Source organism: Lycium barbarum, chromosome 2 (assembly GCF_019175385.1).
Source record: "Lycium barbarum isolate Lr01 chromosome 2, ASM1917538v2, whole genome shotgun sequence".
NCBI classification, from domain to species: domain Eukaryota; kingdom Viridiplantae; phylum Streptophyta; class Magnoliopsida; order Solanales; family Solanaceae; genus Lycium; species Lycium barbarum.
This window is the reverse complement of record NC_083338.1, coordinates 44,484,417-44,549,047: the sequence shown is the minus strand read 5'-3', so window position 1 is coordinate 44,549,047 and position 64,631 is coordinate 44,484,417. Positions and strand designations below refer to the sequence as shown.

General features: G+C 37.1%; 2 protein-coding genes across 7 annotated transcripts; both read left to right on the top strand.

Moving 5' to 3' along the window:
- The first annotated feature begins 17,157 nt into the window (after nucleotides 1-17,157).
- LOC132626447 (uncharacterized) lies at nucleotides 17,158-27,641 on the top strand. 5 transcript variants are annotated; one of them, XM_060341315.1, is made up of 6 exons: nucleotides 17,158-17,301; nucleotides 20,427-20,665; nucleotides 21,924-22,449; nucleotides 22,761-22,908; nucleotides 24,494-24,604; nucleotides 26,634-27,641. In XM_060341315.1, exons 2-6 carry the CDS (start codon nucleotides 20,456-20,458, stop codon nucleotides 27,607-27,609), a joined length of 1,971 nt encoding a protein of 656 aa, XP_060197298.1. In that variant the 5' UTR covers nucleotides 17,158-17,301; nucleotides 20,427-20,455; the 3' UTR covers nucleotides 27,610-27,641. The 5 variants fall into 5 exon arrangements, with proteins under 5 accessions (XP_060197298.1, XP_060197297.1, XP_060197299.1 ...); XM_060341314.1 differs by lacking the exon at nucleotides 17,158-17,301 and adding an exon at nucleotides 18,236-18,421; XM_060341316.1 differs by lacking the exon at nucleotides 17,158-17,301 and adding an exon at nucleotides 18,237-18,421 and having other exon boundaries at nucleotides 20,427-20,593.
- On the top strand, nucleotides 27,527-43,877 carry LOC132626449 (uncharacterized). Of its 2 annotated transcripts, none has more exons than XM_060341321.1 (6): nucleotides 27,527-27,666; nucleotides 29,067-29,279; nucleotides 29,974-30,043; nucleotides 37,330-37,511; nucleotides 37,846-37,912; nucleotides 43,139-43,877. In XM_060341321.1, the coding sequence occupies exons 1-6, from the start codon at nucleotides 27,619-27,621 to the stop codon at nucleotides 43,147-43,149; spliced, it is 591 nt and encodes a 196-aa protein (XP_060197304.1). In that variant the 5' UTR covers nucleotides 27,527-27,618; the 3' UTR covers nucleotides 43,150-43,877. The 2 variants fall into 2 exon arrangements, with proteins under 2 accessions (XP_060197304.1, XP_060197302.1); XM_060341319.1 differs by lacking the exon at nucleotides 43,139-43,877 and adding an exon at nucleotides 39,360-39,860.
- Nucleotides 43,878-64,631: the final 20,754 nt, after the last annotated feature.

The following is a 64,631-nucleotide window of genomic DNA, read 5'->3' as shown; positions in this document are numbered from 1 at the left end:
TCCTTATATTTTTCACAAATTGTTGAAAGAAAAAACTCCATCTTTCAAACTAAATATGTTGTACCGTTTATAAGGTATTAGGTTTGTAGGATATTTTGTTTTTAATGAAACATTTACTAAGTCATATAAATGTAAATTGATTACTCATTTGCTCTAGAAGTTGATCAAATTGACATAAAAAACTGACCTTAAAATAAAATTTGATAAGCAAATATTTGAAATTGGTAAATTAGTGAGGTGATTCTTATCATTAACATGATTGAGATGTTGGATAGGGTGTAATACAATTTTCTTCATTATAGCTCACTATTGAATTTAGTTTTAAAAAAGGAATCTGTCTATTACAAATTAAAATGTTAAAAAATAGAAGAAGTTGCACGAATTGTCCTTTAAATGGGCTGGTATTTAATTTTTGCCTTTAGCAATTAATTTTAGGAATAATTTCAATAATACACAATCCAGCATAAAATATTACATCCACATAGTTATATTTTTAATTTGCATCTGTATAGCCAACTTTTTTTACAATAGTGTTTCTACACACGATATATAACATTATACACTTACTGTAAATAATGTGTCGATCTTATATAAAGTGTATAATAATGTATAAAAGGGTCATTAAGAATTATATGGATATTGCTTGATTTTTTTAATATGGAGTCCACGTTTTTTTTTATATATTGCTTGATTTTTATGGGGCCCACCTTTTTTTTACACGAGTTTGGAGGTGGTGGGGTCTGTTTTTTTTTTTTTTGTACATGAGTTGGAGGACGGACGACGATCCTCCTCCAAACTCATGTTTCTATAATAGTAAAAAAAATCCAAACGTCGATTTTAACATGGTCCTCCTTCCTGGAGTGGATATGGTGGGTAGATATCGATTGTCATATCAAAATCAAAATCTTTTATATCGTGATTTTGATATTATTATATTTGATATGTATTTTAAAAAAGTTTTAATATTCGGTACGATATTTAATATTTATAAAAAAAATACAGAAATATCGAATATCATACCGAAGCATATAATTACATATAAAATTTCTCATATATTAGTATTATAATTCTATCAAATATATAAACTAACTAGTTTCACAAGGCCCGTGCTAAACCCGAGCCCAAACTTCATATATAAAAAGTAAATATTTTAGTTAAAGAAAAATAATTTATGTTGGTAATAATTAAACCTCAAATAAGTATATTTTTAATATATAAAAGTAGAACTTTCATTTCACTCTTTTAATAGCTTAACTTTCATTTTGATGAAATTATTTACTTCAAATTAAATGCGGAGCCATAATTTGAAATTTATGTGTTTCAAATCAACCAAAGTGCTACCGAATCCGATCAAATCAGTAGCTGACACTCTAATTCCGCCCTGCTTCAAATTCATTTTGTGTATAAAAGATTAAGTTTAGTTAAACAAACAAGATATTTTAAAGATAACCCGATCTTGACTGATAACATTGTCTTCATTTCCAACACTATATGGCATCATTTAATAATTTTTACAGCTATCTGAAAATCATTTTTGTACAAATCTTGGTAAACACAAATGAGCTCATTAAAGTATAAATATAAAGTAAAATAAATGCTTACATATGAGTAAAAGAATTTTCAAAAATTCTCAAATTTCATAATACAAATATAAAGTAAAACAAATGCTTACATGCAAAAATCTATAATAAACAACAAATGAAAAAAAAGAGAAAACAGAGAGCAACAAGAAGCAAGAATATCTAGCGAAAAGGTGACTAATTTTTAGGTTAATAGATAAGATCAAAAGAAGAAAGCAACAGGGAAAATAAAGTGCAGCGGATGGGGTTGTTCCTCCCTTAACCAGGGGTCTCGGGTTCGAGCAAGTGTATGAAAAAAATCCTTGGTAGGGAGCGCTTCCCTCGATTGGGCCCTATGCGACGCGAATCTGGATTAGGCGAGCTCCAATGCGGGTATCGGATATCTGATAAAAAAAAGAAAAAAAAAAAGGTAAATAAGGTAGAAGGTGGAAACTTTTGTGAGGACTACAAAAGCCTTTTTGTTGTCCCTTATATATAGTGTAATATTTTTACAAAACTAATTGTTTAGATGTTGAAACTTTGTCTACTCTATCTTAATTGAAACATCTTTTTTTGTGTAATTGCTTTATGATCTTGTACTTTCTTTTGAATATTTTTACATGTATGAGGTGTTACTAAGATATAATTGAGACGTTTCTTGAACACCGAAGCCATAATTCTCTACGATATGAGTATATGTAAGTCTAATTCGAACAAATTATGGTTGCCGATTTATCGTACCGCAAAATATCAAAATCGAACTTGAAAATACCGAATCCACCAGATTAATGTTGGATCATAATGGTGTAGTATTTTTATAAATCAAAAATCAAAATTATCGTGCCGAAGTTTTAAATATTGTACCATGCCCACCCCTACCCCTTCCACCTACAGGATCAATCGTACATTATCACGTGATATTTTATTAAGTCTCATCTAGTCAACCATTAGTCTTAAGGCATTTTAAAGCCAAAATATAATGTTGAGGACATTTTTTATCCAATAGGTGAAAGGAGAGATATTTTTAAGCCACAATATAAAGGTTGAAGACATTTTTGATTCAACAGGTCGAAGGAGAATATTTTTAAGCTAAATACAGAAAGCTAGGGGTATTTTTGCGTATTCTGAATTATCTTTTGAAAGCACTACTGTTACAAGTTTGTTGAGTGAAAATTATTTACCCTTAACTTTGCTATAAAAATCTAGTTTCTTCTTTAAATGTGAATAATTGATATTTTCAGCAATGAAAGACTCTTAGCTTTAATCTGATTTGGATAAAACTTTCTCTCTCTTCGAGCCGACGGTGTAGGTGATGCTAACATGCGCCTTCTTGAGGAATCATGGCCGGAAAAGGGAAAAGGCAGGCGTGGTAGACCCAAAAAGATACTTATTATCAGCATTAGAAGCTCTGTGAGCTCTAGGTACTATAATCAAACCCAGCATCGGCAATTAAGCAGGAAGTTGTTACCCCTTCTTATACTATGATGAATCACCATTCTAGTTAAGAGAATCTGAATCTGGAGTCTTCGTGAGGAGCTGTTAAACGGCTACAACTGACCAATGTGTCTCAGACGAATTTCAAAACACCGCAGCCAGCAGAGGAAGCTGATGTTTCTACTGTTGGCACCATCAATAAGAGTTTTACTATACCTTTGCAGACAGTGGCGCCGATATCTACTATTCCAGGTCCAATTGCTGCGGGGAGTAATCCAGCACCTCCAAATCAGGTAGAAGCTACTAATCCATTACCTAAAGCCCCTTGGGCCAACTTATTTGCTGGTAATAGAGTAGCTCAGAATGGTTTAGCGTTGAATTAAATAACACCTGAGGTTGTCGATGATAAAAATATGGTGAAATTAGACGAAAATGAAGTAAAATCTGAAGCTCAAAATGGAAATACTCTTTAGTTGCATATGTTGTGGGTGAAACTCTTGGCTATAAGCTGATGAATCGATATGTTACTTAGATTTGGCCTACTGTGGCGGAACCAGATCTATATCTCCATGAAGATGGATATTATGTTATTAGATTTCAGGGTATCGAGGATTTAAATGAAGTTCTAGTTGGAGGACCATAAACTATTAACAACCAGCCCATCATTCTCACGATGTGGAATCCCTATTTTGACTTCAGTGATGAATTTTTAACTGAGATCCCCCTATAGGTCAAATTGCCTAAATTACCTGTTAGCTTTTGGAGTGGTGAATCTCTAGGTAGAGTAGCAAGTGCCATCGGCAACCCACTATTTGCAGATGAATGCACTGCAAAGAGGACCAGATTTCATTTGCAAGAATCTTAGTAGAGGTAAACATCACTAAACCATTACCAGATACAATTATTGTTCTAGGGTCAGATGGCAGGGAATTTGAGCAAGATATTATATACGAGTGGAAACCTATCTTCTACACAAAATGCTTGCAATTGGGGCATCAATGCCCAACCTAAGAAATACCAAACCCTCATCCTCCTCGTCCAAGAAGGAGAAGGAGAAATCAACAACAACACCTATCCAAGCCTGGGTTACCAAAATTGCACATCAAAATACTATGGATTCAGTCTCGACTCAGCTTCCTTCAAGCTGTGGTGTTGCTCAAACAATGGATAACAAGCAAGGTCAGGAACAACATAACTCAACTGAATCAGATAGAGTGAGACCTCCCCCACCCCATACAGAGTTCTACAATTGGTCCAAATATTCAAGCTAAAATAGATAAGAGTCCAAACTTCTAGATAACTCAGCTTCCTTCAAGTTGTGGTGTTGCTCAAACAATGGATAACAAGCAAGGTCAGGAATAACATCACTCAACTGAATCAGATAAAGTGAGACCTCCTGTCACACCCTAATCTCCCTAGGGTGTAATGGGCATCCGACCCTTACTTAGGGCCGAGCGAACCCTCAGACCCTTAGTGCACACATAAACTTTTTAGACCTTTAAATCAAATGAAGATGGAATACATATTACAGCTTCAGAAATATTCTTTTTCATCATTATTCTTAAATCAAACAAAACCTGTAAACACAACGGATTGGTAACATAATACAATAAAACATGTCGGCTGATGGAGCCGCTTACAAGACTGACACTCTATACCCACGACTCTGTCTGCAAAGTCTCTAACCCCGATCAGAAATCATATCACACAAACTCCGACTCGGTAAACGCTCAGAAAGGAAGTGGAGCTCACTAATCCAGCTGAAGCATCTTCTAACAGTGTCCTTTACTCATCTGGGTGTACCTGCGTGGCATGAAACGCAGCCCCCGAAGAAAAGGGGGTCAGTACGGAATATATACTGAGTATGTAAAGCATGGAATACAGAAAACAGAACCATAATCGAAACAAACAGTACAAAAGTAAGTACATTTTCAGAATACTCAAAATACTTATTTTTCAGAATGCAATCGTGTATACCGATGTCATGAGTCAGAAGAAGTATAGAAAATAAGTAGATCATCCAGAGTGCCAAAATGCGTACTTTCCAAACACAGACCGTGCGTGCCAACAGCGTATGTCATCATATACATATACACATAACTGATTCATATGTAACATAATAGTGCCGAGGAACGTTCGGCCTGATCCACAAATGTATTTGCTGCGGAACGTGCAGCCCGATCCATATACACATACTATATTGCTGTGGCACGTGCAGAAGGTTAGTACAGACATTAAGCACGCTATGCAGAATAATAAAAACAACTTACTGGAAACACGAATCATGCATGCCAAGAACGGTATCCGGCCCCTTACGGGACCCGGGGAACGTGGCGCCACCCTGCCTTTGGCGCCACACACATCATACTCCAGAAGGTTTGCTCCGTAATCTCCGTCACACATCATAAGATCAGAACATACATATACACATATATGGTTCGGCGAACCATGAACACATCATAACACCGTAACACATCATACTCCGGAATACATATATGGCACCCGACCCTCAAGCAAGGGACCCGGTGAACCATGCGCACGATATATACCGGCCCGGGACTCGGCGAAAGAGATCACGACACATGCACGAGCAGAGTAGTGAGAAACTATATGCACATAAATAAATAAATTTCAAGACTTGATGGACAAATATATTTACCGACATCTGAAGGCCCAGAAACAAGTTTCGGGTCAATCGGAACTAGTAAACGAAAGTTTTGAGCTTTTGAAGTACATAACCTTCTAAAAGCGTTTCAGGAGTTATTTTTGGGAAATCAAAGCAATAACAAATATCAAGTATCTTTCGGATATCGTTATGGATCAAATCAAATATACCTTTGGAACCATATGTACATATCAAAATATATCAAAGACTCAATGGAGCAATCGAACATGCTAGCATTTAAGGATCAAACTTTAGTCATATCACTCATCTTTCAATGCCATCCGGAAACATATCAAACAGGACTTGGACATCATAGATACGCATCAGAACCATATGAAACAGTTTATGGAAGTCAAGAATGTTAGCCATCCTAGTGGCTCTAAGAATAGAAGTTTCTTTGAAATCATATACATACCGTATGCTCGTTTCACAAGATCATGCCAAAAGAAAGAAAAGGGTAAGCCTTACATACCTGCTCCACGTCCTATTAGCTACGTTTATCCGTCCAAGCTCGTTAGTCTACATTCAAGGAGATTTACATAATCATTAGACATATTGTCACACAACAACAATCAAAACACTACATAAAATAATTGGTTTACCATTCCTACACCACACACCTATACACGGCCAACTCCACACCACACGGCTCAACACAACACACATTATTTTCATGATTTTCATTCATTTCTACATACTACAACATACACAAACCTTCTATAACATATAAAAGAATATGAATTCTTACCTTTTTCCTCAATTTCCCACTTGACTATAATTATGAACTTGCAACAAAGAGGGGATTTCTTGCTCCAACAATTGTACCACGTTAAAGAGGACCTTCAAATTAGTAGGAATACTAGAAGAAAATATTTTTTTGGATCAAATTTGGAGGCTCCAATTTTTCTCTCCTTTGGCCGAATGGCCTTTATTTTTTGCTCTTCTACAAGTTTCTTGAAAGGTCTAAGTGTTAAGAATGAAAAAGACGACTAATTGGTCATCTTTTTATGAATACATATTAGGCTTCCATGTGGGCCTTGGGCCACCCCACATGGCCGGCCACTTTGGTCCAAATTAGTCAAGCCCAAATCTTTTTTTTTTCTTTCTTTTTATTCCAAGCCCATTTTATTTCATGACAAATTTATTTTCCAAATTCCAAATTTGCCCTTAGCCTTCCTCCATATTTCTATGAGTCATCTTGCGAATTTTCCTTTTTACCCTTAGCCTTTTCTCAACATTTCCATACTAGTAAACAACTTGTTCATCGAAATAATTTTGGAAAATAGTCTTGCCTTTGACTTTTTTGCAATTATCTCGAATTATCCGATCGTACAAAATACGGGCTATAACACCTCCCCCCTCATACAGAGTTCTACAATTGGTCCAAACATTCAAGCTAAAGTAGATAAGAGTCCAAATCTACCTCTAGATAACATTCACATTCGCGCAGCCGAGTATAAATTATGATCAACCTATTGGAAAGGTTCTTGAGAATGTGCAACAGTCAGGAGGAAGCCCTGGCAAACAGAAAGGAAAGAGTGATCAAGTGACAGCTAACCTGCTTCCCTCAAGAGAAGGTTGAGGTTTTCAAATTTGCTAATGAATCGGTTAGTGTGAAACATCAGGGGGATCAACAAAGTGTATAAATAGAAGGAGTTGAGCATTTACCTGAAAGAACATAGAATTAAACTTGCTGGAATTGTGGAAACAAGAGTCAAAGATAATAGAGCTGCAAAAATTGTCAATAAAGTAGTACCAAGTTGGCACAGCCTCCACAGCTATACTCATGCTAGTAATGGAAAAGTATGGTTGCTATGGGATTACACCTCTTATCAAATCAATGGAAAAGTATGGTTGCTATGGGATTACACCTCATATCAAATCAACCTGTTGGACAACTCAGCTCAATTGCTGCATGTAAATGTGACTTCTAGAATTACTTCTATGCCCGATTCACTCTTTCTTTTCCCTTTCCCCAGTCTGCCATAATTTTTAATTAAGAACTACTATAATTGAAGTAGCTAAGTAGATTAATTCGACTACTTAGTAAACTTAACAATTTTATCATTAATCGAATCAAATACCTTTTTAACTTTACTTCTCTATATTGACATGTAAAAATTATGAAAAAAACAATCATTGTGTTAAATGTAATTTGACCTAAATTTACTTAAAGGGTTTCACTATATTATCATTGCTTAACCATATCTTAAATTAAGTAACATATTGATTAGCTTACAACCCAACCATGAACAAAAATTCACTACGCGAGAAGTGGTTTATCCTAAAGTCGACTTTAAAAGTTCGTTATGATCGTTGCGTAATCATAGTTTGAGCTACAAAATATTTGTTAGCTTACGTCACAACATTTAATGTAAAAATTATTAAAATATTTAGAAGTATTTTATCATAAACTTGACTTTAGAAGTTTGTTAGGACTGTTGCTTAACCATAGTTTGAACTAAAGAAAAAATTGTTTAGCTTAAGTCACTACATTTAAAGGTAGAATTATGAACAAAATTTTATTGCGTGAGAGGTAGGTTATCCCAAAACCTGGTTGAAAATTCATTATGACAGTTGCTTAACCATGTTTTGAACTAAAGAAAATATTGATTAGCTTACGTCATGACATTTACATGTAGAGATTGTGGACGAAAATATATTGGCTTGAGAAGTAGTTTATCCTAAATTTGACTTTAGAAGTTCGTTATGACCATTGCTTAACCATATTTCGAACTAAATAAAATATTGATTAGCTTACGTCACAACATTTAAATGTAGAGACCATGAGCAAATATTTATTGCTTAAATTATGGAGTTCAATATTGAGCAGTTGAATTTAGATAGTAGAAAATTGAAACATGTAGCATATGAGTAGAGATTAAAACTTTAATAATGACCAAACTTGATAAAATGTATGTAGCATTTCAACATACTAGATCCGACAATTTCAGTCCATATTTATAAAATCAGCCCATTTAACTCACATTTTAGAAATATTTGCATAATTTATGGACGAGTTTTTAATTATTTCCCCTCATTTCTATTTTCTTAAAGTTATGCCCCTTTCTTTCATTTAATGAATCTTTTTGACCAAGATGCCCTCCGACCTTAAAACATAGCTCCAATTTTTTTATCCTTACCTGCGTTCAAAAAGCAAATAAGTTGGATATGGGCCTAAATACAAGTATGTCAAAATGTACATCATTCAGTTCATACAATTATATCATGAAAATACTCGTGCCAAAATAAAACCTAAGCAATATATCTATAGATCCTCTATGACCATGTGGATAAAAGAAGAAGGCTCGGAACATACTACGATTCAACAAAATGAAGAAATGTATTCAATCTCCACCGAACATAATAGAAATGAAGCGTGAGTATAATGGATATATACTCGAAGCGTCATAGACAAACCACCTCATAGTGTGGCAAGCGTTATAAACCATTATGCAAAAATGTTGTTATTTCACCATTGCTATAAAATTGTATATTCTTTGTTTGAATCACCAGGGTCATGACCACTGCCGTACACCTTAACAACTAGACAATGTATATATGAAGTATTCAAGATGATTGACGTACCTCCCGAACAAGGTGATATATGAAATTTGAACTTAAAACTTAACTAAAACAAACGTATACTAATGTGAAATAAGTTTTACATGTTAATTTCGTCGGGATCACGGGATACTACGGTGAGGTTATCACAAAGAGTTGAACAATTTTTTCCTTTAACTAATACAAACTTTTCAAGTAATTTCACACACTTTTTTTTTTAGTTATATTACGGAAAGGAGGCGGAAAAGACAAAAGCAATACCACCGCATATTGATGAAATTTAAATTCGCCACCTCAACAAATGAACTAGCCCTTAATTCCATTTTAAATCCCCTTTACAATATTTTTTATGTTTTTATTAGACTATTAATAAGTGAGAGTTATAGGTACGATGAAGGGTAGTTCAGTAATTGTGCTTTTTGGGTATTTCGTGTCCCAGTTGTCTTAATTTGCACACGTGCCACCTTTTTCATGGCTCTCTCAATTTGGTACCTCAGTCTTGCCTTCTTCCAGAACTGAGTTTCATTTTCTTCTTCTTCACCTTCTCTGGTAAGCTTTGGTTTCATCTATTCCAGTGTGTTCTTCCTGTTTCCGATGAGTTCCGATTTTATTTTTTGGTTGTTAGTGTTTGATTAATTTGATATTTCTTTCCATTTTGTTGATTTTCTCTGGTATTTGGTTGCATGTATTTTTTTATTTATTTATACTTATATTTTTATTTTCTACTATTAATAACCAAACATGTCCCCCTTCTACACACTTCTTCCAATCATCTTCTTGGAATGATCCATCTTTATCTTTCTGGAACGATCTTCATATATTGTAAAACTCCAACTTCTCCAACTATCTTGCTTTATTTTCATCCTCAATTTGTGCTGATATCTGTAACAATCTGTTCTTACAATTTTAGCTATGCTTCTCGCTCTTGTCCTAATTTTTTCTTCAAGTTTTCCAATTTATGGGCTAAATTCATTACTGTTTATTTTAACTTTCTCTGTTTTAGTTCGAGTTTGTCTTTGATGTTGCTGTAAGTTTTTCTTCTGCTTTAGTTCTTTACTTCTACTGATTCTTGCTTCAGTCATGTGTTCAATGTTCTGAGTGTGCTTTGGTTTTGATTGCTTTCATCATTGCTTCTGTTGTCTGCTCTTTTTGTTGAGTTCAGTTTGAATTTTTTTTTTCCTGTTGCTTGATTTCTCAATTTGAGTTCCATATTTCCCTGTTATCTGTTTTACTTTGTTTTGTTCTGATGTGATTTTGTATGTTCTTTCCTTTTTTAAAAGCACTATGTTACCGCTAACGGAATTTGGTTTGATATCTGGTACTTCGTATGTTGTTTTGGACATTTTCTTGCTAGATTTTCACATGCATGTCAGTACTATGTCAGGGTTTTCCTGCACTGAAGGTGTTTGATAGTATGCCTAGCTAAATCAACTTATTTTTATTTTTCTCTTTCTAATTGTGCGTTTATGGAAAATATATGATGTATCTTGTAAACCAACACTACATTTTTTAGTATTCTTACTGTAACGTTAAAATCTTAGTACGTTTATCTCCAAAATGCCCGGTAATTGAGATTACTTTTGGTAGGTGTAGCTATAAATTTATTAAAGCATAGACATATACAGTCATAATTTTTTCGTATAATTAATTATTTCGTCTGAAGCTTAATATATTCTTTCTTACGATATGTACTTTTACTACTACCGCTGACAATATTTGATCCAAAGTGTTTGACCATATGCGTGAAACCACTAACACTATTTTGTTGTATTTCTTTTTCAACAGGTCTACCACAACATTCTGTTCTGTCATTTAGTCACTCAAAAGGTACTTTTTTTACTTCTCTTGGACAACATTAAACAACATATCTCCAGCTTCAAATTATATGACGAATTAATGAGTTATTGGTGTTGTTACTAATATAATGATTCGAATTTCTTAACTACTCTCTGTTAGTAATTACAGATTTGAGCAATTGCATTTCTTCAATTTAGATATCTAAACCTTGAATGCGTCCCTTTCTACTGGAATTTATTTTAATTATCTAAAATGAGATAACATATTGTCCCTCAAAATATGTTCGGCTTAAGCCTGGAGCTCAAATTAAAACAGTGACTAAATATGCTCTATATTAAATTAGACTAATAACAGGTCCACACACTCTAATTCGATGATCACTTTCTTCTAATGATGTTCAATCAATGTCACAATTTTCCATAATTTAACAGTTAGAACTGATGCAATATGACCCTATCAATTTTTTAAGAAATAAATATGATTGACAATTCTAATTATAGAGCTGTCAAAGATGACATTGATCCATCACTGAGACAGTGTCTAAACTCATGTGTTGAGTTATATCTGCAGGGTTTATGACAATTTAATAACCCATGGCTGTTTGCAAGAAAATTAAGCACTTCATTTTGTTTTTATGTGGTATGGGTCAGTTAGTACATTGATTTTCGTTTGTTAGGCCTGACATTTTCAGGTAATTCATAATTTTTTGTTCCTTTAAATGCTAATGAATGGTTGTTGGATTCTTAGGTGTTTGGGTCGATGAACTCGGGGTTATTTTTTTTTTCAGATATCAATAATTAAACTGCAACTTTCTCTTGCATTATTTTTAGAGTTCCTCCATATTTGGTTCAACGTTGATTTATTTATTGCTAAATTTCTACATGCATGTATGGAATTCTATATGATTTTGAATGTAAGTTTGACAGGAAAGACTTGGTGTGTGTTCTTTTTTCCTTTCTTCAGATTATGGTTGTGGAAATTGTGTTTTAGCATGAATTTTTTGTGCTTTTGGAGTGGGTAGAACTAAATTTGCACTTTGTCAACTGCAAGGTTAGCATACTGAATCTATATATTTTTGCTGGTGCAGTTGATTTTAGAGACCTCCAGGTAAGCAACAATAGTAAATGGGGTTCTGATAAAACCCACTCAAGATTTTGAAATAAATGGTAAGTAAGTTTGGGGAAAATCTCATGCATATTTTGTTTAAATTTTATGCACAGTCAATGTAAAGATTTTTTTGCTACTATCATGTTATCCAAAGAATACCTTAAAAATAAAGCAGCAGTTAACTTATTATAACAGGTAAAGGTAAAGATGACCTGATGTTATAAATTTTTTTACACTTCACATATATATAACTTAAACTTATTGTATATTTGTATGCTTTGAGTGATTGCTGTAATTATGGGCATCAGATGCAGGGACAATATATTTCTCATTTAGACTCATTAAAATCTTTAATATAATAATAGATGTATACTATATGATATTGAGAAATTTGTATGTGTACAGGCTTGCTGAACTATTTCATTATTTTGTCGGAGAATTTACCTCCAAGACTTTATAGTGGTGTTCCCGCAACCTATTAGTACTTTTGTTCTAATAGGATGATTTCTGGTATGAATGAGAACCAATGAGTGTGATTTTGGCGATTTTGCCTTTGGTAGTCCGCAAAATGTTTCACACACATGCAATGATGCCATATCTGAAGCAAATAACATTGTTTGTGAATATTTAAATAATTATGACGTGATTTTTAATGTGTGTTATCTATAGTGGAACAATAGCGATTTAGGGAAATGGTAATTTTTTCCGTTTACTCAACTTCTTAAATTTGTGTTTCTGCTAGAAGTGAATGGTATTTTCCCCTGAGCAATATACTAACATGAATCTAGGTGTTGTTGTGTATTTGAGCCAAGAAAGGCACTTATTTTAATCTTCCAAAGGTTCAGAAAGCCGCCACCCATGCATATAGCCAACTGCCTTATAACCATCTGGTTGTTCAGAAAGCCACCACTCATGCATATAGCCAACTTGCTTGTAGCTAGATGATGTGCAGCATGTAATTCTGCTTTATATCGAAGTCCACATCGAACCATAAACACACATAATAACTAAGTAAACCTATGATGTATTATCACTTCACTAGAAAATTGAAACCTGCAATGAACATGCAGGTTATAACTGATGAATTGTTACTTCTGTGGCAGTGTTTTGAATTACTGTGATGCAGATTGGAAGATTCATATTCTTACATTACTAGAACGACTCCAGAACCACATTCTTATTTCAATTTTCAGGTAAAGATTCTAAATTCGACAACAATCCATAATTTTGTTCATCTTTTAGTACCAAAGTCAATAGTCTTAATACAATTGATCTGCAATTATCTGTTTTATTATTTATATAGTGCTACTGATATTCTAATTAATGGTATAGCTGGAGAGCAAGAAGAGAGTGGATAATACTAAATTAGCATCTGCTATTGAGGGATAACGTTCATTCACTATAGTTGTGTTAAGGAAAATGTGATTTAGGTAGCCAAGTTTTCCTTGCGCAAGGCATATTGCGAAGGCTTACATTTTTCACTATCGGTCTTTTGATATCTTCCTTAACATAGGCTCATATATTTTCTCCGGCCTTGTGTTTCTTAAAATCGGAAAAGGTCAGTGCTGAGACAGGGTGGAAGATTATCTACCTAAGCTCGAAGAAAGATGATATCTTATACTGGAGCTTCAAAATTTTCCCTTGAAACTTAGAATTGATGGAACACTCATGGTAGTAGTATGAACTGTTATTATGTCATACATGTAATTGGTTTTTGACAATACGCTTGAAATGAGTGTATAAATGTTTTTCCATGTCGAACCTTTCAAGTCATTTTGTAGCTGGAGGTTGCAAACAATGAATCGAGCATTTGCCCGTCCTTTGGACGGGCACGGGCCATCTAGATGTTGAAGATTACAAGGCCACTGGTTATTCTACCGTGCCAATGTTTGTGCAACATACAGAAGCAATGGTGGAGGAAATTGCGAGGATGGTAAACTGATATAATCTATATCTTAATTAATTTTTTTTATGGATTGCCCATTGATGTTTAATATGTCATTCAGGATGAGGAGATAGAGAAGGAAGATGTTGAGCATTGGTCAATTGTTGATTTGTTGACACAGACCGTTCTTATAAAAAGAACTCACTTGCAGAGGTGGAATACATTGACAATATCTATGCTTACTGCAAGAAGGCTAAGGTAGAGATGTTATCTCCATTCTCCATATGTGTTTGTAAGAGTTTTTGTTTTTGAAAAATTATGTGCTCATTAGGATTATGGCCTGTAGAGTTTGTCAGAACTCTCATACTTTTCAATTTATTTTTCAAAATACACACAATGATCATCATTTCCTTATTGTATTAAGCTTCTAGGATTAGCTTTTCTATAGTTGTTGGTGTAAATCTAGCTTTTTCTGTATCTGGTTATGATTTGTTGAAATTAATTGAATGAATAGTAAAACAAGAGATTAATATGATTTTTAGAGGGTAAGGTTCTCTGTTATTGCAAGATTTTTATTACCTTTGAGAGTAAAGTTGAAATCTTGTTATATTACAAAGAAATTGACTGCTCTTATGACTCACATTGGGGAGACATAATGAGTGACATGTTCGGCCTTTATATCCATCTGTTCAGCTTTTATTTTGATTGGAATTTGGTGAAGGAGCTATTCTATGCTGAAGAAGAAATAACACTTACTAATCTCTATTTACCGTTTCGCTGGTCATTTCATCAATTGGTGTATGTTTATATTTCCTTTATATTCTGGGATAGAAAGCATAATATCATTTTATCTTTTCTGGTAGTAGCTCATGACTTTATGACCATTTAAGCTATATTTATAGAAGAAATGATCTTTAAGCACTTACAGGTCATGACAGTTGAATAAAATTCTTTTAGATTTATTGCTATGTTGGGAAGGATAAAGGATGAGAGTGAAAGAAAATGAGGATTTTAAGTTAGTGTGATGATGATGATTGGGGCATAGATGAGATTTCTGGTGTAGATATAGTTTATGCGGAGTAATTCTACGGAGTATCTAAACAACACTGACTTGGAATGCAATAAAGAAACATTTCACCAATGATAAATCTCTCAGTCACTGAAATTTTATGGTCTCTAACCTACTTTAATTGTGCCTCTATATTCTCACCGGGTATTATTAGTTAGTAGTAAGTTCTAGAAGCTAAGTAGTATTCCGACTACCTTTTTCAGTGTCTGTAACTCATGTGAAGTCAAACTTATGAACATCAATTAAGTTATTTGTACAGGGTAACGTTGGATCTGTTTTAACAGTTTAGTAAGTTCAAAAAATTAGTAAAACATACTACTAAGCCTGGCCATCATGAACTCTGAAATAGTGTTGGAAGAGAAAACTGAAACAATTTCTGTTCTTCCTTCTCTTGTGTTTTTCATTAATTAGTGTTTTTTTTTTTAAATGCATATTGTCATTTTATATGATTTATTCTTTTTTTCCTTATTTTTGGTATAGGTTGTCAACTGCCGGAGTTAAGGTAGATTTGCTAGATGCAAGGAAGTAGCAGCAAAGGTTAGATTATTAGATTATTTTCTACTTCCAGTTCATCAAAGCATCTGAACTATAACTAAAACCCACACAGAAAGCTTACTGGTAGCTGACTTGTTTGCATACTAGATATTTTTCATTTATAGTGCTACAAGTCCATGCCATTTATGATTCTGTAGGCGGATACTGTTTGATGTAGTTTTAATAAACCGGATCAATAGAGCAGAAAATATGGTGGTTCGAGTTTGGGAATATCTTTTTAGTTGAGTTTGAGATTTTCTGATTGCCTAATTTTAGATATACGATCAGTATAGATTTTGCCATGAAGGTATACTTGAATGTTTGTAAGGATGGTATCTAGCATGTATTTAAAGAAATCACTTTAAAGAATAAAATTTAAAGTTTATTAGAGCAAATTAAGAATAATCTTATTTTTGGGTTCACAAAATGAATGTATTAGTTGTGACTTGTAACTTCGTATGCTTGGTCCTCCTTTTTCAAGTAATACCTAGATGAATCACGTGCTGCCAACAATCGCTGCTACAGTCCAGTTACATTTACAATGTAGTACTATAACTTTGTTCCACTATTGAATGTACATAATATGAGGCATACTACATTAATTTTATTTAACTCCTACTAAACAATTAAAACAAATAGGGAATTATCTTCTCGAAATCAGATCTCTTTTACATAATATGTATGTTGCTTTACTGCTTCTATTTCTTGAAAATTTGCAGGGAACTTCCCTTAGTTCGATAATATTGTGCTTACCTCTGTTTTGCGCTCAATTATCTCCTCTCCTTTACATAATTGCTACTCAATTAACTTGGTTTTGGTTTCATTCTTCACCTTTTAATTGGGACAACTCTTATGGTTCGTTAATAGAATCCTCATACTACTGCATGATTTTGAACTTTTATTTCAACTCTCTCAAAGATTGATGGTATACCTTAAACATTGCATTACAATTTGCAGATTTATCGGGATACTGTACAAGTTTCTCTTCTCTTTTCCACAGCCGACAACAACTAGTTGAATCCAGATTGTATCCGCTTACACCAAGAACATCAACAATTTCACAACTTTTCTCTTTCTAGCAAGCTTGACAATGTAATAATATAACTTTGTTCCGCACAATATGAAACATATTATATTATGAGTAATATTTAACTTGATGGTACTGATTTTTTTCAGTTAAACTCCTACAAAACGAATAAGGAAGTACCTTGCAAAAGTCAAACCACTTTTATATAACAACATTTGCCCGTGCAAAGCACGGGCTCGGGCCATCTAGTCCTTTTAAAAAGAAGATAATATCGCAGTTTGAAAAAAAAAAAAAGATAAACGCCTTTGACCCTTAAAGGATGGAAATATTAACAGAGGGATGTTTTTGGTTAATTTTGGGAAATTTAAAGGATGTTTTCGGTTAAGTGAAATATTATAAGGATAGAATGAAAGTTGGGGTGAAACAAGAGGGATGGTTTTGGTTAAAAACTCCACTGCTGTTGACTGCTGTCTTAAATTGTATTAAATGGCTTACATGCACCGCCAACTTTGATTACACACACAGGATTCACAAAATCTGACAATTCTGTAACTGTTTAAGCAAACTAAGGGTTTCATTTCATCACTTCATTTATACCAAAGTCACCTACATACTCTCTAGTTTCCCTCTCCAGTTGTTGTTCCTCTTTTCAGCCTAAAGGTTGGTTTATGTACTTTTGAGTTTTGTATGGAAATGGATTTTTCTGAGTATTTCTTCTTCTACTTTTTATTAGTACTAGTTTTATTTGTTTTTGTTGAATGATTCTTTAATGGGCCGGTGACATTTGTGTGGAGAATTTTGTTGATTGCTGTTACTCTCTTCAGTGAAAGGTGTCTGTACCTTGAATTTTGTATGGCGATGGATATTTCTAGTGTTTCATTTTCTATTTTTATACTAGTACTTGATTTATTGTTTTTGTTGCATGATTCTTTACTGGGTCTGTAACATTTGTTTGTAAAACTTTGTTTTTCGTGGGTTTTCGTTAGTAGATCCATCGGCTAGGTAAAATACACCAGAATCGATTTTTATTGAAAATTCCATTATAAAGATTTTTTAAAAATAGTTTCTGCCCATTTTTGCTCGAAATAACTGACGGATGTTCGTAAAAAAATAATTAAAAAATGTCCTTCAATGGACGAAAACCAACGAATAAAATCGAGGGACACTATCAGAAAGCTAATAATTTTTCTAAATTTTTAATTTTAATTTTTTTTATGAAATCGTCGGACGTTCGTTGGTTATTTTTGGGCAAAATTGCGCGGAAATTATTGTTTTAAAAAGGTTTTGTCCTGAGATATTTGACATTTTCTTTAGAAGTGTGTACCTGTTTTCGCTAATTTCCCTTTTTCATTTCTCGTCAAATCTATCAAATGGAGTTCGACGAATATTTAGCCGGAAATTAAAAGAGTTAACTTTTGACGAACTTAAAAGACCAAAAATGTTAAGTGCATATTTAAGGGACTACTTTTAACCTATCTTCTTAATTAAGGGACCATTTATATTAACTTGTGACAAACGTAAAGGACCAAAGCTGTTAGGTGCATATTTAAGGGACCATTTATGCCTCGGTTCATTTGACCCTTCCACTGCTGTTTGACTGCTGTCTTAAAATAAATTAAATTGTATGGTTTACATGCACTGCCAACTTTTATTAAACACGGATTCACAAAATCTGACAATTGTGTCCTTGTATAAGCACACAAGGGTTTCATTTCATCACTGCACTTATACAGTCTCTCTAGTTTTCGTCTACAATTGTTGTTCTTCTTTTCAGCAAAAGGTTGGTTTTTGTACCTTTGAATTTTGTAAGGAAATGGATTCTTGTAGGTGTTTCATTTTCTACTTTTTGTTAGTGGTAGTTTATTTGTTTTTGTTGCATGATTGTTTACTGGGTCTGTGACATTTATGTGTGGAATTTTGTTTATTGTTGTTCTTCTCTTCAACGAAAGGTTGGATTCTATACCTTTTGAGTTTTGTATGGAGATGGATTCTTGTAAGTGTTTCATTTTCGTTTTTTTTCACTTGTACCTATTTTATTTATTTTTGTTGCATGATGTTTTATTGGGTCTGTTACATTTATGTGTAGAATTTTTTTATTGGTGTTACTTTCTTCAACGAAAGGTGTTTGTACTCAATGGCGGAGCCATGATTTTCACTAAGGGGCTTATTAAACAATATAAAGGAGTAAATAAACAAAGAAGCCAAGGGGTTCAACATCTATTATATTTACATCTAGTGTTTCATTTTCTACTTTTTGTTAGTACTAGTTTTATTTGCTTTTGTTGCATGATTCTTTACTGGGTTTGTGACATTTTTATGGAGAATGGTGTTTATTGTTGTTCCTCTCTTCAACGAGAGGTTTTTGTACGTTGAATTTTGTATGGGAATGGATATTTCTAGTGTTTCGTTTTCTATTTTTATTCTCGTTTTAGTTTTATTTGCTTTTGTTGCATGATTATCTACTGGTACTGTGGCATTTGTGTGGAGAACTTTGTTTTTCTGGGTTTTTGTTAGTAGATTCAGAATTGTATAACCCTAAAGCACTTTATCCTGCTCGCTCTTTAGCGAGAAGGATAGTTTTTTTTGTACCCAGAATCCTTCCAAAAAGGGCCACATTGAACCCGCTCATATAGGTTAAAGGGGAGAAGTTCATGTCTCTAGTGTTTCATTTTCTACTTTTATGCTGCTACTAGTTGTAACTCCGCCTGTGTGAGCTCGCTCACATTGCCGGTTCCAAGCCCGGATAAAGGAGGAGGGTTGCCGAGGGTCAATCGGAAACAGCCTCCCTACCCGGGTAGGGGTAAGGCTGCGTACATCTTACCCTCCCCAGACCCCACTATTGTGGGATTACACTGGGTAGTGACCAATGCTGCTACTAGTTGTATTTGCTTTTATATTTGTTTTTGTGGTTTTTTCATTAAGTAGATTCAGAATTATAAAACCCTGAAGCACTCTGTCCTGTTCACTCTTTAGCGAGAAAGAGAAAGTTATTTTGTACCCAAAATCCCCCCCCCCCCCCAAAAGGGCCACATTGAACCTGCCTATAGGTTTAAGGGGAGAATTTCATGATTCTCGTGTTTTGGTGGTCCTAACAAGCTGCTCTTTTCAAGAGCCTTTCCTCTAGCTATACTCCCCCTTTTCCAATTTGTTTGGCTTGATTTGGAGTACAAGGGTCAAACTAACTAATGTTCGGTGTCGGTGTGAATTCGGACATATAATCTTCAATTTTTTTTGAAATAAAATTTACATATTTAGAAACTACATAAAAAATACTATAAGTCACAATAGTTAACAATTCTCTACCTCCCAAGGTAGGGGTAAGGTCTGCGTACACTCTACCCTCCCCAGACCCCACTTTGTGGGATTTCACTGGGTATGTTGTTCTTGTTGTATGGTCAAAGAAAAGACCCTTTCACTGTCCAACTAGAAACTAAAACAAACAAATTGAAATGGGGGGAGTAATATTTTATATCTAGACTCTAGTTGATCGGCAGTGGGCTTATTGTAGTGATTCTACTAGTGTTTTGGTGGTCCCAACAAGTTGCTCCTTTGTAGAGACTTTTCTCTAGCTAATTAGTGTAATATTTTATGCTCTATTTGATTGGAAATGGGCTTGTTGCAGTGATTCCGTACTTACTTTCGCTGATCTTTCTATCCCGCCTACATGATTCTGCATTTTGTGTGGAAACCTCTGTTTTGACATTCCTTTTTACAACTGTAGAATAGTAAAACCATAAAGCAACTCACATTATGGACTATCTGATTTGGTTCTTTATTTTTATTAGCTTATTTTCTTGCTGAGCAAAGGATAAGAATGGCATCGGAGTTGATTTCTACAACGGAAGTGGTGAATACATTGCTGGAAAAGTTAGTTGGTCCTCTGTTGCCTTTGAGAACATCTGCCGTTAAGGAAGCTCCCTCTCTTTCTCAGCAGCAGTCTGTAGCCAAACAGGTCTTCTTTGGTTTCCTCTCATTCTTTCCTAAGGATGCGGGTTCTCTCTGTACCTTGTGTACTCATTGCATGGTATTCTTTTTGGCATGATTTTTGATCCTTGACATGTATATATATATATATATATATATATATTTCATTTATTAACTTAGTATTCCTTTCTAACATTCCTTTTAGTTTAAGACTTTTGAGGATATGTTATAGTAACAGTGTGTTTGAATAACGAGATTGGACTTCTGTCTCGTTTCTCAGTTCTCATCAACCTGTTATAAAGTTAGTTCAGTTGAAGGCAATTTAGAAACATTCTTGGAATGGAGTAGATTAATTTGTATGCCTTGAACGTCTTTCACTGTCACCAACAAACGCCTAAAAGAAACCGTAAGCAGAGAATGGAAATAAGTAATAAACTCTATATCTCTATATATCTCTTATTTTAGATGAAGGTACAGATGTTCCATGTCCTGCTCCTCAAATGTTGAAGGATACTAATTTGTGATAGATAGCAGAAAATGGGGAATATATAAAAGAAAGAGACAGAGGTTGAACTGTTTTTACAGTAAACTGGTTAGCAAATTTATTTAGGTTGATTTCCTTGTTCACTTGATGTCCAGCAGCATTACCAATGCGTATAGCCTACTGATGATCTTGAATCTTTTGTTGGTCTCCCTTTGTTACCTATAATTTCTTCCTGTATCAAATTTGAGGCAGTATTTAAGATTTTTTTATTATCAGTTTGGACACAACTGGTTTAAGATTGAGGCATAGTTGTTATTGCTGTTTGTTAATTGGTTTGCTGCTTCATGTGGCTTTTATCCTTTCCACTGTTTTTGTAAATATACAGAATGTAAGTTTTTTGAGAAAGGTAGCAATATAATTGATCATCAGCTCAAAGATTGTGCAGAAACCATATGTACAATTCCAAAAAAGAAAAAAACTCCTTAAAAGTATCCTGTAGTACCTTTCAAGCATTTAGTGTCATTCAGTAATTCTTCTTTACGCCACCAGAAGTGAAACAAAAGCAAACAATTCATCTTGATCTTCTGTATTGGGTTGTAGTTATCTTCAAAGCCTCTTCAGTTTCTTTCCTACACAGCCACCACACACGTAGGTACTATTTGCCACCAATTTTTCTGTCTAGCAAATCCTCCAGTACTGTTCCAACATTCTAGTAGCCATCCTGTTGTCCTTGGCATAGTCCACCTGACTTTTCTATTTTTTTATTTTATATTTTTTTATATTGGAGTAATGGATCAGCTTTGGCAACTTTATAAAAAATGTAAGTTGTCCAATAAGATATCCAGTTGACTTTTGAATTCTTTTCCTTCTTCAGTTGCATGCTGTCGTGTTACTTTACAACTACTACCAGAGGAAGCAAAATCCACAGGCACAATTTTTAGATTTTGAGTCATTTTGCAAGTTGGCCATGACTTTGAGGCCAGTTTTGGTGTCATATATGAAGTTTACGAATCAATCAGTTACAACTGGTCCCAAGGACATCGACAAAGATCTTTCAGTGACTGAAAAAGCAATCCAAGATGCTTGCAATATATCTTGGGCTTTGGATGCATCAAAAGATGTTCCGTTTATGAACGAATGGCTAATTGCCAAAGTATCTGTCCTATTACTAGACTCTAAGAAAGAAAATTGTTGGCTGCTTTTTAGTTCTGTTACTGAAGGGGTCTGGTCTCTCCTCGAAAAATGCCTTGAGCTTCCCACTGCTGAAATAGAAGGTCAGGTGGAGATAAAGCATCTAAACAAAAAGAAGCGAACCAATATGAGACCAGTGACAGTAGAGCAAAAAGATGATGACTCTGGCTTTCAGCAGCTTGCATTTATAGCTGTCAAGGATGCTACAGGTACGTGAATTTCAGCATTATTTTGTAATATATTTCTTAGATTGGCAAAAGTATTTTGTGCCTAGACTGCTCTAGGTTAACCAGACAATCATAAGTTGATTTCGTAAGTTCTTAGAATGCCTTTGCTTGGACAAGTCTCTTAAGTAGAGTTTTCTCGTGCCTAAGCAGAGAAAGAATTGGTCGACAGAGCATTGACCTAGGCAGTGCGATCTTTCTGTTCTGTTTTATAAAAGTGAGCTGCTTGAGTTACAGGTCTGTCCTGATTTAGGGAGCGTTGTATCATGTATGATACTTTACCTGGCATGGCACAGGTATTTCTCGGTCTGACCTTAGGGTTTTGGAGGAGCATGTGGTATATTCACTAACTAAAGAGAAGACATCCTCTTGGTTTTACATCATGCAATGTACCCAATCAACCAATCAGGACAATCAAAATCCTGTTAAGGAGACTCTCAAGAGGTTAGTTCTTGCCATTTTAACTGCTTTGTCTTAGAGAATAATTGTTTTTTTTTCCCAATTTTTTATCTAGGGTATTGTAAAGATGGGCTTTTTTCGACAGGAACTCTTGTATCTCCAGTCTTAGAATAGCTCATTTGTTTGATGATACTGCTACTTTTTTTTTTTTATTGAAACTGGTACTGTAAGATGATACTGCAACTTCTTGTGAAGAAATGATGTGATGCTTCCCCAAGTTCATCAAGATTTACTTTCTTTGATAGAATCATGTGAATCAGTAGAATGATTCATTTGTATACACTCTTGTTAGCTGAAGAGCAACTCAAAGTTGGCATTAACTATGCCGAGTTTGAAGATTATAATTTCATGTTGTGTTTTTATGAGTCCAACATTGATGAACTTACAGTCAAAGAACAAGCCCTAATTTTTTTTGATCAAGTAAAAATATTTTCATTCATAACCATTGCCACAACGCCGTATACAAAGGGCATTCCAAAAGATCAAGAATCTACAAAATATGATTCTCTACAAACACCCCCCCCCCCCCCCCCCCCCCCCAATCCTCTATACAACTAGGAACTTTCTGTTTACACCAAAAGTAAATAAGAGAACGGAGGCTACTCCTCAACTAAGAGAAACTCGACTCTACTCCTTCAAAAGCTCTCCTATTTCTCTCTCTCCACACTACCCACATTAACGCAAGCGGTACCACGTTCCAAGCCCTTCGTCTTCTCCTCCTCTGGCTCTTCCAACTGAACATCAAATCTTTCACATTTATTGGCATTACCCAATGTGTGTGAAACCACGTAAACATATCCCACCATAATCTCATGGTAAGCCTGCAATGTAGAAGAAGGTGATCTACGTCCTCGCTCGTCTCCTTGCACATGTAACACCAACTGACGTAGACAACTTTCCACCTTCTAAGATTTTCTAATGTCAAAATCACCCCTCTAGAGGCTAGCCAATTGAAAAAACAAACCTTTCTCGGCACACTTGGAACCCATATTGCATTACATGGGAAATCAACTAACCAAAAGTTTCTCATAAAAAGACTTCACAGAGAACACTCCATTATTTCCCAAGCCCCACCACCACACATCGGGATTAACCGCCGGATTGACTTGCCTGTGAAGTAAGTCTGTCAATCTAGGAAACTCACTCACTTCCCAATCTTGAAAATCTCTTCTAAATCTCAAATCCCAAAAAGTCTTTCCACCTTTTGTCCCCCTAATCTGTTGAATTGTCAAGTCTCTTTGGCAAGATATTATATAGAGACTCTGGAATTCATCCTTCAAGAAAATATTCCCACACCAATTGTGTCCCCAAAAGTATACTCCTGTGTCCTACCTTGAATGAGATATTTTCCGCGAAATAATCCCATCCCTTCGTGATATTCCTCCACAAACCACACCATAAAAGCAAGACAATATCTCTAGTTCTCCAACCCCAACTGTAATCCCATACTTATCAACTATGTAAAGTCAAAAGGCATAATTGCTTATATAATTTTTGAATAGCATTGATTCATATATTCTGGTACTGTTGCTACTAGAAAAAGTAAAGTGATAACTGTTTATCTCTGTAGTTTACAGGGCCCACTGGTGAAAAGGAGTTCTGGTGGTTGGTCCACTACAGAATTAGTTGAGCACTTTCATCTGCTTCCCTATGCCAGTATCATGTCAGCCTTTTTTCTGAGGTATCTTCATTTTCAATTGGCCTTTGTTTGTGGTGAGCTTTCAGTATTTCTTGCTTTATAGTCATTTGGTGCCTGGCTTAATTGAGTTATAACTTAATGTGCCTGTCTGTCTGTCTCAGCCATATTTTTTTAGTTCCTTATAAATAAAAGACTTTCAGTCACATCATAAATTCCTTCAGCTTGAGTATCTTTAGATACTATTATCAATCTTTATGGTACTGTTCATATTCTAGGTTTTTGTTCTTCAAGTTGTTACATGTCTACTGAAATTGAACCTTGATGCTTGGGCCTAGGCGGTCTTGCAGCAGTCTACATGCCTACTTGACAACTTTGTGGGATCAAATTGATGAAGGCCAATGTATGCATAACTTATATTTTGTAATTTTGCTTGATTCCTTTAGGCCTAACATGCAATTGAACAAGACTAGTAAAGTAAGGAAAAGATAAGCAAATTAGTCCTGAATAAGGGAAAGCTAAACGAACTTCATACGAAATAAATTAATCCTACCTTTATTTAAAAAACTTTTTTCTTTTGATAACCGAGAAAAACCTGGCTAGTGGCACTTGGTTTGAAACTCGGTAGATATGGCCCCCTTCTACCCTTCTACACTTAAATACTATATGTGGCAACATTTGAACCCATGTTGTGCGCCTAATCCACATGTTGCAAGCTGCAATGTTACCACTAGACGAAAGCCCCGGGGGATGTAGAGAACTATATTGATTATGAGAATCAGAAACAAGTGATTTATTTAGGTAACTTGGCACTAATTCATCATCAAATTTCTCGTCGCACGGGGCTTGCCTAGTGCGGGTTACCTCTCCTGTGTGGTTTGCGAGCTATTGCACAGGAGCTGGGTTTACCCTGTGCGCACCCAAAGTGTAGCGGCTGCGGGTTCCCATGCCATCAAAAAAAAAAATGTATCTTAATCGTACATAACAAACTTACTTGTAAGATTGAGCTATTTTCAGTTGAATGATGTGTTATGGCGAAAGATTTAGTCCTCTTCAGCTCTATTTCTGATCGGAGCATACACTGTATATAATATATTTATGTTAATTGACCTGATCAAAATATATACATCCCTTGAGTTAAAGGGGGGAGTAGTGCGAGGGATAGGGAGAAAGTTGGGAGCCAGGTAAGATGTATGCATATGTATATTTTACTGTACTGCAGGTTCTTGTGTGTTCCAACTGTTGGTTTGTGTTATAAGAGGTTATGGGACTGGAATTTATGGTATTATGTGGGTCATCTGTTCGAGTTCTCTTGAGTTTCTTTCCCTTTAATTTATTTGTGACGAAGAAAATAAATCGGGTGGTGGTTCTTGAAGTAGCAAGAAGTGAAAGACTTGGTCTTGTCATGTATTTGCTTATGTTACGTGGCTAGCTGTATGGAAGGTATCTAGACTTCTTTATGAGCTCGACCTTTTCTTGCAAGTACTAGGCAGCTAGTTCTGCCAATCTTTCACCATTCTGCAAAAGGGGTACTGTTTTTATGCCTTCTCCTTTTTTCCGGATTAATATTTTGATAGGTATAAATCAAAGCTCCTGAGATTTAATCCCATCCGTGTCAGTTTTGTTACTTTTGGAATATGTTATCTTCATTTCCGAGTTTTGTTGGCGCACTTTAAATATCTGTAAACTGTATTTGAGTTTTATTTCAGAAGTTTATTTGATATCAACCCATTTTATTGAGAACCTAAACCCCATTCGCTACAAAATATTTGCAGTAATCATTCTCATTCCTTTATATATGTTACACACATAAGTTTATTTATATTCCAATTCTCTTAGCAGGTAACACATTCTCCAATTTAGTAATGTACAAGCTAGTTCTAAAATGCAGATTCTCTTGAGTCGTGTTGTGAATGTCAAGGGAGTTGATTGAATTATATCAAATTACATGTGCTAATATGTTATTTGTTTGTTATATAAGCAAGATAGCAAATAACCCAGATCTAACACAGCTTTCACAATTATATTCTGTATGAGGTTAGCACTTTATTGACAAGCTACCAAAATGATGCAGAGAATTTTCTAGTGCGGAGGGCTCAAATACCAGAAGCCGTGAGGATATAGCGGACAATTGTGAAAAAGCAGTTTCTGAGAGCAGAATCTCATTGTTTGATCAAAACTTTGGCAACGTAAGCATCATGAGTGCTAAAGGTTCAGACAGTGCTTGCAGTATTTTGGTCAATGTCAATAATGACAGAAATGCCAACCCTGCAGACTCTTTTAGTGCAGAGGTTGTTGCCAATAACAATTGTGAAAAGAATACAGGGTACCAGAAAGATTTTGTGAAGGAAAATGATGTGCCCCATGAAAGAGTGAGTGCCTATGGGAGTTCTAGTGGTGAAGCCAAAGAGGCAAGTGCTAGTAAAGGAAGGCAGAGCATAGAGGAAAAGATAGAAAAGATGGAAGCAAAGACACCTAATGAAAGCTTAATTGGAACCAAGTCAGACCGTATAAACCTAGAAATTTCAGAGGCAAAAGACGGTGATGGTCCCCTTGAAAAAGTTAGTCATTCTGCAGTTGGTCAAGAAGCAACTGCAGTAGATGGCTCCCATAGGATAAGGAAAAGTGAAGAAGCTGGAAGAGATAGTTTAATTAGAAATAAAGAAATTATAGATTTCAGTGGTGATAAGCTAACTGGTGTCAACTTGGAATGTTTAAATGATACAAGTAACAAGGTCCACCATGAAAATAGCAGAGACAATGAAGATTCAACTGCAAAAGAACTGCTTGCTATCGTCAACCGCCCAAGGACACCAGAAGAGGAAGCTGCGGAGCTGGTGAAATCCACTAAAAGCTGTGAAATCAATGATTTTAATGATAAGGAGTTAGCTGGTGCTTGTCGTGAACCTTTGGAGGTGCAAATGAATGATGGTTATTCGAGTTCTCCTACCAGGCCTCAGAGGATGGATATTGATGCACGTATTCGCTGCTCCAGAAATGGAAATAATAGTAAGGATCGTAAGCTTATCACAGAAGTTTATCAGCGCTAGAACAAGAGGATGAGGGAGAGTGGTGGAGAAATCATTGGAAGTGGCATAATTTGCAAGGTAGACAATTTCAGTTAATGTAGTAAAAGTTTTGGATTTACGATGCATTACTCTTATTTGTTCTTACTAATCCTCCCTTTCTTTTTTCAAGAGCATTCATGAAATTTTCCACTTGGGATGAGTTAGCGATCATATTTTAAGCGAAGGAAATTTCATCTAGATATTGCAGAATTTTATTATAATACACCTCTTTTCTTCTTTTGCTAAAGTTTTTACAGTTGTGTATTCTTTGCGGGTCCCACAACAGACATTAATCTATTCCTTTATAAATCTGTAGTACATTCAGCTGCAGTTCTTAGTGATAGTATTGGTAACACAACAACAACATACCCAGTATAATCCCAGCAGGTGGGGTCCGGGAGGGTAGAGTGTGTAAAGAAATAGATCGTGGACCTAACTCAACCCCAAAAGGAAGGATTGCCCAAGTCCATATAAGGAGTCCAAATGGTCCTCATCCCATCGATGTGAGACTTAACACCCCGCCTCACGCCCAGGGATGGACATCTGGAGTGTGTACAATTTAATATGGGGGCCCAACATCGTTAAATCATGAATTGGGATGGCTCTGATACCATATAAAGAAATAGATCATGGGCCTAACTCAATCCCAAAAGCTAGCTTATGAGGGGTGGATCGCCCAAGTCCATATAAGGAGTCCAAATGGTCCTCATCCCATCGATGTGGGACTTAACAAAGTGTACCCAGAACTTACCCCTACCAAATACTCCCTCCGTCCCAATTTATGTAATATAGTTTGACTAGGCACGGAGTTTAAAAAATAAAGGAGGACTTTTGAATCTTGTTGTCTAAAATAAGGCAAAGATATCTATGTGGTTATAGATCATCCCGTTAAGCGTAAAAGGTAAAGTTTAAAGTTAAATTGTTGCCAAATAAGGAAATGTATCATTCTTTTTGGGACAAACTAAAAAGGAAAGTGTATCACATAAACTGGGACAGAAGGAGTAACGAACTTTGCTTTTTGGAAAAAAGTAGTCAAAAGAATTGGATGGACTAAATTGGAGGGGAATCTGTGGTGATTCTTAGGGAAGGACATACAACTGCTGCTTTCTTTTGGATGACGGTGGTTTCCAGGCCAGCTTGTGCACACCTGACTATTCCACTCCACTGGGTACTTGTTATCTCCCACTAGCACAAGTACTGGGTAACTCTGCCTACCAAGGCTTGGGCAGATGAGAAGAAATCACTTAAGTGTTTTTTTGCCATTTGGACCTGAAACCTCACGGTTCTCCACCCACTTCATTGACCGCTAGCGACACCCGTGGGTGCCAACTTAAGTTGATGGATGTCATTTTTTTTTTCCAATTTTTTTCCTGGAGATGGGAAGAGGGGTCTTCATTCTTCATTATATTGTCATATTTGATACCAAGCCTTATTTGCAGGCACTAAGAACTGATGAGGGGAAGGCTGATAAAGAGTGTGGCCTTTCCGCTACCTCACCCAATCAAAATGGGATTTCTGTGGCACATACTGCACCTGTTCCTCACAATCATGAATCCATGGATATAGGCGATTTACAAACTGTTTTGGCTTCAAAAGAGAAGGCTTTGACACAAATTTCCCTTGACATTCTTCTTCATAAACGGGAGAAACTGGTAATTTAATGTTTGGTATCACATAGAGTATATATGGTCAAGCCGTTCTCAAAAAGTGTATATGTGGTCAAGAGCCTTGTCATTGTTTATTTTATAATAATGTTGCAGTTATTCCTTGATCTATTTAAAGCTGAAAGTCAGTGTTCAGAAAGTTTGGAGATGTCCCTTTTTTGTGTCAGGTCTTATAGACAACAGACCAATGGATTCCGAACTAAAATCCGATTGCTGCTCTCAGCGATATACTTGTGCCTTTTTCCAGATCTATGCTAGCGAGCTGATAATTCAACTAATATTGCTTATATGGCCACATTTATTTTTCCTGATCCCTTCGATCTCTTCTTAAGCATATTTTAGTCTATCTTAATTCATTAATTTTTCATCTGACTTCCGTTTAATCCAAATGAGAAACTATGATGTATATTTTACCTGACCAGTTAAAACTTGTGTCAATGCATCAAGAATTTCATCCTTCAAAATATAGTCGGTAATTTGTTCTGGTCCTTAGCTATGTACTTTTAATGGGCCAAAAGTCTTGTGGGGTTTTCCTTTGGTCTGTTATTCTTTCTGCATTATTTTACTATTATTTTCTTATTTCCATTATAGAGATTCTGTGGAGTAACTTTTTAATCTCATTAGTGGAGCTTACACTTTATTTGGTTCTCAGTTATATCCATTTGCATTCATTTCTTGGCAGTATCATCAACAACTTAAAATAGGAGATGAAATGGCATTATGTGATAAAAGTATTCAAAGAATCTTAGAAGGTATGATTTCTATCTCAGGCTTTAGTAGCTTCATTTTGTTTCAGTTTCTTTGTGCTAGCTTTACTCTGTTTACATGTGCGGTTCAAAATTATTTTCTTCTGTTTGTTGTTTGTTTTTCCTCCCTCTCTTGTTTGGATTCTTTTTTGAGAAATGGAATGTGAATGAACTAAGTTTCTATCCCAAATTAGTTGCCTCTTTATCTCCTTATAGACCCATTTTGTTCCAAGCTGACATGATGAGTGTGTAGTGGGCAGGCCGGAAACGAGTTCAACCTTAAGGAGATTCATCATAGTTAGACTTCTCTTTTTTTTTTTTTTTTTTTTTTTTTTTTTTTTTTTTTTTGGAGAAGGTAACATATTTGTACATTTATATATATATATAGAGACCACACAAAACTGTGTAGTCCCCCTAATTACAGATTACAAAAGGGTAAGCATCTGATCCTGTGTCATCTCACAAAGATTCTAATACATCAGAGATTGATTCATTATCTTCTAAACCTATTCCTTTACACCAAAAGTAGAACAGCCCTAAACACTTCATTTTAATCTTCTGGAAATGGTTGTCTCTGTCTTCAAAACATCTTTGGTTTCTCTCTTCCCAAATTGTCCACCAAATGCAAGCTGGAATAATCTTCCATCTCATTTTTCATGATGGTTGTCAACCTACCTGCATCGCTTCTTTAATACATGCTTGGGAATGAAGTCAAAACTACAGCAACTGCTCCATTTTTTACCTCAAGTAATTAAATTTGGTTACTTTATCCCCCAAAATAAACTTTGATGCATTATCATGTGAGAAATTATCAAATGCAAAAATGAGTATTGCAGAGGTGGATAAGTGAACATAGAAGACTCTTACTATTGTTTTTCTTCTTTCTTTCTTAAGCAATTAGATACAGTTGTGCAATAAATCTGCACCCACAACAACTAGAAATATATCAATATTATATCTTACATCATAAGTGTATTGCCAGTTGTATGGACATATAATAGAGTTCATAATGTAACTGTTATGCATGGACAAAAGACCACATGGTGCTTTTGTCACGCCCCAAAATGGATTGCAACGTGGCCGGTACCTAGTGCCCACCAACTTGCACCGAGCATTATAACATAATAAACAACCCAAGTTATATTCACGTAACTCAATTCATTAATGCAACTTTTGTGGCTCTCATCCCCAAGAAAGCAGGTGCTTCTGAGTTGAAAGACTTCAGACCAATAAGTCTAATCAGAGGCATATATAAGGTGATAGCAAAAATACTTGCTGAAAGGTTGAAAAAGGTGGTGGATAAGTTGGTCAACAAGCATCAAATGGCATTTATAAAAGGGAGACAGATAATGGATGCCACACTTATTGCAAGTGAATGTGTGGATTCAAGACTGAAAGGTGCTGAACCAGATATAATGTGCAAGCTACTATGTTGCTCGGACCCTTCACTTTTGCCGCCGTACCCGTGCCTGACATGACACGACACGACACGGGTTTGGGTACGGAATTCGTGTCGGATCCGGTCAATAGAGATCGGATACTTTGACCGAAATTCATGACCAAACTAAAGAAAAATTTTGAGATTATGATTTCTCAAGATAACAAAAAGTAGAGATTTGAAGACATGAGATGGCATACCTTCAATATTATGTAGAAAATTTAACTAGTTTCTCGGAGCACGCAGTCTAGCACCTAGTAGAATGGAAGATTGAATGACATGTCTGGTACAAACTACATGTAGGTGCTTCCACAAAAAGCTCTCATAATCTAGGCATATTCTTGTAGCTATATTATTAGAATTTTGAATTATTTTTGCCGAATCCCCGCACCCGTATCCGTACCCGGATCCGTACCCACGAATCTTAAAATTTAGATCATGCCGAGTCCGACCTCTAGATCCATACCCGTATCCGACACCCGCACTCGAGTCCGAGCAACATAGGCAAGCTAGACACTGAAAAGGCATATGATCATGTAAACTGGAAGTTCTTACTGAATACTTTAAAACAAATGGGTTTTGGAGAAAGATGGCTCGGGTGGATTAAATTTTGCATCAGCACTGTTAGATTTTCTGTTTTGGTGAATGGTGAACCAGTGGGCTTCTTTCCCTCAGAAAGGGGACTTAGACAGGGTGACCCCCTCTCCCCCTTCCTGTTTATCTTGGCAATGGAAGGTTTTGATAGCTTGATGAGGATAGCAATCCAAAACAGATGGATTAAAGGCTTTCAGATGGGGGGAAACAGTGATCAAGTCAAAGAAATTTGTCATCTGCTTTATGCAGATGACACTGTTATTTTTTGTGAACCTCAGGAGGAACAAATAAGATTCATCAAAATAATCTTACTGTTCTTTGAAGCTTCTTCAGGTTTGAAAGTGAATTGGGGGAAAAGCAGTTTGTTCCCAATTAAGGAGGTGGCTAATAATCAGAGTTTGGCAGATATTCTGGGATGTAAAGTGGATAATATGCCTACAGTCTATTTGGGCATGCCATTAGGTAATAAACACAAGGATACAAAGATATGGGATAGCATTGTGGAGAAGACAGAAAGGAGATTGGCAAGATGGAAGGCTCAATACTTGTCTCTAGGGGGTAGACATATTCTTATAAATTCAGTGTTAGATTCCCTTCCTACTTATGTAATGTCACTATTTCCAATACCTTCTGAAGTTTTGAAGAAACTGGACAAATTAAGGAGGGATTTCCTTTGGCATGGTTGCAAAGAGATTAAAGGTTATAATCTGGTTAAATGGGAGATTACCTTGAAAAGTAGAGGCAGTGGAGGCTTGGGCATCAGAGATTTGAGAAAGCATAATAATAGTTTATTGATGAAATGGCTTTAGAGATATAATGAAGAGGGGCAAGCTCTATGGAAGGATGTTATCAAATGCAAATATGGTACATACAATCCTTGGTGCAGTAATGTCAGCATTGATACTTATGGGGTTGGGGTCCGGAGAACTATCAGAAACTTATGGCCAAAGCTTGAAGGCAATTTATATATAAAAGTGGGAGATGGTGAGAGAACAAAATTCTGGGGAGATGCTTGGAATAATCAGACCCCTCTGAGAGATTCCTTTCCAGATATGTTCATTATTGAGCCGAGGGTCTTTCGGAAACAGCCATCCTACCTTGGTAGAAGTAAGGTCTGCGTACACTCTACCCTCCCCAGACCCCACGTTGTGGGATTTCACTGGGTTGTTATTGTTGTTGTATATGTTCATTCTTTGCAATAATCCAGAGGCTAATGTCAGTGATTGTTGGACACCACAGGGTTGGAATTTATCTTTTAGGAGGCTACTAAATGATTGGGAAGTGGAGAGAGTGGCCAAATTGCTAGAAGAAGTAGGGATGGTTCCTGGCACCAACAAAATGCACCTGACTCATTGAGATGGAAACATAGTGAAGATGGGGCTTTCACTGTTAGCAGGGCTTACAAAATGGAAAGCGATCAGCAAAACAACAGACGCAAAAGCTTGTGGAGAAAGGTTTGGAGAAACTTAGCACCAACCAAAGTAAAATGCTTTACATGGTTGGTTGCTAGGAGGGCTTGCTTGACACATGAAGTCCTGGAGAAAAAAGGAATGATTGTAGTATCTTGGTGTTCATTATGTGGGAAAACAGAAGAGACCAACAACCATTTATTTTTGCATTGCAGCTTCACAACACAAATTTGGGCCATCTTTCTTAGTCTCACAGAAACAAAGTGGACCATGCCTGAACATATTGCAGATCTGCTAAGTTGTTGGATTAGAAGAGGGGGAAGTAAGAGTCAGAAGGCATGGTGGAGGATAATCCCACACTGCATATGGTGGACAGTGTGGAAAGAAAGGAATAGTAGAAATTTTGAAGATAGGTCCAATTCCATTCAGAAGGTTAAGTGGAATTGTATTGTATCTTTTTATTTCTGGTGTAAAGAAAAAGATATAGAGGAAACAGAACAGATTAGGATCTCTGTAAGTATTTCTCTCGTTTTTCTTTTAAAGGTCCCCAACATCTCCATAATGCTGAAGAATACCAATTACCATTTTCCAAAAAAAAAACAAAAAACAAAATGAGAGGAATAAAGTAACTCCCTTAACGATCGAAGTACATCAACTATAAACTTGACATAAATAGAAATGTCATTTGCGATGCCATATGAGTATCCATTACCCAAATAATATAAATCCTCTATGGAGCGTCTATGACGCTACAAATAAAATTATAAAGTTATGGGGCCATCCCATACTAAACAAAAGTATACAACTGAAATAGAGTGATCCCATAAGTGCAAAGGTGGGCTCACCAAAAGTAGAAAGCTGTAGGAACTCTAGCCTATACGTTGACCGCCCTGCACCTGACCGTCTGCTAAATCTGACATCATTTAAACAAACGATGCCAGAGTATTGGAGTACTCAGATATGCGGCATAGCCGCCACTCGTGATGGGGCAAGGGTTATACAATTATATATACGTAAAGAAAATAACGAGTACATGAAAGAAAGTATAAATAAGCGATTAAATTTATTAAAACATTAAATGGGAGCATTTAAATTTACCCCAAATGCCCAAAATGAGCATAAATCTATTATGACATTATTATGATCATTAAAGTGTGTCAAACGTCATTATAGTTCGTAAATTCAATATTTGTATCTTGAGTCTCACAACCCTAGGTGAAGAAATGCATTGGGATACCATCCTCGAAGTCTGATGTACTCTCCCCGCCAGACAGGCTACATGTAATGCATCGGGATACCATCCTCTTAAGTCTTAACATACTCTCCCTGGCAGATAGGCTACATGTAATGCACTAAGGATCCAAGAAGTCCAACCTACTCTCCCAACTAGATAGGCAAAAAAAATAAATATATATTTATCTCATTTTGTAAAATCATGGCTTGTACCAAATCTCGTTTCTTTGTAATGCATCAAGGATCCAAAAAGTTCAATCTACTCCCCCGATTGGAAAGGCATCGTATAATTTTCTCAATGTATTTTATCTCAACTCATGGCATATTAGCCGAACTCCTCTTTCTTTAATTCGTTTAACTCATCTTGTTACCTTAAATGAAAAACAAGGGGAAAGAGGTATAACACTATTATTCGAAGCATATAAATATGATAAGTGTATAACCAACAAATCGTGAGAAGTATAGAATGGATGTAGTGTATCACACCTTAACACAAAATTTGCCCAATAATCATATACACTCGGTATAAGATTCAAGACTTGGTCATACCAACATTTCCAAAGAGTAAACCATGTGCGCTTGTCTCGCACGTGCATGTAACCCCATTAAGTTATTATTAGATGTCATGAGTTAGCTTTGAAAACACACAAGAAGCTAGAAGCTCGAACATACCTCAAAGTCACTTTAGTTTAGCTAAAGTTGAGCTGGTCATCCCAATGATATCTACGACTTCAATCTACATATAAGAACTCATATTTATTAATAAAGTATCCCCACAATATTAGTTTAATCTATGAAGTGTCCGACACCTAGATTAAATTCTCAAGGTTTCCTAAATTAATCCATGTTGGTGATATCATGCTCAATAACTTTAAGAACCTTAATAACGGTGTAGATATCTTCATTTGAGTCGTTAAAATTCAACATTCAAGTCTCAACATCACTATTCCATCATCTCTTCCACCAAACGACCGACATCGTTGATAACAATCTAGGGTTACACATTTATGGTCACTCCAACAACCAATCAACTCGAATAATATCTTTCACAACCACAAATACTCATAAATAACTCATATATATCATTTACTCCCTCCGTTTCAATTTGTATGTTTGGTTTTGACTTGGCATGGAGTTTAAGAAAGTAAAAGGAGATTTTTGAATCTTGTGGTCTTAAATTAAAGATAGGTAGAATGTACCAAAATGCCCTTTAATCTTGTAGTCATAAACATGTCATGTGGAAAGTTGGAATTAAAGAGTTGCCAAAAAAGAAAAGATGCATTCTTTTTTAAACGGACTAAAAAGAAAAGTAAGACAAACAAATTGAAACAGAGGGAGTACAAGTGTAGAAACTATCTTCTTGAAGAAAACCCCAAAATGAGGTGATGAAGTGTTGGAACAAAGATGGAAATGCAGCAAAGGAGTAAGAGATGGAAGATTGTCCCAGCAAGTATATGGTGGACAGTTTGGAAGGAGAGAAATCAGAGATGCTTTGAAGACAAACAGAGTAGCATGCAGAGATTGAAGTTAAATTGCCTAGGATTATACTACTTTTGGTGTAAGCAGGAAATGATAGATCAGACAGTAGATATATATACAGCTTTAGATTGGTTATGATATAATGTAATAGTCAGGGCAATGTAAGTTGTAACACTTTTGGAGGGGGACTACACTTTTGGATGTAGTAAACCTGTGGATATATAGACTAACTGTTACCATCTCAAAAAAAAAAAAAAAAAAAAAAGAAAGGAAACCCCAAAATTCAACTTTAGGGATTTTTAAAGATCCTTAGATTTCTTGTTGAAACCTACCCAATTCAAAGGTGTAATGGTATTAATATGGGCATTACCTAACCCCAATTAACACAAGTTATTGATAGAAATTTACCTGAAGGCATTGGAGAAAGAGATTGGCCGAGAGCTCTTGACAAAACCACACTTAGCTTCATTCGTTGCCTTTACAAATTGTGAACTGGTAAAGTAATAAATTATAGGGAGATGATCTTTTCTTCTCCTTTGGCCTGGACACCACCTAATGGGTAAAAATCTGTTGTCTTCAATTCGTGACCCAAATTGTTTAAAATGTTATATGCATCACTGAAACATTTTGGTCCTTTTTAATACTCTCTGGTGTGTTGCACCAATTCCCCCGTTCTTTGCCTTCCTTTTTATAACTTTATCACCCATTTGAATATGATTAGTAATTCATACTTGGTCCATGTGCCTCCTAATCATATTATATAAGTATTAGCATGTCCGAATATAATTTTTTTTAATCCGTCATCGTTGTTGGTACAATAACAAATATTTCCTATTTTCGTTAGTGCGCTTAAAGTGTTAAACTTAAATCAAAATTTCAGGGACGGTACAGCTTTGACTAAAATGGTTTCAGTTTTCTTGCTTTTTTTCTTTCCTCTTTGTGTTGGAGAGGTAAGGGGGACAGCATAGTTGTGAACTATTATATCAGGCTTTTGTGGCCAAGTTTCCTTGTGGAGGTTTTGATTCCTGGTCAAGTTTTGGTAGTTTCTTGGAGTTGTGAACTACTCAAAACTGCTATATCATGAACTTGATCTAAATTACTGCAGGTCAATGTTCTCATGTTATTTTAATGTCTTGTAGGTGGGAAAGACAATTTGCCTCTAAAACTAGAAACAGTACTGGACTTCTCTGAAGAAATGCGCTTGAAGGATAGAGCTGCTATCCAAGAAGGCCATCAACCTGACGAAGAGCTTGGCTTGCTTCAATCTATGAGTGAAAGGAAATTGTCCAAAGCTGTACGCACTCCAAGACGTGCATGCCAGGCATGTTTTGGCATCAGAACTTTCTTCAATTTTATCTCCTCTTTTATTAGTGCTTGTTCCATGCTTTGTAACTTGGATCCTTTTCATACAGATTACTGATGTCTTGTGCTCTTGGTCAAGCATCATGTCTGATAATTTGTCCCTGTGCCCCTTAATGTGTTGGGTGATCCATAGGAAATGCTTGTGTTTATCAATATTATCAGCATGTTCCGTGTTCTCTTTGTTCTCTTTTATGATCGCTTACATATTTCCATTTTCTGATCAGCATCTTATGAAGCATTTATACCTTATTGTCATTTCCCCCCACTAAATGCAATGGTTTTTCTTTTGGCAGGACTTGTATCAAATTTGTTGTGTGAATAACTGGATGGTTCCATCATATAGTGAGTCAGCAACAGATGGTACGACATTTTACATTGATGTGACTTTTTCTTTTCTAATAAAGATAGTGTGACTGCCCATGGACAGTTGGCGGTTGGACTTGAAAGCGGGTTCAACTGTGAATTTGCATTAGGCAAAGTATCCATTGGAATTGGAGGGGAAGTTAGGGGTCCTATAAGTGTTATTTTCAACTGTTGAGGTACCTTTTGGGTTAAAACTCTAGAGGAAAAACCGTGAAGCATAAAAGCCTTTGGGCTTGGGCCGTGACTGACATGAGAACATTGTCTCTTGAAATAAAGAGATGGCAGTAAATGTTCCTTTAAAAGAAAACAAAAAGATGTGAACTTAATTTTCCTTTTGGCCTGTTGGACCCTGATGCTGACTTATCTTATCACCCGTAAAAAATGACAAGATCACACCATTTCTATTTGCACAAGCAGTTACAAATCAGTTTATTCTGTTACGAGACTAGGAGTAAATAGGTCTATACTTTTCGCACTTTATTCGTCTCCCAGGCTTACGTGCTTTTACTGGTGGATGTTTATGCATACTTGCTCTCAGACTTTCTAACTAGCACTTCCCCTGCAACTTCTGGCACATCACTCAACTTTTCTACTCTGCTGGCCTTGTCTTGGGTTTCCTTATGTCATCCAAAGATTCTTTTCAACCGTACCTAATAGCGGTGTGACAACATAATCCTCATCTTCAACCATATAATGTAACGATTCTTTCATGTACAGCCCTTACCCACCCAGACCTTTGCTTCACATCACGTTGTAATTTTGAAATACGATGTGATTCCCCATTTAGGCATTCTAGTACAAATACTTAATAAATCAGGTCAATTTGGAATAGGTTAGACAACTTTGTTAAAATATAGTAAAATGAGTCCTTTTTGGATTTGGTAAGACTAGTTTGTTAGGATATTAGTTTTTTTTCTTTGATTAATCCTTTGGCTTTTTATTGTTCATTGACCCTAAAAGAGCAGCCACTCTAAGTATGATACCCACTTAGGACATTTCCTTCCCATGATAATTTCTTCATTTGGTTCTGTGAACTTCCTGCATTGACTCCGTTTCTTTTGAGCCGAGGGTCTATCGGAAACAATCTCTCTACCCCGAAAAGGTAGAGGTAAGGTTTGCGTACATCCTACCCTCCTAGACTCCACCTGTGGGATTTACACTGGGTATGTTGTTGCTGGTTCTGTGAACTTCCTAATATTTTGTTCTATTTTTCCACCAATGCTGTGCTACTGAACATACTGCATTTAAGGGGGGTTTCATCTGTTGGACAAGATAGTAATACCTATTTGTTGTCTGAAACAGAGTTTCCCATGATAAAAAGGGAACCCGAAATTTCCAATTTTGGCTGCTCACAACCTTATAGAATCTACTTTTATGACATTTAATGGTATTCATTCCTTAAAATTCCAGATTCAACTAATCTTTTATGTTCACTTTCTCATAGGTGGATTTCATGCTATAGTTACTGTAAGGGGGCCTAAATTTCTTTGCTCTTGTGAGAGTGATCTGCAGCCCAGCTCCTCTGAAGCACGGGAGTCAGCTGCATTTCAGATGATTACCAATCTACAGCCAAAAGCAGAAAACGCCCATTAGATTGCATGATAGAAAAGAAACATCAACACCAACATTTTCAAATCCTATTAATGGTGACCATACTATTAATTCGATAGTACTGTTATCCTTTGAGCTGAAATTGATGACTTAGAATTTCAGTTGTTTGCGTCGTGTTGGTGGTTTGAACATTTATTAAGGTCAAATTCACAGACGACCCCTTGAGGTTGGCTTTAGTTTTCATTTGACACCTCAAACTAAGTCGAATACCTATTGAATGCTGATGTCTATTGAATACCTGTCTGTGCTGCCAATATTGCCCAGATTAGCTTAGCATTCTGGTTATCAGATATTATGCTGGATGTTTGAATGAACGTGGAGTTCGCAAACTCTATGCTGCCAATAAGGGTTTTTCAGTACTTAGTACTGGTCTATAATACAAAGTTGTTACCTGTTCAAAACAACAAACAAACTATATGCCGCCAATATTAGCCCAATAATATATAATATAAATTTTAATATCGTAAAGTAAAGACTGTTAGACACCAAAAGTAAAGAGAAAAGGAGGATTTTAATCTTTGCATTGATTTGTCTTTCTGGTGATAGTGGTGAGCCCATTAACTAGCTAGTTGAGATGCTATAGGCGGTGAACATTAACTTATTATATATTTTTAAGTTGTTAAGTTTCATATTGATTGAGGAAATGAGTTGTGGTCTTTTACTTTTGAGTCTGAGCTAGACTCAAGGGTCATATCTTATTAGAGTTAAATTCATGTTGTGTTTTTTAATGTTGGGTCCCTATAATGCATGTTGTAGTACTCTCTGTGTGAGAAAGTGTCGAGTTTCACATTGGTTGAGAAAATGAGTTATAGTCTCCTATTCTCCTTATATGACCTCTCACAAATTACTAACATTATTATTATCTGAGGAAAAAATTGAAAATATTGTGACCGCTCATAGTTTATTCTGGTCCCTCACAAAGCAAAAATTATTAATTGTGATTAAATTTTCAACTTTCTGTTCATATGGTTTAAACACTCTACACATACTATGACTGGACATAGAGGAAACAATCAGGCTTTTGTCCTTTTCTTCCTTGCTCAAGTGGACTGAGTAAATAGAAAGGAAAAAAGAAAAAGAAAAAAATGAAAAAAATTGAGAACAACGAAAATGTAATAAGTCAATCTCTTTAATGCAGTGCTTTGTGTGCAAGATAGGCTAGGAGGTGCTCCTGTTACAACTGCAGAGATACATGATTTTCAAGACTCTGTTCAGACCCTTAATCTATCAGCAGTTGCTTGGAGAGGGGAGTACTACACCTAGACAAACAAGTAAAGGGGAGTAGATAAAATCTATAGCAGGTTGGATAGAGCTTTGGGAAATGTTGACTGGATGACACAACAAGGCCATCTAGTAGTGGATTTCAAGCAGCCTCTCATATCAGATCATTTACCTATGCTATTAAACATTAGAATAGACGATCGGAATAATAAGGTTCCATTCAAAATTTTCAATGTATGGGCTGAGCATTCAAAATTCTTAAGGCTGGTAGAAGAAGGATGGTGCAACCAGGTCAACAGTGATGCAATGAGAAATATCTGAATGAAGCTTAAAACGTTAAGATATGCATTCAGAAAGTATAACAATGAGGAATACATGGGGATATCATAAACGATTAACACTGCTAGAGCAACTTTGGAGACTGTACATGCTAACATGACTATTGAGTATTTAAATACATTAGCTGAGCTTGAACTAACCACTTTGCAACAATTAGAACAATGGTCACTCATTGAAGAACAGTCCTTCAACAGAAGTCTAGAGCCACTTGGATAAAGCTTGGAGATGCAAACAATAAGTACTTTTCAGCAGTTATCAAGGAAAGAAAATAGAAGAAACAAATCACAACCCTAACTAGCCTAGATGGTACAACTTTGCATGAACCTGCTGCTATTCAAAAGGATATTGTTAGCTTTTATAAGTCTTTGATGGGCACTGCAGCTCACCAAATAGATGCAGTTAACATTCTCATAATAAGGAAAGGACCTGGCCTAAATCATCAACAAAAACTGGAATTATGTACTCCAGTTACACCTCCTGAAATTTATGATGCTTTGTGAGCTATTGGTGATGATAAAACACCTGAGGTTAATGGATACAATGTCTTGTTCTACAAAAAAGCTTGGCCAGTCATTCATACAGAGGTAGCAAAGGCTATTTTTGTTTTTTTCAGGACTGGCAAACTCCTGAGAGCAGTCAACTGTACCGCTATCACTTTGCTACCCAAAGTACCTAACCTAACAGATATTAAAGAATACATGCCTATTTCTTGTTGCACTGTTCTGTACAAGCTTATAGCTAAAGTATTAACTAACAAGCTACGGAATGTGATGCCTGCTATCATCTCCGAGGCTCAATCAGGATTTATCCCAGGCAAGAAAATTGCTGACAGTGTTATTTTGGCTCATGAGCTCGTTAAAACTTATACTAGGAAGCATATTTCCTCAAGGTGCATGATCAAAGTTGACCTTCAAAAGGCTTATGATTCTGTAGAATGGTCCTATCTCAACCAGGTTATGGAAGGGCTGGTTTCCCTGAGCAATTTGTGCACTGAATCTTTGGATGTGTTTCTCAGTTAATTATTCCATCCTCATCAATAGTGAGCCTTCTCCACCATGTGATGCAGCTAAAGGATTGAGACAAGGTGATCCAATTTCACCTTATCTCTTTGCAATAACAATGGAATATTTAAGCAGGTGTCTCAATGGGTTGAAGGAAGATAAGAACTTCAAGTTTCACCCTAGGTGTGTAAAACTAGGAATCACCCACCTTTGTTTTGTAGATGATTTGCTCCTATTTGCAAAAGGAGATTACAATTCCATTACTAAGCTGCATGCCAAGTTTCTTAGATTCTCACCAACTTTTAGATTGCAACCTAACTTGGCAAAGAGCTTAGTATATTTGGGAGAGGTTCAGTCATCTGAAGCTCAAAGAATCATAATTACCTAGGCTATGGGAAAGGGAATCTACCTTTCAAGTCTCTTGGTGTCCTACTCAGTACCAAGAAGTTGAATATTGAAAAGGTGGTGGCAAGAATATCTTCATGGACATCCAAACAACTATCTTATGCTGATAGGATACAATTGGTCGAATCAGTGATCTTTGGGGTGCAATCCTATTTGGACTCAGTTGTTTTTCCTCCCTGCTAAAGTCATGAAGGCAGTTAATGCTTATTGTAGAAGTTTTATCTGGTCTAAGGTGAATACTATAACCAAGAAGGCATTAGTATCTTAGGACAGAATGTGTCTCTCTCACTCAGCAGGAGAAATGAATTTGATTAACTTGAAAGCATGGAATAAAGCTGCAATTACAAAGACATGCTGGGATTTGACACATAAACAACAGACATTGTGGATTAAGTGGATCCATGTATACTACATAAAGGGACAGATCCTAGATATGCTTACTATTCCATAACAAGCTTCTTGGATGGTCAGAAAGATTCTTGGGACTAAAGACAGTATACCTGGTATTACTAACTCGAATGCTAGGAGAAGTCTAATCAAACAACGCTATTTACAATTGATTGGTGTATTTCCTTAGGTCCCATGGAGGTATTTATGGTTTTAGAACTCAGCCAGGCCTAAAGCTCTTTTCATCTTGTGGTTGCAGATTCAGAATAGGTTGCTTACTGCTAACAGGCTGCTGCAGTGGAACATTCAAGTTGATCCTGTCTATCAAATGTGTCACGATGGAATTGATACTAGAAATCATCTCTTTTTTGGGTGCAGTTTTCAAGTTTTATCGAAAAGATTAATGACATAGTTGCAGCTTCAATGGCCAGTGATTCAAACTTGGGATTTGCAACATCAAATTTTCCTCAAATGCAGCAAAGGCAAGTCCAGACAAGCTCACCTGATTTGAATGGTCTATGTAGAGTATATCCATGATTTATGGAAAGAGACGAACAATAGGATTTTTGAGAAAAAGGAAGAACAAGGGGAACGCATTGCTAAAGAAATTGCTTGCATTTGCAATATTAGAGCTCTATTAGTTGTGAAATCTAGACTACTGCTGTAACACCTCGTACCTTCAAACTGAACTGTATTCATGATTCAGAGGCCTAGAAAACCAAGACATGGAGTTTTAGGATTTAATATTCGATTCTAGTCAGTGAATTAATGTTCTAGTCAATTATACGGGTTGTACAATTTGTAAGGACCGTACATGCCACTGTACATTATTGTACAGGACGTGCCTTACAAGAGAAAAATCATAGATTTGGAAATTTGCCACTCGAGGTAGGGCCACACTGTACAGGCTGTGCATTATTATACGCGCCGTACATGCTGACCGTACATTTACTGACGCAGTAAACAGTATAAATACACATTTCAAATTTTTTATTCTATTTCGACCCTTTTCAAGATCTAGCCAAGGTTCTCTTCTCCCATCACTCTCATACACCAAGGTAAGCCTATTCCAAGCTTCCCAAGTGAATTCTAACATATATACATGAGTTCTAAGAAGAAATTCATTGTTTCAACCGTAGGATTTTCAAGAATACCCATCTCAAGGTTCGGTTCAAGCCTTTTGGGATTCTTCTCCAAGTTCATAAGTTCATACCATTATTACAAGTTTCAGAGTGATTAAAGTATGTAGGGCTTCTATCTACGCGTGGGAACATCTTTGTTTTCTCCACGCCACGATCATCCATGAAAATATGAAATTTCACAAACCTAAGGTTTCTATTCTAATTCATGATGACCCTAAGTTACATATATAATGCTATACCATGCTTGTATTACTAATTATTTCTTGTATTCTTAATATTCCATGTTGGTTATTGGGAATCCATCCATAGTCCATGAATACCCATGTTTTGAATTCCATGGGTTCTTGAATGCAAGTTATGAATTATTGTGCTTAATCCTATGAAATCTTACATGGTTCCATGTTTTCATACAAGTTATATTATATATCTATATTCATGTTATATTACGCTTACGAATCATGTTTACAACTATGTTTATGTAATTCATGGACTTCTAAGCTAATTATATTCATGTTCATGTTTTGGGAGGTGCACAGATTACCGAGAAGGTTTAATACCTGAAACTATGTATGCCAGCGTAGGATAAGGATCGCTCCCCCCGTTAGGATGATTCCTTCATGTTACCCATTGCTGGTTATTGGATCCATTCATGTCATGTTCATGTCTCGTACCCTGGCAAGGTACAAAATAGCTTAGCTGATCGGGCATAGATCAAATGCCACGTGCTCTCGTGATGGTTACATGTCGGTTATACTAAGGCTCTTCCACTTAAAATGTTTCACTCATGTTGTGTGTGTGATATATTCATGTCATATTATGTTCATGTTCATGTCTGACTTACAGTTTCAGTTTCAGTCTTTATTATTTCATGTGCCACATTTATTCATTCTGTTGCTTTACATACCAGTGCAATTCAAATGTACTGACGTCCTTATTGCTCGGGGCCCTGCATTTCACGATGCAGGTATTGACTTACAGGACGCCAAATCTGCTTGTTAGGACATTGCTTATATCAACTTTTGGTGAGCCCATCTCATTCAGGGTTTTGTCATCATTTATATTTCATGTTCATGTTAGTATGCTGTCAAGGTATGCCGGGGGCCTTGTTCCAGTAAAACATTTAGCAGTCAGACTCATGTCAGAGGTTTCATAGACTAGTTTAGGATGTCATATCAGATTCTCAGTTTTGGGTTAGCCTTTTTGGCTACATATTCATGATGTTATGCACTTATGTTTTAAGCAAGTATTTTAAGTATTATTAGGAGATCTCATACTTATTTAAACTTCATGATTTAACTTATATTATGCATCAGTACATGCCCTATGTTGAATCAGCAAGCCATGTGGTTCGCTTGGTCACATGCAGCAAGGCACTAAGTGCCGTGTTACGCCCAGGTCATTGTTCGGGGCGTGACAAAGCTTGGTATCAGAGCCTAGGTTCAACTGTCTTAGGGAGTCTATGAAACTGTGTCCAGTAGGGTCACTCTTACGTGTGTGTTCACGCCACACATGTAAACGATTGACCACTAAGACATCTAGGATTTCCCACTTCTTTCATACTTTAAATCGTGCAATTAGAGTTATGCTTTCAGGAATCCTTCTAGCTCGCACGTATTACTTATTTCAAAAAATTCTTGCGAAAAGAAAGTACACCAAGAGGACTTCAGCTACTAGCCAGAGAGTTGCTACTAATGTTGCCCAGAAGTGGAGCCTCAAACTCAGAGGGCCGCATCAGATCAAACACCCCCACTTGCTATTAGAGGGCCTGCAGAGGTCTGTACTCCAGTCCTGCCGGCTAGTTCCACTGACATGGATGTTAGGGGAGCTATCCAGCAGCTCACCCAAATTGTTGCTACCCAAACCCAATGTCAGGGAACGAATCCAAGCGCAGGTGTTAGTGGAGGGTCGTACAGTTCTAGGAATCAGGAATTTCTGCGCATGAAGCCTCTAGTTTTCACAACAACTATTCAGGGGGAAGATCCTCAAAATTTCATTGATGGGCTTCAAAAGGTTTTTCGTGTTATGCATGCTTCGGAGACGGAGGCAACAGAGTTGGGAGTTTATCAGTTGCATGATATTATTTGGTATGAGTCGTAGGAATAATCTCAAGGGGAAAAAGCGTCTCTTGCAACCTGGGATAAGTTTACAGATGCTTTCATTGACCACTTCTAGTCGCTTGAGGTCAGCGAGGAAACGACCTACGAATTTGAGAGGTTCAGGCGGAATAATATGACTGTGAATGATTTTTACCTCAAGTTTGTTTCTCTAGTCAAGTATGCTATACATATGGTCCCTGATATGAGGGCCAGAGTTAGGCGATTTATGTTGGGCCTTATACCGACTTGTATGGTGATGCAAATATTGCTGCTCAGAATAAAGAAATGACCATCACCAAGATGGTTGCTTTTGTTTAGTGTAATGAGGGCCGAATGAAGGAAGACGAGTCACTCCAGAAAGACAAGGATCGGGAATTCAATAAAAGAGCTAAGTTTGCTGGTAACTTCAGTTATGGGGGAGGTGAAGGCAGGAAATTCTTCAAGAACAGGTCATCAGGACCCGCTCCATCTGTAGCTAGTGCCCCAGCCCCAAAGTTCAAGCATGATCAGAAGAGATAAAATTTCAGGCCAGCAGGCTCCTACCCTCAGGCTAGTATGGGTCAGACGACTTATGATAATCCGATTTACAACAAGTGTTGTAATAGACACCCAGGGGAGAGTCGCATGGGTATGGATATATGCTATGAGTGTGGCCAGCGGGCCATTTTCAGAGGGACTGTCTATTAGCGAGACAAGGTACCAGAGGTAATGTTGCTCAGTCCACAAATTCAACAGCTCCTCGAAATCCTCAAGCCCAGTCAAGGCATGGTGCAGCTAAGTCAGGTAATGCAAACGGAGGTCGAAACCGTTTGTATGCGCTAGCTGGTTGTCAGGACACAAAGGTGCATGCATATGTTGTCACAGGTACATTAACAATTTTCACGTTCGGCATTTATGCCCTTATTGACCTAGGATCCACCTTATCTTATGTAACCCCTTTTATTGCTAAGAAATTTAGAATAGAACCAGAAAAGTTGTAGGAACCCTTTGAAGTGTCCACTCCAATTGGACAGTTAGATATAACTTGACATATTTATAGGGGTTGCTCAATTTTATTCTATCACCGTAGTACCGTAGCCAACTTAGCAGAGTTGGAGATGGTAGACTTCGATATAATTATGGGTATGGATTGGTTGGCTTCATGTTATGCCACCGTAGGTTGTAGAACCAAAATAGTAAGATTTGAGTTTCCTAATGAACCAGTCATAGAATGGAAGGGCAATTTAGTAGTACCAGGGGTAGGTTTATTTACTATCTCAAAGCCAGAAAGATGGTTTCCAAGGGATATATTTATCACTTAGTCCGAGTCAGGGATATAGATACCCAGACCCCAACTCTCTATTCCGTACCAGTCATTAATGAATTTTCAGAAGTTTTCCCGGAAGATCTCCCCGGAGTTTCTTTCGACAGGGAGATAGATTTTTGAATTGATCTACTTTCTGGCACTGAGCTGGTATCTATTCTGCCATACAAAATGGCTCCAGCAGAGTTGAAGGAGTTAAGCCCAGTTGAAAGACCTCCCTGACAAAGGATTTATTAGGATAAGTGTCTCACCTTGGGCCGCACCGGTCTTGTTTGTCTGAAAGAAAGATTAGTCTTTGCTTATATGAATAGACTATCGTCAGTTGAGCAAGGTCACCATAAAATGCAAGTATCCTCTCCACAGAATTGATAATTTATTTGACCAACTTCAAGGTAAACAATGTTATTCCAAGATTGACTTCAGATCAGATTACCACCAGTTAAAGGTTAAGGAAGTTGATATTCCGAAGACCTCTTTTAAAACCCATTATGGTAATTTTGAATTTCTTGTGATGTCGTTTGGGTTGACGAATGAACCAGCAACCTTCATGGATCTCATAAACAGGGTATCCAAGCCTTATCTTGATTTATTTGTCATTGTCTTTATTGATAACATTTTTGTGTATTCCCGTAGTGATAATGATCATGCAGAACACCTCAGAATAGTTTTGCAGACACTTCAGGATCGTGGGATTTATGTGAAATTTTCAAAGTGTGAATTTTAGCTTAAGTCAGTGGAATTTTTAGGCCATGTTATTTCAGGTGAAGTCATTAAAGTAGATTCTCAGAAAATTGATGCCATGACGAAATGGCCCAGACCCACCTCAGCATCTGATATAAGAAGCTTCTTGGGTCTGGCAGGTTATTATAGACGTTTTGTAGAGGGTTTTCCTCTATCTTTTCCCCATTGACTAAGTTGACTCAGAAAAAGGTTAAATTTCAATAGTCAGATGCACGTGAGCAAAGTTTGAGGAGTTGAAGAAGAGGTTGACTTTTGCTCCAGTTCTGACGCTACCAGAGGGAACCGAAAGATTCGTGGTTTATTATGATGCTTCGCGAACTAGTTCGGATGTATGTTAATGTAGCATGGTAAGGTTGTAGCTTATGCATCCGGACTGCTTAAGGCTCATGAAAAGAATTATCCGACTCATGATTTGGAATTAGCAGCCGTGGTTTTTGCACTTAAAGATGTGGCGTCATGTTTGTATGGAGTGCACATTGATATTTTTACCGACCATAAATGCCTACAATATATTTTCAAACAGGGACAGTTGAATCTTGGACAGAGTAGATCGCTCGAATTGCTCAAGGATTATGATGTAGACATCCTCTACCATCCGGGGAAAGCGAATGTAGTAGCCGACACTCTTAGTCGGTGATCCATGGGGAGTTTAGCTCACGTTGGGGCGGATAAAATAATTATGACAAGAGAAGTCCACCGCTTGGCAATCCTAGGAGTTCAACTCTTGGACTCCAAAGATGGTGGAGTTGTTGTTCAAAGCAGGGCTTATTCCTCCTTAGTAGCCGAGGTGAAGGAGAAACAATTTAGTGATCCCTTCTTACTGCAGCTAAAGGAGAGGATTCACAAGTACAAGACAACGTCTTTCAAACTAGGGGGAGATGATGGTACCTTAAGGTACCGAGGCAGATTATGTGTTCCAGATTTAGATGGGCTTAGAGAGCGAATTATGTCAGAAACTCACAGTTCTAGGTATTCCATCCATCCAGGTTCCACGAAGAAGTATTTATGACCTCAAGGAAATTTATTGGTGGAACGACATAAAGAGCAATGTAGCAGGTTTTGTGGCTAATTGTCAGCAGGTGAAAACTGAACAAATATTGATATTCCTGTTTGGTAATTGGAGATGATAAACATGGATTTTATTGCAGGTCTACCTTGCTTATCCCAACGGCATGACTCAATTTGAGTTATTGTGGACCGACTTACTAAGTCAAAACACTTTTTGCCAGTCAAGACCATAGATTCAGCAGAAGATTACGTCAAGTCGTATATTTAAGAAATTGTCAGATTGCTAGGACCCAGTGTTCATTATTTCAGATCGTGGTGCTCAGTTCACATCGAATTTTTGTAAATCCTTTCAGAAAGGATTGGGTACCAAGGTGTTACACCCCGTAGTTCTGTAAGTGAGATTTATAAGTGTTGGTTGCTTTAGGTATGGACTCTGGAGTTTCCTACAAGGATATACACGGTTAGATGCGCGTATCTTATGGTTATGAGAGTTTAAGATCACGTATGAGAGGTATCAAAAGGATTGGAGGTGGATCGGGTGGAAAAGGAAAATTCGAGCGAACTAGTAGAAATTGCCCTACGTGTACGCGATAGAGCCTCGCGTTCGCGATGGCCAGGGAAATTCCAGACCATGGCGTTCGCGAATGCCACTTTTTAAGTCGGTTTCACCGACTTTTACCACCTATATAAACGGGTAAAACCCCCTTTTTCATCAGATTTTGTCCAAGAAAATTTAGAAAATAGTTGAGGGGTGAGGATACCATAAAATTGAGTGATTTTTAAGTGCCGGAGTGTTAGTTTAGGTTCAAATAGTGCGCAGATGTGGTTGCAGTATAGATTTGTGGCGGATTTTGGTTTGAATTCTAGGCGAACACCGAAGATATTGCTGTTTTAGTAAGAAAAAGGTATGAATCTCTTCCTATTGATATTAATCTTGATTTCTTTACGGAGATAGAGTTGTTAAATAGTTATAAAATAATTTTGTTGGTGGAAATATGAGATAAGCACCATATGGGATGTTTATGAGGTATTTTGGTATTGATAATATTATGATTGGTGTTGGAAATGATGTTATTGATGTTGGTATTGTTGTTGTTGTTGTTGTTGATTGCTGAATTGAGATTTTGGGCTAGGCATATAAACAGGGGAGATGCTGCCCGATGTTCGGCAGGATATAGAACAGTTTAACTTGAAAGCTTAGCACAAGTATACTACGATGAGTCTAACGATAGTGTGAATCCTTTTAAATGTAGACTTACAAGCTCAGACGGATAAGCGTAGGTAGTTGGAGGCTGAACAACTATGTTAAGGCTCGTCTCTTTCTTTCAAAGGCATGATTCCTAAGTTATGATCCCATAAATGTTTTCATAGACTCCTTGTTTTCAAAAGCTAGAAGTTCATGACTCTTAAAGATTCTTATGATGGTAAATGAAAAAAGTTCTATAATGATTGTGACGATGATGATGACTCTATTCTATAAATTTCGAAGCTATGATTTGAGCGCATTATGAAATTATTGAGTCATTCCATGAATCTCTTGATCTTACTTATTGTTGATGGTCTCACCTCATGTTACTCGTTCCTTCGAGGTGAGATGTGGCGAAGATAATGATTCTATTTTCAGTGCTATCTAAGTTCATGATTCTCGAGACTCCCATGACATCATCGATTTGATCTTACGATGGTTAATCCTTTAAGGAATGATATAGTGATAATGATAATGCTAATGATGATGTTTATTTCATTTATGTATTTTTATGTATATGTATTTATGTATGAGTAATTTAGATACACACCGCGCCTACGTGGCCGGGCAAGATAACGCCGTGCCTTAAAGGCCGGACAAGACCGTGCCTCAATGGCCGGACAAGATACTCTCTCTCTCTCTCTCTCTCTCTCTCTCTATATATATATATATATATATATATATATATATATATATATATATATATATATATAACGCTGCACCTGCATGGCTGGGCAAGATAATATCGTGCCTTTATGGCCGGGCAAGATAACACCGCGCCTTAATGGCCGGACAAGATGCTATATATATTTCACCACGCCTTAATGGCTGGACAAGATGCTATATATGTTTCACCGCGCCTTAATGGCCGGACAAGAAGCTATATATGTTACCACACCTTAACGGCCGAGCAAGATATTATATATGTATATATGGAAAAGTCCTTTTTTTAAGAAGCTATATATATATATATATATATATATATATATATATATATATATATATATAACACTGCACCTGTATGGCCGGGCAAGATAATATCGTACCTTTATGGCCGGGCAAGATAACACCGCGCCTTAATGGCCGGACAAGATGCTATATATGTTTCACCACGCCTTAATGGCTGGACAAGATGCTATATATGTTTCACCGCGCCTTAATGGCCGGACAGGAAGCTATATATATTACCACGCCTTAACGGTCGAGCAAGATATTATATATGTATATATGGAAAAGTCCTTTTTTTAAGAAGCTAAGCATGCACGACATCCGCCTTAAAAAGGCATTCAGAGGCATAGGTTGATCTCTTTTATATTACTTTATCTTCATACTTTCATTGTGTTATCTTCCATGTTCGGTATCTCTTACTATGTTAGTATTCATGCCTTATATACTCAGTGCTCTGTTCGTACTGACGTCCTTTCTTGTGGACACTGCGTTTATGCCCGCAGGTTCAGATAACCAGCTGAGTGAGCCAGACCAGTAGGACTTCTTCCCAGTTCAAGCCAGCAAGCTCCATTTGGATCGGAGCTACAGCCTTTGGTATGCTATTTTGATATGTACATATACGGGTATGACAGGGCCTTGTCCTGTCTTTTCAATAGTCTGTATTCCATAGAGGTCTGTAGACAGTGAGATGTTGGCATGATGTTATGCAGCCTCGTCGACGCTTGTTTGTCGTACCGCACATGTCGCGGCCTAATCGTCTTACGCTGCTACTCTCAGTATTTGTGTTTATATGTATGCTTTGGCCATGAGTTCTCGAGATGATGTTTCTTGTGTTGATTGTTTCGGAGAAAGTATAGCTCAGTTATAGATTGTGTATGGGCCCAGGTTAATTAGTGAGAAGTAAATGCGAGCATAGGAGTGCTTGGCCAGTAGTGGTCGGGTACTCGTCACGATCCATGGGTACAAGTCTTGACAAAAGTGATATCAGAGCAGTTCGTCCTAGGGATTGTCTACAGACCATGTCCGGTAGAGTCCTGTTTATGGGTGTGAAGCCGGCCACACTTATAAACAGGAGGCTGTAGGGCATCTAGGAATCATTGACCTTTCTTTCTATCGTAGATCATGCGATAGAGCCAGAGTCTAGGAAAGATCATTTCTGACCCCTTTTTCCTGTAGGTAAGTGCAGACTAACACAAGATGAAGAGATTAGCCTCGGACAGTGGGGGTGCTAAAAAGCCCCCCAGAGTAGATTCAGGACCACAGGCTCCGGGACTGAGCAGAAGGAGCCTCAGCTATTCCATTGAGATTGATCCATCTCAATCCCTCTGAGGATCCAGTGACTATTCCTCCAGAGTTTTTGACTTCCATAGAGGAGGATCCGTCGGAGGACAGTTATGACACGGACCCGTCTGAGGGTTCGTATGGGACACCGGAGGAGGAGATTCCCGAGGCCGTACTAGCTGCTTCTATGGTAGAGCACTACGTCAGACCAGCTACCTCGGTGAGTATTACTGATTACTCTAGCCCTCTATCCTGGCCGTCAGTAAACCAGGAGTTGCCCGATTATCCGTGTCCCACAGACGCAGATGAGAGAGATGACGAAGGCCAGACTAGTAGATGGTGAGAAGATAATGATGAAGAGTGCACTTCACTCTATAGCCCACCAGATCAGGCTACAGACCGATCGGCTACAGGTATATGAGTTCTTTATTAAAATTTCCTATGTGTGTGCATTTACTGTAGATTACTACTTAATAGCGGCGAGCGGAAATCCTAAATGGACCAATAACCAAAGTATTTATAAGTAACTGCGATTAAGATGTTTTCGCCACCATTGAGAATCTTGAAGTTTAGGATGAAAAGTAGTAATAAATGCAAATTGAAGGTGATCATTGAGGATTTCAAAGACCAAAATAGCATTTGCTTAGTCGGACGAGTAAGAGGTTATTTCTAATCTGGAAGGAGGTGCATTATGAGAATTTATTGGAATCCGTTAGAATTTCAACTTGTTCTAGGGCATGTGATAAAGGTCACACAGTAGGGAGGATGCGATCATACCAACACTAACACACTGGACCCCGTTAGCACTCCAAGGTTAAGCGTGCTAGGGTGAGAATAATACTAGGATGGGTGACCCACTGGGAAGTGTACTAAAAGTCCTACAAATTCAGACATAAAAGACAGATGAGAAGCTAGAGTAGCCTAAGGGAAATTGGAGTATGCGGAGTGGTTGGAAACCTTAAAAGGTCGCGAAGGACGAGGCGGGCTAGACCCGCAAAGAGAAAGAAGGTGCGTTACAGCTTTAGAATTAGGATGAGTTTGAATAGTATTTGGAAATATTTAGTAGACATATATATATATATATATATGTGTGTGTGTGTGTGTGTGTGTGTTTGACATTCCATATGTGGCTGCGCCAACTAGTATGTGTGTCCCAGCAACCGACGTTGTGGTATACTAAAGGCATTAATCGAACAGGGTAGTGAAGTTCAAGTGATAGATGATACAAGGTGAGTTGATGATATTTTCACCAAAGGATGAATGTGTGGGGTCAGAGAACAAATTTCAATACGTTGGACTAAAGGATTGTAGCCACAAATGGGGATGTGAAATAAGAGAGAGAGAATGATCAGGCCTTGCAACGATACTAAGAGATTCTCAGTTCTCGAGAGGTACATAAAAGGATAAATGTGTAATTATTGTTATATCCCGCATTTTATGCAATCGGATAATTCAAGACAAATGCGGGAAAACAACAAGCAAGGCAATATTTTATTTTGTTTGGCACATGAGTTGCTTATGAAGAGTCTAGAAGTGGAAATATGGAGAACGACGAAGGGCAAATTTGGAAGTTGGAAAAATTATTTCCATAAAATACAAGAACTAGCTAAGAATATAAAGTGGGCTTGACATATTTTTTTTAAGGAAATTTGAGGCCCAAACGTCCATGCATATGGGTCAAGCCCATAGTGAATAAAAATTTGGTCAATAAAAAGATGACTAAGTCATCTTTATCACAACAAGCTCTAGAAATTTCAAGAAAAACAAGAACAAAAGAAAGAAGGAGAAAACCCTAAGGCATTTCGGCCATAGTAAAATTTCCCAAGGAAAATTGATAAAATTCTTCCAAAAATTATTTCCTACCAAGCTAAAGGTGCTTAACAAGGTGGAGTTGTTGTTGGAGCAAGAAAGGTTCAAAATCATACAAGTTGCCAAGAGTTAGGCAAGTAAGAAGTTGAAGAAGAAAGGTAAATTCTAATCTTGTTTTATGTGTTATATATGGTTTATATGTGTTGTAGTATGCTAAAATGGATGAAATTCATGAAGGAGAGAAATATGATATGTGGCCGTGTACCTATATGTTTGTGTAGAAGCCATGCTTCAATTGTTCTAACTAGTATTTGGTTGTTATGCTTGTAAATGATATGTAGAAAATGAAAGTTGAATGAGTTGGAGAATATTGATGTTGTGTATGGCCGTGAGGTATAGTAATTTTATTATGTGTACATGGCCGTGTATATTGTATGTATGGCAATGTATATGTGTTGAAGAATGAAGAATAATGAGCAAGTTATATTCAATGTTGTAGTTGTTGTGTCGTAGATTTCATATCGCAAACAAAGGTTTGGTGACCTTGGTGAAGTATTGGTAAGTGGGAGATTATGTATATTGGAGGACAATGTTCTTGCATGGATAGTAAGTAATGGTATTAGTATAATGTTGAGGAAATATATATTACAAGGTTGCTATTGTGTTTATTGAAGTTGGAAAGTTTTGAAGAAAGTAGCAAATGGATATCATGTGTCTTGAACTAAATGTGTGAATCACTAGTGTGATTATTGAGCTATGATAATAGTTTGGCCGGGTTTGAATTCCCGGATTGTGTTTGTCAAGAATTTGGTTATATTGAATGTCGGGGATGGTGTATTTACAGAGGAAATGCTGCCGAAATTTCGGTAGCCAATTGTTTCCTTAAGGTGTTAACTCTAAGTATGCTAATGAGAGTTTTGGTAAAAATGACCAAATCGCAGATTTTGACGAGATTGTGACTCGAATTTGGAGTAGCTAAAGGAGCGGAAAGAGGTATGTAAGGCTTCACCCTTCTTTCTATGGCATGTCTTAACTAAAAGAAGTCGGGTACGAGTCTCGGGGACAACCCTAATCCCCGGAATCCGCACCTAAAGTTTTCAACTTTTCGTTCAATTGAATTGAAGTAGAAAGTGTGCAAAATGATGAAAAGACCTTCTAGACCCCTATAACTTGCCTAAGTGGGACCCGATTACCCTAAGACTCATACAAGTAACGTTATGACACGTAATATGGATAAATTATATACGCCACCTCGTCCGGCCCGAGGTGGGCCCGTTACTCTCGGATTTTCCTATAATCTTGGTTAACGTACTAGAAGTGAATCAAAAGGGGGCCTTTGATCCCGATTTCGTCACCAAGTGATAAGTACTATGACTACTCCAGCGGGAGTGTTTCTATGATGATAATGATAATGACAAAGTCGGACAAGAGAATGTATCTATGATAAGTACGACCGGAACGACTCTACGGCTAAGCCAAGTACCTAATATAAACATGAAAGCGATAAACTAATTTTTGAATCATATTTATATTTTCTAGCTATAACTTTATTTTCTAAGATTCCAAAACCTATGACTGTCATCTAAAATGCTTAAGATTTCATTTTCGGTTACTGTAACACTATTCTCCGTTGATAGTCTCGCCTTAAAATACTTGTTCCTTCAAGGTGAGATGAATCTATCACTAGCATTCCGTAATGTAATCGGAGGTCTCCGACCTTATGTCACTCCGATGGATACCTGATTTTCCTTGGCTCTCTTGTGTGCTTATATGATATAGGTACATAAAACGGGTATACGTGTATGGGTATGTATATATATATGGTAAAGTAAATGTATATAAGACATGTATATGCATAAAAGATGAGTAAATGTATATGTATGTGTATGTGGGGAAAAAGGGAAGGGCCACTATTATATCACCACCTGATTCAGCTGGATTCCATCCTGGACGCGGGATGCCCGGACGCGGGATATGGGATGAGCCGTACGCGGCGTCTGTATATATATATATATATATATATATATAATGTGTGATACATATGTGATGTAATATGTCGGGTCATCGTTGGGGAGGGGGTTGGGAGAGCCGATTGTATTCGGCGTCTGTAAATGTAAATGAAAGATACCGTCTACTGAATTGTACTGTTTTCTGTATACATGAATAGGGACACCGAGGGGGGGTTGGGAGAGCCGATTGTATTCGGCGTCTGTAAATGTGAGTAAAAGATACCGTTACTGAAACGTACTGTTTTATTTCTGTACATGAGAATAAGTAATATAAAAATGTTGATTCCTATGCCTATGAAAAGAAAAGCCTACATGACAGCCGGCCTAAAGAGGGGCCTTCCTATGTACAGGTTACGTTCTTGCCTCGTTTTACGCCCTATGGCTCCGTGATATTATTATTGATCGTACTTTATGTTACTGCTTGCATTGTTTTCCATGCCTTACATACTCGGTACATTATTCGTACTGACGTCCCTTCTTGTGGACGCTGCGTTTCATGCCGCGCAGGTCAGCAGGTATACGGACCAGATTCCTAGCGCCCTATCAGCAGCACTCGACAGCGCTCCAGTTGTTCCGGAGCCTTATTTCATCGGTACTATTTTGTGTATGTATTTTCGGGCGCGACAGTACTCGGCCCTTTCTCTGTATAAATGTACTATGTCTAGAGGCTCGTAGACAGATATACACAGTCAGCTATGTACAGTTTAATGTATTTTATTCCGAATGGTTCGCGTTCTGGTGTAACGCGATATTAGAAAGTTTACTGCAAATGTTAATGTTTAGAAAAAAATAATAATATGGCACTGTTTATACAGGATAGCTAAGGGGTGCTCGGTACAAGTATCGGGTACTCGTCACGGCCCCTGGTCGGGTCGTGACAATTATATTGACACGGGTGCCTCGAAAATGGAGGAGATTTCCCAACAGAGGATTTAAGAATAGAACGGATTTGCACGTTTAAAGGAGTATTTCACGAATTTCAGGGTCAATATTATAAAATAACAAGTGGAGAAGGGTGCTCGAGGAGGAAGGACCTCGAGGAAGGTTTGAGGATGAAAAGTAGGAAAGGTACACTAACGGGCTGGTCAAAAGGAGAGGGGAAAATAAAAAAAATAAAAAAATTGAACAATCCCTAGGGACAAGCGAGAGGATAATGAACTAACAAAGCTAACCGGGAGGTAGTACGTCAATGACATGGGATGAGGATAAGAAATATCGAGATTTCGTTGTAGAGGAAATAGGAGGATGTATGGGAAATATTCATGAGTATGGACTAGCCTTGGCGGCAGGAGGGAGAAGAAAGAAGAGAATATATTTGCAAGGATTTCGCGATACGAATAAGAAGTGGCAGTACACTGGAAGAACTACAACGCATAGATGGGATGCAAATAAGTAGTCAAGGAAAATCTCGGATAAGTGAGCTAAATGAGAAAAAGGATCGACAGTGGAAGTGGAAAAGTGTAGCATATTAACTCTCAATGATATATTGTAGACGTAAAGTGAAATCGGAAACTCAGAGTAAGAAGAATTTCAGTGATAATAGTTGTGGAGGAAAACGAGGGATAAAAAGAGGAAATTATGACCAAACGTTCCGTAAAATGTTTTGATAGATTCCAATGTCCCTATTAACCTGTTCATTCGGGAAAATGTTTAGTCATAAAAGGTAGAAGTAGAAGGGCCTTAAAGAAGGTAGCGAGAATGGATCGGTAATGCATAAGCGCTTTGTTTAAATGCAAAGCCCTCGATTAGCAGAAAGGAAATTAAGTTAAGCTATACAATGAGAGAACTCCGGTATTATAAAAGACCAAGAGAGTTGGAGGATCGTTAGGGTTGGCCGATGACTAATGATATTCGGAAGTTACTAGCGTATAAGATCACACCCTTAAAAAGGGGGGCAGAGCGGATATAACCCTGAAATGAAGTATAGCATTGATAAAATTCCAAAGGAAGGAAGACGTTAGCTTGAAGAGGCCAAAATTCAGGACGTAGTGGCATATCAAGAAAGAAGTAAGAGGGAGAAGAAATAAATTAAAGATAAGCATACTACAAAGCAGGTATGAAAAGGAATTAAAATGGATCAAGAGAATACTTCATGCAGACGCGAGACATGATATTTCTAGACCAGGGAAGTTTGTGCCGCACCTAAATAGGCAGCAACGTATCCTAAAGAGTAATAAAGAGAGTAAGAAAGGTCTCCAAGATAATTTCACAGAGAATGGTGGAAAGGATGACGAACCAAAAGGACACTTGGGATGACGACAAGAGGGAATTTTAGCACCGGAAGGGATGGCAATTGTAGCAAAAAGAGCAACGGTTGGCAATTTGGCAATTTTTGAAGAAAGGAAGAATGTTGTTCGACCGTACCACTAGATATTAGGATACTCTAGGTACAACCACATTGTATAGGTCGTACATTATTGTACGGGTTGTACATGGTAACCGTACATTTTTCGATGCACTAGACAACATAAATACACGTTTCGGTCTTTTATCTATTATCACCCTTTTCAAGCCCTTGCACGAAGGTTCTCTTCTCCCATCACTCTCATACACCAAGGTAAGCCTATTCCAAGCCTCCCAAGTGAGTTCTAACATATATATATGAGTTCTAAGTAGAAATTCATTGTTTCAACCCTAGGGTTTTCAAGAAAACCTAACTCAAGGTTTAAGGTTGAAGCTTTTGGGGATTCTTCTCCAAGTTCAGACCATTATTACAAGTTTTGGAGCGATTAAGGTATGAAGGGTTTCTATCCACGCGTGGGAACATCTTTGTTTTCTCCACGCCACGATCATCCATGAAAATATGAAATTTCACAAACCTAGGGTTTCTATTCTAAATCATGATGACCATAAGTTACATATATAATGCTATATCATGTTTGTATTACCAATTCAGTCTTGTATCTTGATAGTCCTTGTTGGTTATTGGGAATCCGTCCGTAATCCATGAATAACGATGTTTTGAATTCCATCGGTTCTTGAATGCAAGTTATGAATTATTATGCATAATTCTATGAAATCCTACATGTTTCTGTGTTTTCATACAAGTTATGTAACGACCCGTTTGGCCATTACGGTACTTTTGACCTCTTTGACCCTTTTTCGAGCTTTTTTTAGCTTATACTCTCTGTTTCAATTTATGTGAATCTATTTCCTTATTAGTCCATGCCAAAAAGAATGACCTCTTTCTATATTTGGAAACACTTTACCTTTATGCAATGATTTATAGCCACACAAAATATATGTGACTCATTTAGGACCACAAGTTTAAAAGTCTTTTCTTCTTTCTTAAACTCCGTGCCCAGTCAAATGGGTTTACACAAATTGAAAAGAAGGAGTATTAGACTTACGGGGATGGGTGGTACGATTTTCGAGGTTATCAGCTGAATATTAGATGGCTTTTTGTGATACTAAGCCTTAAAGCGAAAGATATTTGACCCAAAGTTGACTTTTAGGTAAACGAACCTTTTTTTTGGTAAACCGTCAATTTTTAGAGGTCTAGATGGTCGTTTGTGATCCGCGGGTTTGTTCGATTTGGTTCCCAATGCCTTAGAGTGCATTTTAGGACTTGGGTTGGAAAGTTGATTTTGGGTATTGGGGGTTGACTTGGTCAACGAGACCCCCGTTGGGAAATTCGAGGCAACAAGTGAGTTCATAGCATATTTTTATGTGTGTATACATGTTTGTGTTGTATTTATAGGGCCTCGCGTGATAGTTGAATTTCTGGTTGAGACTTGTGGAGTTTTGGGAAATCTGGTGTTTGGTGCATCGCCATGGCGACACCAGGACTGTGGCAACAGTATCGCTACGGTGATGGCCCTGCCGCTATAGAGGCTTAATGAGATTGTGATTGACCGCCGGGGCCATCAAGTCACCACTGCAATGGATCCGCCGTAGCGGACTGCAGACCGCCGTAGCGGTCGATGGGAACCTAAAGGACTTAATTTCTATTTCAGATCCTTTCACTCCTCACTCATTACTCTCGGTCCTAGAGCTGCTTTGGGAGCAAAACAAGAGATTCTAAGGAAATTCTTCATTGGGGTAAGTTCATCTAACCCTATTCTTCATTTTTGATTCATAATCCACCTTAGAAACTCCCTAATTCATGCTAGATTCTTTCTATAACATAAGGATTAAAGGGGGTTCTTGGGGTTTCTTTCTTGAATGAACTTTTGGCTATCAAACCTTGATTTGTTGGTGGAATAAGCTTATATTAGTATATAGTTGATGGGTAATAGCTTTATAAACATGTTTCCTTCATTATTAGTAACCAATTCATGAGTTTGGGAATTACAGTTCATACTGTTATATCCCACATTTTTGTGCAATCGGATAATTCAAGATAATCGCGGGAAGATAACAAGCAAGGCCTTATTTTTGTTTTGTTTGGCATATGAGTTGCTTATGAAGAATTTAGAAGCGGAATTATTAAGAAAGGCTTGGGGTAAAAAGGGTATATTCGCAATATGACTCGTGGAAATATGGACGGAGGCTAAGGGCAAATGTGGAATTTTGGAAAAAATTAATTTATGAGTTGCAAGACCAAGAGAGCAAAATATGGGCTTGGAAATTAAAAAGGGGCCACTTGGGCCATCCACATGGGTGGGCCTAGGCCCAACTAAAGCCTAAGTGGTCAAAATAAAAGAAGACTAAGTCTTCCAATTGTCCATAGTCCTCTAGAAATTTCAAGAAACAAGGAACAAAAAAAAAAAGGGAGAAAAACCCCTAGGCCATTTTCGGCCAAGGCAAGATCAACAAAAATTTTGGAAAAAATTTTCTTCAAAAAATTATTTTCTATCAATTGAAGGATTCCTAGCAAGGTGGAGTGGTTTTTGGAAGAAGAAAAATTCATATTCTTGCAAATTGGAAGTTTTAGCCAAGTGAAGAAGTAAGGAGAAAGGTAAGAATTCATTTTTTTTTATGTTATGGATGCTTGTGCATGTTGTAGTGTATAAAAGTGAGTGAAATTCATGAAGAACAAGAATATAGGTGTGTGGCCGTGTATGCCTATGTGTGTGTGTGAATTATGTTCTAATTATTTTATCTAGTGTTTGGTTGTTATTGTTGTGGATGCTATGTTGATAATGGAAGTTGAATGATTTTGGAGAGGTTGTAGTTGTGTATGCATGATGTTGGCCGTGAGTGTTGTGTGTGTGGTAGCCGTGTAGTTGTGGTGTGGTGTGGAGGAAAATGAGTTAATTTTATTTAGTATATTGGTTGTTGTTGTGTGGATTCTATATTGCTAATAAAAGCTTAATAATCTTAGTGAAATGGTAGAAGTTGGAGACTTGTGGTTGAAGTTTATGTAAATTGAATATTATGTTTTTACATGTATGGAAGACAATGATATTAGTATGGTGTTGTTGGAATATATATTATAAAGTTGTTATTGTTTTATTGGAGTTGGAAGGTTTTGAAGGAAGTAGTATGTTAATTGAAGTGTTATAATGTATCTTTGATTGAATATGGAAATAGTTAGTATGGTTGTTGGCATTATGTTGATAGTTTGGCCGGGTTGAATTCCCGGATTGTTGTTGATTAAAAATTGGCTAAGTTGAATTTTGGGGATGGTGTATTTACAGGGGAAGTGCTGCCGAAATTTCGGTAGACAAGTGTTATCTTAAGATTCAACTTCTAAATGCTCTAATCAATGTTTGGTAAATGTGACCAAATTGTTGATTTTGGCGGATTTGCACCTTGAATTTGGAGTAGCATAAGGAGCGGAAAAAGGTATGTAAGGATTTACTCTTCCTTATTTGGCATGTCTTAGACATACTAGGTTGGATACGAGCCTCGGGGACAACTCTATTCTCCGGAATCCGCGCCTAAAGTTTCCCCTTTTTCTTTCAATAGAATTGAATTAGACCTTTCATGAATAGTGGGAAGAATTGCCTAGCTATCTAGAACTTGTACAAATGAGACCCGACTACCTTAAAACTCTCACAAGTGACGTCATAAAACGTAACGTACGTAAATTGTGTACGCCGCCTCATTTGACCCGAGGTGGGCCCATGGTTCCCGGATTTTTCTTTATTTTTCCGTTTACCAAACGATAAGTGTTGTGACTATTCTAATGAGGATATTTCTATAATGATAATGATAACGATGATGTTAAGAAAGATAATATGTCTATGATGAGTATGACAAGAATGATTCCGCGACTAAGAGCCTTAAGTTAAGGATTCAATATGAGCATGGAAGTATCAAACTAGATCTTGATCGTTAATTCTATTCCTTGGTTATGACCCTATTTTCTAAGGATTCCAAAGCATATGAATTGATGTTTATGATGTCCATAATTTTATTCTATGTTTTCTTAGTGTTGTCCTTCGTTGATAGTCTCGTCTTATAAGTATCGTTCCTTCAAGGTGACACAAGCGGCCATGGTTATTCCATAAGGTAATCGGAGGTTACCGACCTTACGTCACTCCGATAGGGTTATAGCTTTTCTTTGGACTTTCATGCATGCTATGATATATATATATATATATATATATATATATATATATATATATATGTATGTATGTGGGAAGACGGGAAAAAGGGCAGAGCGCTATAGACGCTGGGATATACACACGGTACATGTATCCGTATTTGACTTGATATCATCCCGGACGCGGGATGCCCGGACGCGGGATATATATATATTTATGGTTAAATGGATCGGCTGCCGACGCCTCGACAATATGACACGTTCTATCCTCACATGTATATGAGTAAGAAATGTTTTTCAAAGGAAAGCTAAGTATGCATGGTATCCGTCGAAAGGCACTTATATGTACAGGTTATTTTCCTACCTCACGACATGCTCTACATTTCTATTATGTCATTATCCCTGTTCTATATTGTCCGAATGTTATTATTCATGCCTTACATACTCGGTACATTACTCGTACTGACGTCCCTTCTTGTGGACGCTGCGTTTCATGCCGCACAGGTCAGCAGGTAGACAAATTTGACTCCTAGAAGCTCCATCAGCAGTACTGTGTCAGCGCTCCAGTTGTTCCGGAGCCTCAGCTTCTTGGTACTACTTTTGTGTACATATTCGGGTGTGGTAGAACCCAGCCCTTCTTATATATATGTGTGCTATGTTTAGAGGCTCGTAGACAGATATGTACAGTCAGATGGTTTGTACTTTTGTTCGTTTTTGGGTTGTATAACATGCTAGCAGATTTCATTAACACCTGATTACGGTTATGCTATTAATGATAGAATTAAGTAAATAAATAACGGTATTACCACTATGGCCCACTCAGTAATAAGAATGAGATACGAGTTAGGGGGGTGCTCGGTACAAGTATCGGGTATCCGTCGCGGCCCCTAGTTGGGTCGTGACACATACCTAAAACTGGGGGTTTCTCTTTAAATACGATTTTAGCTTAATATTGAGTTGTTTTGGGAATTGATTAGTGGGTTTGGATCACTTAGACTTGAATTGCATGTTTCACTTTCAAATTTCCTGTTTTGCCCTTATGGGCCCATTTCCCCAAATTCCATAGGCTTAAGTTGACCAAATTAGAAGCCTAGCAATATGGGTACTGTTCTTCATTATTTCTAATCTAGATTACGTTATAAATAGGCCCTGATCATTTGGAGGCATTTAGGAAGGGCAAAGCACTCGCGTGATTGTTGAGATTCCTGTTCGGCACTCCAGGTAGGTTATGGCTTATCTTTTGGTTAGACTTAGGTTAGCGACTCATATGTAGTACTTGGGAATTGTTGGAGACATCATGTGAACCTTCGGGTATGAAGTTTGAGATGGAATTCTAGGGTTGGTACACTTGTGTGACTTGTACGTTCGGGCACGTGTCCTGTAGAATCCTTAGGTTTATGCTTGGCTTTCTTATGAGAATTGGTGGTTTCTATGTATTATGGAAGACTGTTTGGAAGGGAAGGATTCATGTGATACTTGTACTATGATGGTTATACTTATATGAAATGACTAGAATGCATATAGTATTTATGATATTCTCATTGCATGACATACTTTCTCATATCCATAATATATCTGTCTTGGTTTTTATATCCGAAAATAGTGATGACGGAGGTAAGTATGATTCATGCAACATTGCTATATTTGCGGAGCCATCTTTATGCTATGTGATACAGAGGGGTTAGCAACGATTTGGATGGAGAAGTCATTCTAGGCTATGTGATACGGAATGAGGG

Coding starts and splice junctions, on each gene's coding strand:
- LOC132626449 (XM_060341319.1), top strand. CDS start 27,619: ATGAGGGAGAGTGGTGGAGAAATCATTGGAAGTGGCATAATTTGCAAG. Junction 27,667..29,066: donor GAAGTGGCATAATTTGCAAG/GTAGACAATTTC, acceptor CCTTATTTGCAG/GCACTAAGAACTGATGAGGG. Junction 30,044..37,329: donor TATTCAAAGAATCTTAGAAG/GTATGATTTCTA, acceptor AATGTCTTGTAG/GTGGGAAAGACAATTTGCCT.
- LOC132626447 (XM_060341315.1), top strand. CDS start 20,456: ATGGCATCGGAGTTGATTTCTACAACGGAAGTGGTGAATACATTGCTG. Junction 22,450..22,760: donor AGCTGTCAAGGATGCTACAG/GTACGTGAATTT, acceptor GGCATGGCACAG/GTATTTCTCGGTCTGACCTT. Junction 22,909..24,493: donor GTTAAGGAGACTCTCAAGAG/GTTAGTTCTTGC, acceptor TTATCTCTGTAG/TTTACAGGGCCCACTGGTGA.